At 41.6% G+C, this 61,595-nt stretch overlaps 2 protein-coding genes across 2 annotated transcripts; both read right to left on the bottom strand.

Moving 5' to 3' along the window:
- Positions 1-2,556: 2,556 nt before the first annotated feature.
- LOC308321909 (nucleolar protein 56-like) lies at positions 2,557-9,317 on the bottom strand (the record flags this gene model as incomplete). Its single annotated transcript, XM_080773002.1, has 10 exons — positions 2,557-3,494; positions 3,730-3,843; positions 4,099-4,220; positions 4,441-4,589; positions 4,918-5,018; positions 5,773-5,924; positions 6,185-6,372; positions 6,911-7,109; positions 7,777-7,941; positions 9,296-9,317. 10 exons carry the CDS (start codon positions 9,315-9,317, stop codon positions 3,285-3,287), a joined length of 1,422 nt encoding a protein of 473 aa, XP_080629128.1. The 3' UTR covers positions 2,557-3,284.
- A 12,741-nt stretch (positions 9,318-22,058) lies between these two features.
- LOC308320864 (myosin heavy chain, fast skeletal muscle-like) lies at positions 22,059-41,243 on the bottom strand. Its single transcript, XM_080771569.1, has 42 exons — positions 41,162-41,243; positions 39,296-39,342; positions 38,665-38,883; positions 38,428-38,571; positions 38,103-38,259; positions 37,981-38,008; positions 37,777-37,888; positions 37,551-37,643; positions 37,403-37,466; positions 37,186-37,284; positions 35,458-35,561; positions 35,176-35,314; positions 34,787-34,905; positions 33,468-33,617; positions 33,204-33,374; positions 32,753-32,940; positions 32,453-32,568; positions 32,124-32,188; positions 31,770-31,857; positions 31,213-31,330; positions 31,004-31,127; positions 30,771-30,907; positions 30,224-30,479; positions 29,422-29,664; positions 28,951-29,127; positions 28,307-28,452; positions 28,129-28,219; positions 27,646-28,035; positions 26,806-26,932; positions 26,527-26,645; positions 26,240-26,436; positions 25,520-25,703; positions 25,223-25,388; positions 24,983-25,107; positions 24,561-24,869; positions 24,252-24,455; positions 24,042-24,167; positions 22,978-23,148; positions 22,793-22,897; positions 22,577-22,672; positions 22,292-22,420; positions 22,059-22,183 (listed from the first exon to the last, which is right to left on the bottom strand). The coding sequence occupies exons 3-42, from the start codon at positions 38,869-38,871 to the stop codon at positions 22,163-22,165; spliced, it is 5,805 nt and encodes a 1,934-aa protein (XP_080627695.1). The 5' UTR covers positions 38,872-38,883; positions 39,296-39,342; positions 41,162-41,243; the 3' UTR covers positions 22,059-22,162.
- Between the last annotated feature and the right edge of the window lie 20,352 nt (positions 41,244-61,595).

The raw sequence follows: 61,595 nt of genomic DNA, 5'->3' as shown, positions 1-61,595 counted from the left end.
TGAAAAATCGTAAAAATGTGGCGCAAATCTTTAAATATATATTCCTTCAAAGTGAATGTTTTTAACTCAGGTCTGAATGGGTTAACTACAATTGTTATTAGTATATATATACATATATGAATGTGTAGATGAATGTATATATATCTAAGGACAGCATGAATGTATGCACTGTGTAGGCAGATAGATAGATGTCCTATCGGTCTGCTACACGAGCACAAATGGACTCCAGGGGTAGAACCTGACAAGGCTATGGCTTCTCCCTAGACCTTTTTCGGATCGGACAGGGCATGAGCTACGGACACTCAAAAGGAGTAGGAAAAAAAGAAGAAAAAAAGGAAACTATGTGTGCTATGTACTGTATGAACTGTATGTCCTCCATTCCGAAAATAAAACTGAACTGACGCCATATGAATGAGAATTGAGAGAGCAAAGGATTTTGTGAAGACAAAGGAGGGCTCAAGGATGTTAGAATATGTTTTTGTACTCGTCTCTAGGCCATCACTTGATTATCTTCAACACAATCTTGAACACAATCTTGGAACACAAAGATTATGACACAATCTTGTACAATCTGCCAAACATAATCTTGTAATTTATGTCTTACTATATTTCCTGAGCCGGAGCCTAATTCAACAATACAATTTATAATCCCAATTGGTTCATCCTGAGCTATACTTGTTTAATATGATTTCTTACAGTATAGCTTGCTCAGACGATTTAATCTATAGCTTGTAAAGACTAAATAAACCTGCCAGATCTGAGTCAAGAGAAAGTACCCACAGCGTCCTGATTCAATATTAAATAATGGTGTTGTGCTTTATATTATATTTAAAGAACGATTAATCTTACCCTTCAAACCCCATTCTCCCACAATCGATACAGAACTGTAGCTGAGGCAGAAAGGAGCCAAAACAAAGTGAAACTTTTCAAACAACGGTTTAAAAATATTTGTGTCGCGCAAAAAAACATTTGTGCTTTGAGCACAAATTAAGTGTTAAAATATCCATCATTCTTGGCATTGGGGAGCCTCTCAGCTAGGAAGAACATCCCCAATCCCCTAACGACAGATATAATGGTGGTGATAATATCATCATTTATCCGATATGACAGATTAATGACTGTACTGTACATAGCATTTTTGAGGGGTGCATTTTGCCGCGCTAGCCCCTCCTATGCCCATCTTTGTCTGTTTGTGTGTGTGTGTACCCAGTGGCGCAACTCTCACCGAACGCTAGGGGGGGATATATATAGAGCAGGAGAACAGTGCGTGACACTAAAAGTGGTGACCTATTGAATCCTGATCCTGTATTATTAGAATCATTACGCAATCACCACATAGTACAAAGCACAATGGGTCACTGATGGCGGTGTAACAACTTCCTAACTTACGAACGACAGAGCGGGCCAAACCACTTCGGGATTTACACAGGGGTGGACCAGATACATACTTGAGGATAAAAAATCACACCCATGTTAAGTGAGGGGCACTCTCATCATCATACTGTATACGTCATCTCATCCCTTCAGTCCTGCCTGTCAGCAACACCACACTGATGGGACATCCCAGAAGGGTATACCTGCATTTTGTTTGTGATATATCTGTTGACTGGACGGTACCTAGTCGACTAATAATATCAATTTGTTTTTGTGTTGACAATATGCTATTGTCTTATTAAATAAACAGGGATGTGGGTATGTGGATAAAAAAATTACTGCCTTGGCATTTGATGTTGCCTAAGGTTGTTTGCATGATAATTACAGTTAGTACGGTGCCAGCCAGGCTCGGGCTGATACGTTCATGGCCCTCAGTTGGACACGCACAGGCAACAAAGAATGCCCAGGTGACCCTATACCTATATTGCATGAGATGAATTCAACAAACTCCATCTGTTTTTCTACTAAGAAGAAAACACTGCTGCCGTCTGCCTCATTTGAGTGTAATTAGTAGCCTTGGAGCCTGGAGTAATGTAGTAGTGGAAAATCACTACCCAGTGTTCAAAGTTGGGTTGGGGTGTGGGATCGAGGTAGATGTGTTCCACGATTTGAATTGTACACAAACTTTTATGCAATAATTATAACTAAACTAATAATGGCTGTAAAGTTGGCCGAGTGACAGAATCCAGCAATACAATGACACCGAGTTGTGTCAAGCCCTTGACTCCGCCCACCCCCGGGGGAAGTTGTGATTTGCTCTCGTTCACTGCAATGCAATTTGTGGCATTTTCAAAACAATATTGCGCAGAGTAGCGATTATCAATTTAACTATAGCGCGCCGTTTCTCATCATTTGAGGATTTGAAAAAAATGAAAAAGAAATTCCGCAATTTCCGCCCACATTAAATTAATGTAAGCTAATGAATTAAACTTTCAGCAGCCTCCCAGTGACATTGAGGGTTATTATACCCAACCATTCCCCCTACATTGTTGTCTGAATAAACTTGTTTTATTAATGTTCAAAAACTCACATCAAGAGGAGACATGACAACCCCACCCTATACAGATATAGATTAAGTCAGATATATCACAGTATAAAGATGTTTACAAGTAAACAATCATGTTCCAAAAGCCTTACTTTTAATCAAGTTTACAGATAATTACATTGAAAATGAAAAGTAAATTTGAGTACTACATACTGGCATTTATTTACATGACTAAGGGGAGAAGAACACATCAAGGCACAGGGCTGAACACTTCAGCATAAAGTGCATTGAGGTTTCTTTAAAAAACAAAAAGTATTCACATGGCATCCAGTTAAACAATCCGGTCCTTATTTTAACCAACAGGTCATCAGTATTGCAGAGTATATCAATACAGTGCAACTATAAGTACACCTTAAGTGGTGTAAGGTGGAAATATGACGACACCTACTGGTTGACAAGGGTAAAGTTATTTGATCAGATTTCAAATGTGCCAACCATCTTTACTGTAATTTCCATTGTTGCATTGACACGTCAGTCAGAACGAACATAACTGATGAATTGTAACTTAGGGCATACCAGTCATTTTCAACATTGAATATGTCATTAATATAAAGTATTAATGACATAAAATGTAGTCACATCTGTAATTAAAGTGTTCTATATGACAAAGATTTACTCTTTGGCTTGCAAAGAGCATCTTTGTGATGTCACTGATCACATGACCCCAAATTCTAGATATAGGTACCGTATATTCAAAGACATAGGTCAATGTTGAAAATTGTGGTATTCCCCCTTTAAAGCACGTAATATATATATAAAAACAAAACTGTACAGTAGCTCAGGTTTCAGTCTCTCTCCGAATTCTCTATTCGTCATCACTGTCCTTTTTCTTTTTCTTCTTCTCAGACACCGGGGTATCTGGGACCTCCTCTGCTGGCTCAGCCGCCATGTCGTCCGCCTTTCGCTTCTTCTTTTTCTTGGCCAGGGTCTCGTCTCCTCCATTCTCCTGAGCAGGGGCCTCCTCCGCCTCCTCCTTTTTCTTCTTGGATTCCGTGCCCCCGTTCTCAACCACATCCTGGCCACAGTAAATAAGAGCGTTAGGGAACACATTTCATCATCGATTGAACACCAAGTCCTGCTATGAATAGTTGATGTCTGAATCACTTCAGTGGTCCAGTCCACTGGATGGGACCGGCCAATGGTTCGGAGTCAGCATGATCTAGCATGTTGTACACTGAGAAAATGACCATAGAGTAGTCATATCTTAGCGACATGCATGTAGTCCAATATTGCCAAAGCATTAAACAAACCTCTGCTTGGCCGTTTGTTTCGGCACCTCCTTCCTCAAGTTCTTTTGACTTCTGCTCACGCTTCTTGTGTTTCTTTTCCAGCTTTCGCTTGATCTCTGCTGTGACGTCGCTAGCCTGTTGATGAAGAGAGAGACCCCGTTACACTCATAATAACCAAAGAATGCCAGTGTGCACTGTATTGTGCTGCGTCAGGCTCATTAAATCAGTTTTCCCCCACAAACAAGTCGGGCAAGGGTTTGTCATCACTCACAGCAAAGTAAACATAAAAAAAAAAACAATGGTAACCGTAAGAAAAGTCTGCACAAAACCAACCCCACAAAGTAGCCTCATTAACCAAAACACAACCACAATACATACAACTGAACGCACCTCTTTCATAGCATCCTTCATGACGTCAACGTTTTTGCGTGGAACTTCACCCGTCTCATAGAAAGACAACCGCTCCTCGACCTGGTCACGCAGTTTGTCCCCAAACACACTTGAGGGGATCTCTGTCAAAATAAATGCAACAATCAGCTGACTGCACAGAACGAGCCGAAGACAGTCACTCTGCAGAACAAATTGGCTTTGCTCAGTCAAATAACTTGTCACCATCAACCCGAAGGATGAATACTGTTGACGAAAAATATTGAACATCATTGCAAATCATGCCACAAGGTTAAATGGCCAATGATGGAGGACACTGGCTACAGATTGATAGCTGCCGCTTACCAGAGAAACAGTCTATCCGCGAGGCGATGGTGCACTTATTTGCCAGGTATCTCGAGATGCGGCCCTTGTTCTTGGCAGCAGCACGGCCGATGAAGGTGGAGTGGAAGATGAGGCCGTATTTGGGAGTGTTGCCTTTAGTCTTCAGAGCTCTGTGGGGAAATGTCACTTTGTCTTTCAAACAAAGAACACAAAATGTACTATACACCTGGAGTTGCCAATAAAAATATATAAAAGCAGTGGCTTTTTAAGACTCATTGCTCAAAGAATCTCTGACTACAAACTGCAAGCTTTTAAAGTCTCTCTACCTCAGTGCTGTTAAGTGGCTGCTCAGACTAAGGGAGGGGTGTATGTGAGAGGGATCACTCCAGAGGAGGCTTTACAAAGTGGGCCTGCTCCAGTCACCCTGCTCTGCTCCGGCCCAGCCCTGCCATCACTGTAGCCACCATATGCCCAAGCAGGGAGGGGGTGCCCCAGTACCTGAACAGGGCCTTTTCTGCTCCCAGGATCTGCACAGTGGAGGCCGGGTATTTGGCCAGATTCGTCAGGCTGCCAGCATGGGAGATCAAGCGAGCTCCTACCTGTGGGGCAAATAAAGAGGGTTTAAAATCAGTTTGTGAAAGCATCAAGGTTTGTGAAAGCCTCCTGTTCAGCTAAAGCCATTTCAAAAGGACCCACTTTCAGACTGTACAAACTACAATAGACTTGTACTAACCAATAAAGGGTACGTGCATGCATAAAGTGAGTGGCAAAGTGAGTTAAACAATGTTTTATTTGGATGCATGTTCTGTCAATGCCATGAAGTGTTTTTTTGTAATTCAGTGAGAGTAGGCGTTCCCACACAACTTCTGGGTATGATGCCACGCACATACCCTCCATTAACCGAAAATAAACAGAACCCAAACTTTCGAACCAATAACTTGCTTATATAGGATAGATATTTTTTTCCTACACACAAAGTTTTTTTTGCTAAATAAATTAACCACTTGTTAATAGAATGGCAACAGTCTTAAAACTGAAAATTCAAATCTATGTCTTTATACATGTCCAGGTCAGCTCATGATGTTCAGATATAATGGATGCTGTCAGCACAGTCATTCAGGGGATTGACAGATTATATTGACATCATTACATCATGAGCATGGCCTATGATTTTAGAATAGTGAAGAAAGACTTCAAAATTAGGTAAGAATCAGGAAAGATTATACCCGAACACTGCCACACAAAATCACTTCGCCCCTTTAGCAGAATCATGAATTAATGTCCATATCATTAACCCACTTCTACGTCAACGCATTGTAATGGAGACTATAGCCACAATAGACTTGTACTAACCACGTCACCGATTAGGGCCGCCAGGTTGGGCGCCACCTGGCTCATCTTTGAGCGGAGGTACTGCTGTAGCTCCAGGCGGTACTCAGCCAGAGACACCACACGTACAGAGAACCGTTCTATGTTGATCAGGTCAATTGGGGAAATGTCCATACCTGGAGGAAAGGGGTGGGGATCATGTCTTGATTATAAACACTGAAAACCTTTGAGTTATAAATAATGCATCTTGCCAGTAAGTGTGGGCTGTCACTCCCGACAGGATCCGCAGTGTGGTTTTGTGCCATCACCACAGGTTTATGAGAGAGCATAATCTACCCCCCTGTGTTAGACACCAAGGACGCTTATCAGTCCATGATGGGCATAAAAGGGGCTTCAGATCACATGGCTTAAACATTTTAATGTAACCGTTGCTCACCCATGGAGCTGCGGGAAGCATCCAGGATGGCCTGGGCCTTGGCGGCATCCATCACCACCTCCTCCAGCGCCGGCAGGCTCGCCTCCGATAACTCCTTCCTGTTGCTAATCAGCCGGGCCATGCGGCAGTACATAGAGTTGTCCGTTACGATCTTGATCAGCTCTGGGAAGTGGTAACCGTACCATTCACTGGAGTAAAGGGGTGACGAGGGTAGCAAATTAGGGACATAATCTGGCAATACATTGGCATATAGCTAGACATTCTGTAAAACAATCAAGTGTGGATTGTCTCTCCCGACAGGATCCGCAGTGTGGATTTGTGCCATCACCACAGGTTTATGGGAGAGCTCAATCTACCCCCTGTGTTAGTCACCAAGGACACTCAACAGTCCATGATGGGCTTAAAAAGGGCTTCACATCACTTTTAACATGGCTCTAAACTGTTTTAATTTAATGTCATGGCTGCACTACCATGGAGTTGCAGGACATCCACACCACGTAGGTTTAAGTTAAAAAAAAAACCTGTCTGTCCCAATGGTGCAGCCCTGCCAGACAACAGCTGATTTGTTCAATTTTAAGGCCAGCTAATGCACACTACATGTGCAATAACATTCACAGCACTGCAACATCCCATTGGTGAAATGGATGTACAGCCATAACAAAACCCATTAAATACCAGTTTGTAAAGTTCAACCCCATTGGGTCTTGTGGATGCCCAGCCCCTTACCGGACACGCATGGCAAAGGTGTTGATGTCCTTATCCAGCTGGTCCAACAGAGCGATGGATTGGATGATCATGTTGTCAGCTCTGTTGACGTTAAACTTTACCTTGGCTCTCGAGTAGCTGTGGCCCAGACCCAACTGGGCCTTGGAGGCAGCATCGCCCGGCAGCCCCTTCACGAGGGAGTGAAAGTGCAGACGCACTCCTGAGGAGAAGACCAACAGACAGAGCATAGTTAGTCACATGATACAAAGGCAGGGACCAGTGTGTTCACTTCACGCTGGCTGTTCAGACTTTCAGTATGAACCATCAGGAGGTGTCAGGGTCAAATGATCACATCACAACAGCCCCGGCCATTTCAAATCACTACGGGCACGTAACTGGTCACACAATGCTGATAAGTTTACCGCTTCAGCCATGCAGTGTGTATAAAGGAACATACTTCGTTAGTGGCATGTTATTAATCTACATGTTTAGCCAACCAAACTTTGTCCATGAAATCACTTATGTGAGGACTAAATAATGCACTAACTAAACACAATTAACAATATATTAAAGTCTTGGCATGTTTGCTTTCATTCTGTACTTTAAGGGCCGATTCACACTCCTATTTTACTGCTATTTCGCGCTGTAGTGCCGAAATCATTTCGGCACTACAGCTCGAAACTCACGTCAGAAATTAGCAGAGCTGACTTTAGGACGGTACCCGCCCCCCCCGAACCCACATTTTAGGCACTACCGACTTTTAGTCGGCTCTAAAATAAGAGTATGAATCGGCCCTAAGGCTCCCTTTTTTACTAAATAGGTTAACAGATTTAAAAACGGCCTTATGAAAAGCCCACATCCCGTCATTTATGTCAGCATCTCCTCACCTCTAAGGATCTCGTTCACCACCCCACCCGTCTGAATGGAGAGACCCAACTCCTCCTGAAGAGCTGCTCCAATCTTGGCATCGCTGACACCCAGCATGGCCTTCTTCTTGATAGTCGTTGGCAGGTTGGTCTCCAGGAACAACTTCAGGTCAGCATGAACCACGCCTGCATTGACGGGACGACAATAGTGTTTATTATAATCAATGTGATTGGCTGAGGTGAAGTAATTTTTTTAAAAGTCCATAACCCATCAAGACCTGAGGCCAATTCTGCAACGTCCAAGTTCTGTCACTGTTGCTAGAATTAGTAAATAACGTATTTGCAATCTAACCTCCGCAAGTTAGATATTATCGGCATAGATGTTTGTCCGTATGTGATTAAGGATTGGACCAAGTTGCATTGCCAGCCATAGAAAATTCTTACCTGGGGCTAAAACCGGATGTGACGTTTCTGGGCGTTCCTGTCTTGCTCCGTGTCAGTGTATACCTTTTAGGGTGTTTCATTTCTCCCCGATGCAGGTTATTCACAGTGGAAACACAGGCCTGACAAACAAAAAGAAACACTGAAGACTAAACTTACAAAAGACAGAAAATTACTTGAAAGCAAATTAGGAAAACAAACCCAGAACATGAGAAACTCTATTAGGCTATAAACCCTTCCAAAAAGGGACCCCCCTAGCAGCTCTCCCTGGGTGTTACCTGCTTGTTGCCCAAGCCACTACTGAACCTCGGCATCCTGCAAGCCTCCCTTTTATACTGGGTGAGACCATACCAAGACACAGAACTAATTGGTAACCACATAACTCAAATAAGGCAAACTATGACCCATGAGTTAACTTACACAATTACTTGGTTTAACTAAACCAATTAAACCTTCAGATACAGTACATTACCCAACATCAAGATACATAGAAAACATAACACAAGAGCTCTTGTAACACAGACAGACACCCCTCCTGCTCTATAGCACTTGGTACCTTCCTCCACTCAGTCAAGAGGATCACACCAGGGCACTTTCTGAAACCAGTCCCTTGACCTGAACTTCCTGAAGTGCTCTCGGGAGGTTCCCTCGTCAGGAAGTGCCCCTCCAGCTGAATCAAGTTCCTTTGATTAGGGTGCTGGGTATAAAAAACAGTTTGGAAATACACTCGCCCTCCTTGTGCAGAAACAGGAAACAGACACCATTCGTTGCCATGGTTACCATCATGCAATTGTGTTACCTGTTATTTTGTTTGTACAGTTATATTGCATTGCATCGTGTATGTTTGTGTGACATGTGGATTTCATTATATGGAAAAAGGAAATACAGCGTGACTGTCAAAAATGACATGTCATATACATCCATGGTGTTTGTAAATCATTGTTAAAAGTTGTTTTGTTTGTGTGGTTTCATTTATAGTTTTTCACGGTGGGGTAAATAAAGAGCCCTTGTGAACATCAGTTGGAGCGTTGCCTATTCTGCATCAGATGAAGATTGTTTAGGAGGAGTTTATTCATCAATTATTTGTGGTGGTTCTTACATTTGTAGGTCGCGGTTTCCATGCGGACAGAGAGCAGGGCTGCACAAGCTAGATCGGCACAGACTCGCTCTTGAGGGCTTTATAAGCCACTTCCACTCAAGGCTGCTTGGTTTCGGACGACACTTAATATGGCGCAGCCTCGCGTGAACGTGCATAGCAAGGGCAAGTGTGTAGGGCGAGTGGCGAGGAGCTGGTTTCAGAAAAGGAATACACCAGTACTGCAGGAGAGCCAGGTGCCAAACAATCACAATCAAACCCCCATGACAACAAACATATACATGCTGCGACAATACCTGCAAAGTCTCTTTTTACAATTCACTGTGAGTTACAACAATAAAAATATGCGGACATGTCCTGTTCTCCCTTTGAGCTTCTTGGTAGTGGGTACTGTATTTATGAGCATTGTATTTCTGTCCTGTTTTTTGTTGTGTATATTTTGTTACTGGCAGAGCTGTGTCACCTATTTTGCCTCTTGTCTTGGCCAGTTCACACTTGTAAAGAGACTAAAAAACAGTTTTCCAAGTCAGCCAGCAAAGTTAGTTAAATGGGTGAAACTGTCGTTTAGGTGTGTGCATTGTTCTCCATAAGTGTGTGTGTGTGGGTGTGTGTGTGTGTGTGTGTGTGTGTGTGTGCGTGTGTGTGTGTGTGTGTGTGTGTGTGTGTGTGTAGGGCATGTGACAATGGCTAATAAAGTTTTTTTTTTTTTTTTTTGTAGACTATAGCCAATTATATTAAAATGTTCTCCCCAATGTTACTTCCATCCTGCCACCGGGAGGACCTTCCATCGCCCCCAATCTTCCCGACCGACCAGGGATGGAGGGATGTGCACACATGGACATCAAAGGGGGCTTCAGTCCCTGCCCTTTTACCCGTCTGTAAAACAGCTGCCCTTTCCAGACCACGAATGCAGCATTTACTATCAGTGAAAGAAATGCAAATGCCACTCCTTTCCTTTCCATGCCATACCTGAAGGCAGCATTCAGGAGAATTGCTTTTTCCCCCCTTCTTAGGGCGCTTTCACACCCAAAGTTCGCTTAGAAGGTCCGGATCAAGGACCAAGGACCAAATATTTGCATTTTGATTTTGGTCCGTTTGGTGTTCACACTGGACTTTGTAAAGCGTACCAAATATGTAAACAAATGACACGTGGACATGTTAAGCGAACCAAATAGTGAGGGAAAAAGAACATGAGGGGAAATCACTGTCTACAATTTTTGGGGCAACCTTCAGTCACACAGAGAGAGAAGAGAAGCAACAACTTGCTATTGCATTCATTCTTATTAATTATTTTATTAGCCAAATAAGAGCAACAGATGAACATGAGCAGGTGTTTGAACAATAATGTGCTTGCTCCTGATGCATACAATTCACGGAGACGTATAGCCTACAAGGTATCCCCGATAAAAATGACTTTTCTTCCATGTGTGCACCTTGACCCGATTAGATATATGTTATTTCTGCGCATCAAATCGGCGGGCATTTCCATGTCATCTTATGGTTTAAACTTGAAGGTGGTCAGTTAGTAGGTTATTGAGCTTCAAGTCAGAAAAGCTCCGCTGCAGCTAATTGAGTTGACCTAGTTTTACGTCTTTTGCTATAGTGATGTAGGCCTAATCAATTAATCATTTGGGACCACCTGTGTATAGCTTATTTAACATTGGCTTTTTCTCTATACGTGCGGCCGTGCGCGACATGGATGATTTTAAATATTTCAAATTCTCTGTCTCTGCGTCTCTCCCATATAAATATACACACACACACACACACACACACACACACACACTGACACACACACACACACACACACACACACACACAGACAGACAGACAGACAGAAAAAAGGAGGGGACACGAGTTGAAAGAGAAACTCTCGCATGAAGACTCATGCATCGCATGCTTTGTCATAACTTTGCGTGACGGCGGCGCATGCTTAAAATAAACAGATCTACAAGCTTACATCCACGTGTACCATATACCGTACACCATTCCGTGTCGATAATTATACATCTGTTATTTTTGCGCATGTGAACCTCGTACGCTGCCATTACATTTGCGCTGCGCCTCGACATGCGTCTACTATTAAAATAAAATCAGACTGTCAGCTGTCATATCAATAGTGATCCCCGTAAAAAATACATGCTTTTATAACTAATTATTAATGCAGCCTCACAACTGCCGAAGCCCGACAGCTATTTTGGCTATCGTACTGTATTTGGTCCTCTATAAAGTCCGAATGCATTCACACCAGTAACGAACCGCACCGTGGTTCGTTTGGAAGCGAACCGAGTCCGGCCTTTTTTAGCGGACCATGGTTCGTTTCTTTGATCCGCACCAGAGTTCGGATGCATGTTCACACCAACCGAACCAAAGGGGTAAGCGGACCATGGTTCGTTTTAAACGAACCAAACATGTCCGGTGTGAAAGCGCCCTTAGTCTCCAGAACTTGAACACAGCATTTTGCATTGAACATCTCCACTACAAAAGAGTGCTGGGTTGTTCCCCAAAAATAGCTGATCTAAAAGCTCTCAACGCGTCGCAGCGCGACGCGTTGTGAGCTTTTAGATCTGCTATTTTCGCTATTTTTGTGCCCTTTTACGGGATTTACAGGATTTTACCTCTCTTAACACTCGCTGCACGTCCCCGCGCCCGACAATCCCCGCTGGCAGGTTGCGGAGTATACGTGCAATGATGACCTCCACTGAACACGGGCCAATTGTGTTCGCAATCTAGACAGACTTAGTTTTTTTGCATCCCATACTTAATATTCGCGGCCCTCCTTCCCTCCAGTCTCATATAAGCCACCTCGTTAAGATGCAAATGGGATAATCACGCTGACTGCTGGATGCTGCCTAGGCTGCTACACGACGAGAAGATACGCACGCTTCATATAACTGGTTTTTAGAGTCACCTCTTTACACTGTTGTGTTGAGATAGATAGATAGATAGATATATAGATAGATAGATAGATAGATAGATAGATAGATAGATAGATAGATAGATAGATAGATAGATAGATAGATAGATAGATAGATAGACAATAGGCGTGCATTATTGTGTTGTTGTTGTTGTAGGTGAACAATATGGTGCTGTAATTGTATTTACATGTAGGAGGGGCCCGAGGAGGAGTCAACCCACAGAGCCTATAGTCCTTCCACGCTCCATACCTCCCACTCCCGGCAGAGTATAGTTTGGGAGCGGCGGACGGTATGTGGCCCAGCTGGTCTTTCCCTAAATGGGACTGATTGAGGTTGAGGTTTATTTTTTACTTTTAATGTCTTAAATGTAATTTGTATTATGAATGTATTTTTGCAAGAATGTACATGTTTTTATTGTGTTGCGTTGTGTTATTTTTATTGTGCTGTGTTATATGAATTGTTTGTCATGGACCCCAGGAAGAGCTAGTGGCAGCTAATGAGGATCCATATGAATAAAGAATAAAGACATCTTTTGGTGCAACACCATTCACAGTAGCTTTTAGAGTTACATGGTAGAATAAACATTTCTCTTTCTTTCTCCCATGGGAGAAATTATGTGCAATGTGCCCCATTGCACATAATGGCTGAGCCGTCAGTGGTTTGTCTGTTCTCCCTGTTGACAATGTGTGGATAGTGAGCCCACACCTCTCAGGACTGCCACTTATAGATATTGATTATTTTGTGCTATTTTACACCAGGCTATGGGGGCTTGATGGCCTTCCCTTTTGCCTCTGCCCTTTTGACCACATTAAAGTGTTAGTTCAGATTTTTTTTTTTACTTTAAAGCTGTAGGAAATATTTCCCATTAATATAGTGGTTGCAAAGGTATTAATTGATTGCCTGAGTCCCGTGATGGGAGTTAGCTGGTCTGGTTTTGGTGAATATTAAGTAGTTTCGGATGTTGTGGGGGTCTGGGGGGCACGCATTAAAATAAATTAATCCACAAAACTAGCCATTAATTTAATATTGTTGACCTATTTCTACCATATTGTGTAATTCTCGTTCAACTTAGAACCCTCTGTCACATGGAACAATTTTTTGTGTCCAGTATTACTATGCCGGCAGCAGCACAAAATAGTTCCATGTGACAGAGGGGTCAAAGTTGAACAAAAATTACAAAAATGACTGTGGGAGACATGGGAGTAGGTTAGCAATTCCAAGCAAAGAAGCAGCTGGATTACTCCGAGTCTCTCTCGCATGACTGAACTTCTCACCCTATCTGTAAGGGAGATGCCAACCACCCATTTTGAGAATAGTCATTTTGTCCGCTTGTATCCGCAACCTTACTTTCGGACATGACCCACGCTTCATGACCATAGGTGACAGAGTAGGGACGAAGATTGCTCGGTAGACAATGAGCTTGAAAAAATGTACGCCATGAAAAAAAGAATCACTAACTTACACCAACCACCTTTACACACATTCATGTTATTATAATAACATGTGATCTATCATACACATTATGTATATCAGCCAAGCCTGAGCAACATCCAGAAATATGTGCAAACATTTAGCCAACTTGAGATAGTTGTTGCTGGTGGCGATTATGTAACTCTGGAATAAACGTGTCCAGGATGATTGCATTTTACACTGACTGGTCTGACTCAGACTGAGATCCAATCACAATGTTCTCAGATGATCTGTCTGGCAGATGTCATCTCATGGCGTTCTCACGACCATGTACACCTGGCATTAACACTCCCCTGTAAATATTCCTCCCAAAAAGGAAAAAACTCCTTGCAGTTCCCCCAACATGCCTTAAACTTAGTGGTGGAAAAAGTACTCAAAGTTTTTACTTAAGAGTAAAAGTATCAATAGTACAGTAAATATTCATGTAACGCGTTGGGAGCTTGTAGATCGGCTATTTTCAAATGGCCGAAATGTGGCTGAAGTGGTTCATTAGACATTAGACAGGAGTCAGGATATTAGACAGGAGGACTTTATGCACTTAAACCCTTAGAAGACTGGAGTCCCCCATGGCTCTATAGGTCTGCTTGCTAGTATTTCCCTCTGAGCCAAGCAGTGGCGTGCACAGACATTTAGAGGTAGCCTGGCTAATAAGCCAGACTAATATCACACAACACTGTCCTGGGATATCGGCAGGCTTTTTTTTTAATTTAGAGGGGCAGGTGCTCAAGTGAGAAAAGGGCACCTTGTGCAGCGCGTGGAACCGGCCGGTTGTCTTAATAGTGTGAGATGTATAGATTTTGGGGCATAAATAATATATTAGAAGCTTTTTTTAATCAAAAATGTATCAATGTCACCTGGTCCACATACTGTACAATGTACTTTTTTCCCCCTTTTTTCAAAAGGACATATTGCTGTCCAGAGGGCAAGGGCAGGTGTGTATATCTGTGCACGCCACTGGAGCCAAGTCTCTTTGGCGGACAATATAGCCAAAAGCGCCAAACCCATTGTGAACTTGTACAATAGACCTGCTATTTTTGGCAAATGGGATGATCGGGTTCAAGAGCCGGTCCCCACCTGTTAACCTGCTCAGTGGGGTCCTCTCTCTCACACATGCACGAACATACGCACGATAGAATGCCACGCATGCACACATGGACGCTAGCTAGCATGCACGCACACACACACACACACACACACACACACACACACACACACCAATGTGTGTTTACAGTTGGGGCCAGGCTGTACGCGTGTTTCATTACTGTTTAACTCACATTAAGTGACATTAACTCACACTTCCCAGCAGCACTGTCAACAAGCTGTTATAGCAGACTGCATGGCTTTAAGCTAATTACTCATGATGGACAGTTTGCCACGGTTTCAATTGTTGTAGAACAAAGAATGAGATAAATTATAATGGAGGTTTACCTGAGTTAATGGTCCATGCAGCGATGGGAAGAAGGCAGGACGGGTGTGTAAACTCGGTGACACAGCAGTCATTAGATGGTCACAGACAGTGGTGGAAGAAGTGCTGTATTCAAAATGTACTTGAGTAAAAGTACAAAAGTGGCGGCATAAGTAGCCTACAAAAAGGAAAAGTACTCATTGTGCAGAAGTTCAAAAGGTATAAACAAATATAACTTCCACATGACTCTGTGCAAAATCGAAACTCTTGTCCCTGTTCCTGTGATGCACCGGACTAGCCATGTCAGGCTTGAGGCGCATTAGATTCCCTTTGATCGTTTGTATAAACAAATCTTTTGAAAACAGCCGATGTACAAGCTCACAATGTGTTGCATATTGCATCGCGACACATTGTAGATCTGCTATTTTCAAATGGCCGAAAGTAGGGCTGAAGTGGTTAGTGTGTTTTATAATAGGTCTAATAATCAAAATCTACAAAGTAACTAAAGTTTTCAAATAATAGTAGTGGAGTAAAAATGTTTTCCTCTGAGATGTAGTGGGAGATGTAGTGGGGTAGAAGTACATAACTTTTGGATATCAGTTGGATAAAGTAGTAGATTATTAGTTACTATACGGTTACTTTGAGGAAACATCCTCAAAATTTGCCAATTTTGCCAAGCCACAGATCCACCCGATATGCACATGCACACATATGGTAAATGTTGCTGTCTTATTTTGCTAGGCCTACTCTTGAAACATTTTGAAACCACGCCTTTAAAGTATTTATGTGTGGAGTTTGCATGTTCTCCCTGTGTCCCCTAGGGTAGGTACCCTCACAAAGATCATGCAGTAATCCTGGTCTCTAAACTGACTCTGACTGGGAAACAACCCCCTGTCAGATGAAAAGAAGAGGCTTGGTCGCTCATGCATTGAGGTCAGTCCGTTGCTCTCCCTGGGTTGGCAGAGCGAGTGTAGCGCCCGCTGCCCAGGATTACATTAGGTAGCCTAATTGACAGTGGGTGAAAAAATGGGTTCATGGTATGAATTTAAAAACTAAAAGTCTAAAAAGCGTGTGTGTGTGTCATCATCATCAGGGCGTCCTGCTGTGCTAGTGAATGAGTACATTTTTAAATTCATTACCATCTGTCATCCAGACAATTACCTCTCTGCCCTCAGTATTAGCATACACTTCACTGCCCTCCCCCTGCCTCTTGTGTGTGTGTGTGTGTGTGTGTGTGTGTGTGGGTGTGTGTGAGATGGGGCCACATTTGAACATGGCGTCTGCTATTTGGCACGACGGGGCTCCCCTGCGTCAGACCAATGGGCGGTCCTGTCGAAAGGCATGTTGTCAAGGAGGACGTGAAAATTCACGAGATTTAGAAGATTTTAGAGTTACAAGTGAAGTATGCAACTTGCCCGGTGCTGAGTCCACAGAAGTGCACATCACACCGCCCGGCGTGGCCACCTGCTTAGCTGCCGGCTCTCTCGGGGTGCCTCGATCATCATCATCATCATCATGCCCCACGCAGGAGCTAACTATTTCATAGACAACGCCCTGGTAACTTCGGTTCCAACAGCCAAGAACCTTGGTATTGTCCTGGACAGTCAGCCCTCTTTCAAGACATGCATCACACTCGATCCTGTACATTTATACTCTATGAGTCTATAATGATGCGTCCCGTGCCTTTTATAGGATTAACCATAAGCTCTTTATGAAAATGAAGCAAAGAGGAGTGCCCGGTTTTATTGTGAGGGTCGTGGCCTACTGGTACGCCCACCAGAACATGTGGGTGAAATGGTGTGGGAGACTAAGTATATCAGCTCAATTTGGTGTAAGCAATGGCGTGAGGCAGGGGGGAATTCTTATTTAATTTATATGTGAAATCTGCTCAAATGAGAACCTGTAACACAGTGTGAAGTCAACTTGGAGAAAAGGAGAGCAAAGGGTTAGAAACTGGATTGCCACTGACACTCAGCTGATTGTCACTCAATCACTCCCCAATTGCCTGACTAATCATCGTCAGTGCATTCACTGCACCTGAGAGTAGGACGTTGACCAAACACAGGAAGAGAGGAGGAAAGAGGAATCCTACACAAACCTCCATGAGAAACAGCAGTGCATCCAAACAGAAGCAACACACACTGAAACATCAGAGCAGAACGGTGCAGCCATATAAAAGCTGGAGAGACAGCCGGTGAGAGAGAACTGTTTATTTGTTTACAGATCAAGCCGGTTGCATGCCAGTTCATGGACACTTGTTGTTTGTTGTTGTTGTCTGTGATGACTTGAAGTTAAAGGAAATATGATGGCCAATTGGACATGAACAATGAACATGATTATTTTATTTAAAATACATTTTAATTGATTATTGATTGATAAAATGTTTCAATGATACTAATTAATTCAGTTTATTTAATTTACATTTCATGAAATTATTATGTATAAAACGGTTTAAAATGAATTGATTTAAAACGAATTGATAAAGAGACGCTATTAATTAAAAAATATATTTACAGGTGTTTAAAACATGTAAAGTATATGTATTGATTGACTGCATTATACTGGAAAGAAGGAAACTGTGTGGTCATTGTATGAGTGAAACCCAAATCTCCTTATGGTCTGTACCATCTCTTTCAAGCAGGGAAACTGCAAAATATACTAAATATCTTGACACACAGGATACATGGTCGGAGAAACATTAGTAAACCATCTGATGTATGCAGATGACCGGTCCTCAGTCCCAGTAGTGCTGGTTTACAACAGCTCCTTGACATTTCCTCTAAATATTGTGTGCAACATGATATAAAATACAATGCCAGCAAAAGCGCTGTTCTAATATGTGACCGGGGACAGTAGTTTAATATATAAGGGGGCCATGGTCATTTTTCAGTTCTTTACATATTATGAAACTGCACACTGTAACCTTTCATATGATGTATTGCTCATTGAAATTGGGGGGGAAATTACATTTGAAACTTGTTGAACTGGAAACCCCAAAGTACAGAATTTGCCCTTCTAATATTTCAGCAGTGATCTGTGACTTTAGGGGGCGCTGTTTTCTCTTCATTCCTCCATTAGTCAACCAGCAGTGTTGCCATGTCTGCTTATTATAATTAGTTGGCCTTGTTTCTAAAGAAAAATAATGTATAGGCCTACTGTACCAATTTTACAATAATTTATAACCTGTTACTAAAAATGTATTTGACAAAAATAAAGTGTAGTTGATTATTTGGGCTTGTTTTTAAAGTGTAGTTGATTATGGAGAGTTGGTAACCAAGTGGACCCTTATTAGATCAGGCCTATGTAAATGTTCCAGATTATGTAGAAGTAAAGAGGACAAACGCCTTAACTTTCATGTTTAAACTATCAGACAGTCTCGAGGTCTGGAATAAAAATTTAATTAAATATCTTGGCCATTTTATTAAGGATCAAATGACTGATCTACAAAAGTACAACTTTTGTCAACGATATCCCTCTGTTGCTTTCACTTGGTTCTTCCCAACAGGACCGGTTTTCATTGTTCCCCCTATGTGTCAATCATTGTGCTTGGCCTATCCAGACATTAGGCGTGTGCAGAATTTGGCCAATCAGTGACGCTCGCACGAAACGACCGGAACACACTCGTCTAGAGATTAGCAACTAGTCAGAGAACAACAACAAACAAGTATCGTTATGGCGTCTCACAACAGCGCGTCCTAGCGCTGTTGTGCTCTATGGTTAGGACAAATGTCTGTAGTAAAAGCTAAAGTGTTGTGATCGCTGCCGTCGTTCGGGTAGCGTCTGTTACGAGCAGCGCTATTTTGAGTGAGCCGCGTGTTGGAATAATGATCTGAATTGTATATATATTTTATTATTGATATTACTCTTATTGTGAAGTACCTAACACCAGACAGGAAGTGCTTGTTAACTATGTGTATATAACCCGGTGTAAATAAACCTGTCAGAGATGTGCATACTACTGACCCAGCAACACATAGCTGATGCCTCCTGGTGTGTTATTTATTTACTCTTCAGTGTTTTCCTCCGTCTATAATTTCTTCACTTTATATTTCTGGTACAACACGCAGTGTTACAGCTGTGAAACTCAACAGGTTATGGGCCCAGAGAGACCGGATTTATTTACGAGGTGAAAAGTTTGTTGTCGGTGTGCTTTGCCAAACTAGTCTCGAGTTAGGCTAACAACAGAAGAACGGAACCATGCGGGCTGATTCGAGTGGTCAGACTCATTGGTCAAGATTGTGTTTCGACGGAGATGCTGAGAGATATATACTGTGGGAGACGAGGATGTTGGGACATTTGAGACTACAGGGGTTGAAGGATATCGTCCTAAAAGATCTCGAGCCACCCGTTCAGGGTGAAGAAGTTGATGTGCCCTACGAAGACAAGAACGCTATGGCATATGGAGAGCTGGTCCAGTTTTTGGACAGCAAGAGCCTGTCGCTGATTACACGAGCAGCGACGGATGATGGACGCAAGGCACTAAAGATCTTGAGAGCCTTTTATACAGTCAAAGAGCCGGCTGAAGCAGCATCAGGAAATGACGCTGTCATGAGCGCCCAGATCCGAGTGCCGCAGCCGTCTATGTCTATGCTACATGAAAGTCCTGATGATGACCAGCGAGGGACGGTGAGCGTTGGTGACGGTAGGATGTGCTACAGATGCGGCGTGAGAGGCCACATCGCCAAAATGTGCGAACGCCTGGAGTGGTGTGAATACTGTCAACGTTCTACACACCGGTACGCGGTCTGCAGAAGGAGGAGACAACAGCGGCGAGATGAGGCACGGAGAGTGTCGGAGAAGAAGAACAGCGAGCACGAGTACTCATTCGGGGTGAGAGACTGTGATGCCGAAGTTCAACAAGTGAGAGCCGAAAGAGGACATCGTGATCGTGAGAGACAGACGGGTCTGATGGTCGACACAAGAGCGACTTCCCATGTCATCACGGACATCACAAAGTTCACAAGTTTCGACGGCAGTTTCCAGCCTAAAGAACACTGTATGGAGTTGGCTGACGGTACGAGATGTCGGGGAGTGGCGGAGCGCAGAGGAGATGCAAAGGTGATCCTGATCGACAGCAGGGGGCAGCGCCACACAACTACCCTGAGACGGGCATTATACATTCCTACATATCCACAGGACATGTTTTCGGTGCAAGCAGCAACCACCAGAGGTGCCACTGTTATTTTCCAGAAAGGTAACAATGTTCTGAAGTGCAGAGATACCAGGTTCAAAATATATTTGTACAACAGAATGTATTATTTGAACACAGTGAACGACCAGAAATGTATGGCTAATGCTAATGGTAAAGTGCAGACGCACAGGTTGAAGTATGTGATCCCACCCATTGTAGAGCGCCAGACTGTTAATGATGATGATGATGATGATTTATATGTGCCGAGATGGAGGGGTAGGTCTAAGATAAATACTCCACTCCTACCACGAGGGCAGGTTCAGCAGCAAGTGCACGAGGCTGTAGTAGCTACACCTCAGGCAAACCAGACTGAGTCTGTGCAGGTTCAGCAGCAAGTGCACGAGACTGTAGTAGCTACACCTCAGGCAAACCAGACTGTGCAGTCAGATGAGGGCGAGGCTAAAGATGAGGCTAAACAGCAGACACGTTACCCTTCCAGAGTGAGGATGAAGCCAGCCTATTTGAGTGACTATGTAACTGTCAGTGCAGAAAAGGTCCCGAAGAACATGGACTATTCCTACAGCTACAAGTTAAGAGTCAGACAGCCAGAGGGCAAGAAAACAGTGGGGGAAGCAAGCAAGAAAGCAGTGGGGGACAGAAACGGGATGGTGCATGATTATTGGACTAAAAATCACACTAGTACTCAAAACCCAGCTATGCAGAAGAAAATGAGAACACAAAAGAAACCAAAGAGAAAGAAATGTTCATTTGTGTTCAGTGATCTGATTTTGTGATTTATTTAATCTGCTATTTATTATTAAGTATTTGAAAGAAAATATGCATTTGAAGAAGAGTAATATGTGTATCTAACTTTATTATTGAAACCAGTAATGACAACATGATGACGGATGGTCAAAGGTTTAACTTGAGTGTGTTACAGAAGTGTTTTGATTTGTTTGAAGAGACACACGCATTTTGTATTATACAGTATGGTGAAAAGAAGAGAGGGGAGAAAATAATGTATATAAGAGAAATGTATGAAAAAGAAAATATATCCAATGTACGATCAAGTGGGGGTGTTGGAATAATGATCTGAATTGTATATATATTTTATTATTGATATTACTCTTATTGTGAAGTACCTAACACCAGACAGGAAGTGCTTGTTAACTATGTGTATATAACCCGGTGTAAATAAACCTGTCAGAGATGTGCATACTACTGACCCAGCAACACATAGCTGATGCCTCCTGGTGTGTTATTTATTTACTCTTCAGTGTTTTCCTCCGTCTATAATTTCTTCACTTTATATTTCTGGTACAACACGCAGTGTTACAGCTGTGAAACTCAACACCGCGCTACACTGTCCCTATGCAAATATCACTTCCATCCAATCAGGATAGAGTGGCGGGGCCTTCCGCCAATCATGATCGAGCGGGGTCGGGCCTTGGTGTGTGTGCTGTTGGCCTGTTGCGTGTTCCCCCCACTGTAGTGAGTGCATGTGCACATCTTGTTACCGGGAGGGACCGGGGGTTTTCCAAATCACTGAATGCTCATTTAAAATAAGATCTGGTTGCAAAAGGGGTGAGAGTGGCCCTTTAATACAAGATAACTTAAGCAGGCCAGCTCTATTAGATCAATGGTAACCTTTCAGCACATCACACAGGAAACTGGGTTCAAATCCGTAGAAGAGGAAAGTTACCTAATAGTGCTGCTTTAAGTACATTTATTTAACCTTGCAATGGTTTTACAAAATAGTATATAGTGGACGTGTGAGTTAATTGAAACCAGAATACTCTGACAAACCTGACAATACAAAGTGAAGTAATGAATACAATGTACAATGAATACATGACATTTATTGAATATAATGGGTCATATTGTATGACCTTTTGAATACAATGGGTCATATTTTATTGTTTTTATGGTGAGTTGTATTGGAGAAGTTATTCAGCAGCCTCCTTTCCCTGTAAAATAGGAGCATGCTATTAGATATTCAACATGATTTATTTTGTTAAATCTTAGCCATCTTAGACAGCCAACATAATAAACCTTGATATTGCACATGTATTTACCTTAGAGTCACGACCTTTAGCTCTCAGCTTGTTGACCTGGGTTTCAGCGATGTCAGCTCGCTCCTCTGCCTCCTCTAGCTCATTCTGAACCTTTCTGCACTTAGACAGGTGAGTGTTGGCTGCTTCCTCCTACAATATGATAGAGATGGTTCAAAGCCTCGATATTTGAAAAAAGCACCTTACAAGACAATTTCAGAAAAAAGTGTGGTTGTGACTAATGTTAGTGTTATTATTTCACAACACTCTGCCCATGGCGAACACAACTAAAGATGTATATTGTCTTACCGCTTCTTCAGCCTGCCTCTTGTAGCCCTTCACCTTCATCTGCAGTTTGTCTACCAGATCCTGAAGCCTGGCAACATTCTTCTTGTCCTCTTCAGTCTGAAGTGAGAGTGAATTTATGACATTTATAGTTCTTTGTATTTGTATTTTGTAGTTCATGCAATCTATTCATTTAGTTAGTGGCATGATGGATATTTAAGTGAACATGATATACAGTACCTGGTATGTCAGCTCCTTTACTCTCCTCTCGTACTTGCGGACACCTTTAATAGCGTCTGCTCCACCTCTCTGTGCATTGTCGACCTCTCCCTCCAGTTCACGCACCTTCACAAAGGAATGCACTATGAAATTACTTATTCTTATTTCATTGACTATGAGCTGTGTTGAAGTAAACCACATCTTACCCTAGACTCCAGTTTCTGGAGCTGCTTCTTGCCTCCCTTCATAGCCAGGTTCTCAGCCTCATCCAGACGGTGCTGCAGGTCCTTGACTGTGACCTCCAGGTTCTTCTTCATCCTCTCCAGGTGAGAGCTGGTGTCCTGCTCCTTCTTCAGCTCCTCGGCCATCATAGCAGCCTGGAAAGAAGATAAAATGTACTTCATTGTCCCGCAAGGAAATAATCATGTCACTGCACACTTGACAAACATGGTATGTACATAGATTACATTTATATAAATGTAATCTATATCTATATAAATGTTGACTGCGAGAAAATATCTTGTAATATAACAGGTAATAATAGGGTAATAAACGGATACTAATCGTGGTCATTAGACCAGAGGGAAACAAAAATCATAGGGGTGCAAAATCTGTGAAAAACATGGGAATATATTAAAAAAAAAGTTAATTCTTTCAGCGCCATTGCTGTAGATGTACGTAGGTCAATTGAACCCTATTGCCACCGCCATTGCCGTTGATTAATGGCAATTGCGCTTTTATAGTGCATTCGATCGATCAAGCTTATAATGCTACTTACGTTAGCCGATTAGCTAGCTATGTTGTTAGCACAGCACTGGATCGCCCATCTTAGATTGTCGCCGCCATAATAATCCATTCTATCTGTTTATTTCAATCGCCTGTATCTCCTATTCCTTGTCCCAGATGGCATTTTGGTCAAAACAACGTTTCTTTGACGGCACAGTGAAACACGGGTGAAATTCACCCGAACACTAATGCGAAAGAAAAGTTAAAAAAAACAGGGATGTGGTCGGGGAAACAAACCTGCCCTCTATGATGTCACTGAGCATCATGAAGGTACATTACTGAAAGAACTTCTGAACAGAAATAAAATGTATGTCGCCACCTCTGTGTTGCCAACACTTCTGTCGCCACCTCTGTGTCGCCAAAACTTCCGACACAAAGGAATGTGGGTGTGGAATTCTCTCAATTGTAATACTTAAGCATGACATAAGGATATCTAATTACGGTATCCTGGTATATTGGATAAGAGGCAGAGCTCCTAACTTACATCAGTGATGGCTTTCTTGGCCTTCTCCTCAGCATTCCTTGCTTCACTGACACTGTCATCCACTTCACCTTGGACCTGGATCAGGTCGGTTTCAAGTTTCTTCTTGGTGTTCGCAAGGCTTGTGTTCTAAAATAAAGATTCAGTTTAGCAATGCAAGTATGAATGAGTTGTATGTTAAAAATATCTTGTTAAGTTTTTCCATTGACTTACCTGAGAGTGCAACAGTCCAGCGCGCTCACTGGCATCCACCAGTTCTTGCTCAGCCACTTTGCGGCCTCTCTCTGTCTGTTCCACAGCCACTCTCAGCTCCTCGATCTCAGCGACCATTAGGCCGTTCCTACGCTCCACCATAGCAGCTTGCTCCTTGCTATCTTCTTGGCCTCTGCAAGCATCATCAAGGTGCAGTTGGGCATCCTAAAATAAATCACATTTGAGGTGGTTACGATAAGAGAAACATCAGAATGTGATTTGTTCAAAGCAGTTCCATTGTTTGAAGATCTGTCTAAATATGTTTTGCACCTTAAGCTGTCCCTGAACGTTCCTCAGCTGCTTCTGGGCCTCAGAAGCCTGGCGGTTGGCGTGACTCAGCTGAACCTCCATCTCGTTCAGGTCTCCCTCCATCTTCTTCTTGATTCTAAGGGCATCATTTCTGCTCCTGACCTCAGAGTCCAGAGTGCTCTGCATGGTGTCGGTCACCCTCTGGCTGTTCCTCTTGATCTGCTCCATCTCTTCATCCTTCTCTGCCAGCTTCCTGTCCACCTCACCCTTGATCTGGTTGAGCTCCAGCTGGACACGGAGAATCTTGGACTCCTCATGCTCCAGAGTACCCTGAAATGCAATACAGGATCAAAAGGTTGTAGGACTTTTTTAATATAACATCCATCATTATACTGCTACACTGTTTGAATGTAAAACGTATTGAAAGAAATACGTTTTAATACCTCCGCTTCCTCCAAGGCTGTCTGGATCTCTGACTTCTCTGTCTCTGTCTGCTTCTTGGACTTCTCCAGCTCATGGATGCTCTTTCCAGTCTCACCGATCGTTTCAGTCAGGTCTGAGATCTCCTCTGCAGTGGATTGAAAGTAATGAAATATTTTGTATTTGCATTTTAATAAAGTTGTAACCTGATCGACCGGTTGTTGTTTATGTTTTTTTTTACTGTTGCAGGTACGAAAACATACGTTGCAGGTTCTTGTTTTCACGCTTCATGGTCTCCAGTTGGTCAAGAGACTCCTCGTAGGAGTTCTTCATCTTAAACAACTCAGTGCTGAGAGAACGAGCCTCTTTCTGAGCTCCCTCCAGTTCTGCCTGTCCCTCTTCAAATTTCTGCTTCCATTCTGCCAGGACCTGCATACAATTTGCAATGATTTGTCATTTACCTCCACTTTAAGGACCTGCACACCATTTGTAATGAAATGTGGCATTTAACCCACTTTAAGGACACAAGAAATATTTTGTAATGATGTATGTCAAAGCACCTTATCGAAGTTCCTCTGTTTCTTGTCAAGATTGGCAGCCAAACCATTGGCCCTCTCCACATCAATCATGAGGTCTTCCACTTCACCCTGGAGTCTCTGTTTGGTCTTCTCCAAAGAGGCGCACTTGGAATTCACAGCCTCGATTTGCTCCTCAGCTTCCTGAAGACGCTGGGCGAGCTTCTTCCTGTTGATCAATTTTCAATGGAATTCGATTATTGTGGCAATATTTTGTAGTGAGTGAAGCCAAGAGAAAAATGCGTGATGCATTTTGAGCTTGTACATCTGATAATTCCACTCTTTCTGAAATAGTTTTTCAAAAATGTTTTTCAACATTGAAATGATTATCACGAGTTTGACTATTTTGCCCATTTTTTAATTTTTATCTCAAGCGATTATGTCAGATAATTGCGATTGGGCGACAGGCCTAGTGGTACCAAGCCCCCAGAGCATCTGAGAAACGTTGAAGTCGCCCAACCCTTCTGGCCAAAGCTGCAACTGCAGGCAGGCGGTTTTGCTTGTGCATGTAGCTCGAGCAAAACCGCTCACAGAGTGCGCAGCTGCGGTTTAACACAGAGCGCTCGTTCACAAGTTAGCACTTGTAGAGCGTTCTTCCGGGTGCTTCAAACGCCAGTGAGCAACTTCTATTGAAATGAATAGTGGGAGCGGGTCTGTCCGCTCTCTAGTTTATATAACTCTATGGTAAAAACACTGCTGACTTACTTGGCCTCCTCCAGCTCCTCAGTGCGTTGGACAGCATCAGTCTCATACTTGCTCCTCCACTGACACACCTCAGCGTTGGCCTTGGACATTCCACGCTGCAGCTCCGCCTTCGCCTCCTGCTCCTCCTCAAACTGCTCCCTCAGAAGGTCACAGTCATGGCGAGCTGATTGCACAGCATGAGCAAGGGCATTCTTTGCCTGTCAGAAGAAAATGAAAAAAAACCCAATGTCAGCTGAATGAAATGACAAAGAATATGAAACTAAAATAGAAAATAATCTGTTCCTCACCTTAACCTCCTCTTCAACAAGTCTCTTCAACTCCTCAATCTGTTGGGTGAAGGCCTGCTTGCCTCTGGTGAGCTGAGAGACCAGAGCTTCTTTCTCCTCCAGTTGACGACCAAACTCACCTAATTAGAAATTTTAATATTAATTTCAAACATTTAAAACTTCATCGGTGGCTGCCTGGCTGGGATAACTGTTGATCAAAAGCATTAATTATGGTCAATTTGCTCAAGCACCATAGACAAACCATGTAGTCAAATGATTTATGATTAAATTAACATTTACCGTTCTCTGTCAACAGTCTTGCTCTCTGAGCGCCGATATCATTGATCTGGCGAACGTTTTCATCACTCTTGGCCTTGATTTCACTAAGTTGGTCCTCAAGGGTGCGGCACATCTTCTCAAGATTTCCCTGGAAACGAACATTATACATGTTCAGTCATCTTTTTTTTTCAGATAGGTTCATTGCTTTGATTTAAAGCAAAGCCAATCGATATAGCCTATTTCAGCCCTCCGGTTTATAACTGTATGGTTTCCTTACCCATCACTGAGTTGCTTGGCCATCATTAGCTATGAGGAGAGATCAGCACTGCATTGTTTTTAAAGCCTTAAACACTTATTTGCCTAATTATCTTAACAAACAGGATGGATGCCGTAGGCGTTAAGACGAGTAAGTCCTCACTTTGTCCACGGTGCCAGAGCCGTTAAGACGTAAGATGTTTGATCTGAGTTAAAAAGCCTGTGCACACGCACGTTCTTGATTACACCTTAGATTGACTTAGTTATGATAATAACACGGATCGCCATCTTACTGCGGCCCATATGGACCTCAGTAAGATGGCCGACTTTCACCTGGGTTCATGCCATGACCATCAGCTAGCTGAACTTCCAAATGTGGCTGGCACTGGTCAACGACCCCATCTCCTGGCCAAATAGTAGTATGGCACCTAAACTGTAATAACATTTAGAGTTTGCATACTTGTTCACAAGATTACTAAGACTGCCTTTCAATGCCCCACACATGTGGAACTATCAGTTTAATTTTTTTTGTAATTTATTTCACTTTAGTCACTTTAAACACGTTTGTATGTCTCAAGAATGATATACCATGGCATTCCATCATACCTTTGCCTTAGCAACAGCCTCCATGTTGCTGGACAGGTCATCGATCTCCATCTTGTATTCACTCTTCTCCTTCTCCAGTTTCTGCTTGACTCTCTGAAGGTTGTCGATCTGTTCACCCAGTTCCGCCACACTGTCGGCCTGTTTCTTACGGAGAGCAGAAGCAGTGGCCTCATGCTGCAGGGTGGACTCTTCAAGGTCACGACGCAGCTTCTGGAACTCAGCCTCGCGCTTCTTGTTCATCTCGATCTGAGAAGCGGTGGCGCCTCCAGCCTCCTCCAGCCTCTCACTGATCTCTTCAAGTTCCCTGGAGAGATCGGCTCTCTGCTTCTCCACTTTGGCACGAGCGGCACGCTCTGCCTCGATCTCCTCCTCCAGTTCTTCAATACGAGCCTTTCAAATGAATGTTTAGATTAACATCTGAAAATAACACACTTCACACTTAGGCTAACTTATTATTAATGATTTTACAGAAAATAAAAATACCTGGAGTTCTTTGATCTTCTTCTGCAGCTGGGCCCCCAAAGATTGTTCATCCTCAATCTTACTCAGAAGCTGGCTTACTTCAAAGTCCTTCCTGTTGAATACAGTCAATAGTCATATTTTAGCATCATTCTGCAGGTGGTTTCTCTCCATGACATTTCATATTGTTGGTTCACGTTACTTCTTTATCTTCTCGTCAGATTGCTGCTTGTCATTTTCCAGGTCCATGATGGATTCCTGGGCAAGTTTCAGATCACCCTCAAGCTTTCTCTTGGCTCTCTCCAGGTCCATGCGGAGCTTCTTCTCTTGCTCCAGAGAACCCTCCAACTGCACAACAATATATTGTTGTTGTTAATCAGTAAAAAAATAAACATATAATATTAAAGTTGGAGTGCCGTGATATTTGTATCTTTTCCAGTTTTTCACGTGTTTATGAGGTGACACTACTTCATTAGACCTCTTGGCGTTGTTGTTATGTGCAAGGTTCAAGGTTGCAATGATGTCTTCCTTTTGTATTTAGTGACAGTCAAACGTGCCAATGAAAAAACGGTGATATAGTGACATCACAAAATCATCCCCTCCCCTGGGTGTGGCTTCAGTTCAGGTGGATCACCACCCACCAGCTAAACCAGGCATACTTAATGAACTGGTGGGCGTGTCCACATAAAAACAACATTTTAACAAATACTGTACACTTTTTTTTGAAAACCAAATGTCCACCTCATATAATAATAATAATACCTGATGATCATGTGTTAGGGTGGAAAAATATCACAGCACTCCATCTTTAAATTCAAAACATCTGATTCCCTTTGGTAAACTCACATCGTCAACTTGCTGCTCCAGCTTGGTCTTGGCCTTGGTCAGAGTGTTGACTTTGTCCTCCTCTGCCTGCAGGTCATCCAGGGTTTGCTGATGGGCCTCTTGGAGGGCTTTTTTCTCCTTGGTCAGCTTAGCGACGCCCTCATCCTGAGACGCCATCTCCTCAGTCAGGTTCTTCACCTGATGGAAGCAAAACATAATGTGTTATCATAGAATGGTTCAAATTAAATCAGTACTTTTCAAAGTGGATTCCAGGGACTCTCACGGTTCCTTTAGGGGAGGGGGGTTCTGAATGAACCCTTACAAGGGGAGGGGGGTTCTGAATGAACCCTTACAAGGGGAGGGGGATTCTGAATGAACCCTTACAAGGGGAGGGGGATTCTGAATTAACCCTTACAAGGGGAGGGGGGTTCTGAATTGACCCTTACAAGTCTGTAACTTACTGAGTGTAAGGACGTTGAGTATAATCTATACCTTGTTTTCAGTGGCGTGTTTCTCCTTCTCCACTTTGGCCAAGGTGAGCTCCAGGTCATCAATGTCCTTCTTGAGCTCAGAGCATTCATCCTCCAGCTTCCTCTTCTTGGCAGTCAGTTCAGCATTGATCTCCTCCTCGTCCTCCAGTCTCTCGGTCGTCTCTTTGAGCTTCGCCTCCAACTGGATCTTACTTTTAATAAGACCTTCACATCTCTCCTCAGCATCATTCAGAGCCTCGTCTCCCTGGTTGTCAATGAAAATGAATTGGTCAGCATTTGTTCTGGGTGAGGTGAGGACAAGGAAGAAGCTGGATGGGGTGCAGTACTAAGTTCCGAACTTCCGACACGTGTTTTGATCCGACGGACATTAGACCTACCTCTATCCCTAACATAACCACAACCGCAATCACGGGAGCAGCAAATGTTCGAGCGGTAGTCCGACCGCTGTTCCCGCATGTCGGACTAATGCTCAAACTAATCAAACTCCTCCAAAAGGATATAATATAGTAGTGTATCAACCTCATCCAAAAGGATATACTATAGTAGTGGGTGGGTGAATAGCGGTTGCAGCAGAGTGACTTTGAGAGCTCTTTCAGCGTACAATGTAAGTCAACGAGGAGAATATTTTGAATTATCAATTTCTAATCAATGGAGCAATTATTTTAGATTTCTTGTCCACCTTTGGAGTTACATCATGGCAACGTAACTATACAACTCGAACCTCAAAAAAGTGGTCTTGCCCTTTAGGATGATAAACAATATGAAATATTAGCAACATTTCCTGTACAAGTGTAGCTACTTACTGATGCCGATGCTGCTGCAAGGTTATTCTTCTCCTGCACCACAGCTATCAATTTCTCTTCCAGTGTCTTCTTCAAGGCCTGGGCAGTGGCCAGGTCAGTCTTCATCTTTTCATAGTTCTCCTTCATGTTCTGCAGCTCCTTCTCAGTCTCAGCACTCTGCAAGAGAGGCTTGATCTTGTAGTAGACCATCATCCATGGCCAGTGTTTCACATTGACGAATGAGCGCATGTTGAACTGGATGGTGTAAATGGCCTCTCTGTGGACAACAGTGGATCATGATTGAAATGCAGATTGAGGGTTTCCATGTTATTATATAATTGTTTCATTATAGTTGTACTATTGTTGTTGTTATTATTGCTGTTGGTATTATTGTTAACCACCGCAATGTAAATCCTATAGCCTGATTCTGCTAGAGGTTTCTTCTGCTGTTTATTAAGGAGATTTTTTCCTTGCCACCATCATCAAAAGCTTGCTCTGCAATTTTTGCTATTTTATTATAGTGATTTGACACTTTATTTCTTTTATTGAATAGATGTTTTCAAAGTACCTCCTAGCCGTCATCTTGACATACTCCTTCCTCATGATGTAACCCCTTGCGATTGCCTGAGTCATGCCGACCAGAGCAGCCAGCTTTTCATCTCGCATCTCTTCAAGGACACCCAGCAGACCAGCTTTGAAGAACACCTGAATACAATGTCACAAACAATGTAACTAAACAACCATAAAATCTATTTTTAGTCCTCTGTCCATAATGTTAAACCAGATTGGGAGTGTGTTTACCTTGGTGTGTCCGAACCTGTACTCATCAACAGGTACGTCAATGGACCCAAGCAGCTTCTCAGATGCCTTCTTGTTGTCCATGAACGCGCCTTCGGGACATGCGCTGGCGTTCAGTACTTTGTATCTGTTTTGCAGAAGTTCATGGTCATTTTGCATGCCTCCCGTTAATACGTTTGGAACTAAAAGCTGCTGGAAAAAGGAATCGATACCTCTGCTTGAAGTCAGCATAGGGGATTCTGCTTGGGAAGCCCTTTCTACAAATTCTGATGCCCTCCAGCACACCATTACACCTCAGCTGGTGGATGACCAGGAAGTTCTCCATCAGTCCTGTAAATATGTTGCTTCATTATTATTACAACAAAATAGTTACACACTGGCCAAAGTTGCATTTAATGAGTCAAAACGAGTCAACCAAAATAGAAACATACAAAAGAATGTCATCTGCATAGGGAGATCTTATATTTTAAGTGTATTCTGTGTTGTACCCATATATGTCAGCATTTGCTATAATTGTCTGGGCAAAGGGCCCTAGAGCTAAAGCAAATTGTGAGGACAGTGTCTGGTTAGTCAGTCTCCTAGCTGCAGTGGGGTTGCTGTACAATAGCCTAATCCATGTAATGAACCTATCTCCAATGTCAAATCTTTCCATCACTGAGAACAAGTACGAATATTCCACCTGGTCGAAAGCCTTTTCCGCATACAAGGTCTTCCTTAGGGCCTCTAGGAGAGAATTGATAAAGGCGTCAAATGTTTCTTTTCTGTTTACCTGGACACTTGGACTCGTTGGGAATCAGGCAACGCACAAAGTGAGGATGTGTGCTCCTCAAGTTGGTCATCAGCAACCCCAAGTTTGCCTAATAAGACATAAAGGTTTATAATTAGTCAAAAGTGATAGAAAGTTGTAGTTTTTCTTCCACTATAATTATTTGAACTCTTTAGATACTATACTTACTTTGCAGATTTAGATTTTTTTTAAAACATACTTTAACGACATAAACCCTATTTTAAACTTTAATTCCAACATTTAAAGACTATTTTTTTACATGGATATAATGTTGATAATAATAACGCTTCATTCTTACAGGGATATATGTTGATAATAATGAAAAGATATTATTACCCTGAAAGCACTAGACACAGTCTGCATGGAACCACCCTTCTTCTTGCCTCCCTTCTTGGTATTATCTGTTTATATTAGAATCATGGGTTATCATTAGTTATATATAATGAAAATGCTTCCCTTCTTGTCAGTTTCTGAATGTTTATAGTATTTATATACTGTAACAATACCTTCAGGCTTAGGTGGGGGATAGAACACATTATATTATATTATTGTCGTATATTCATTTGCTGTTGTCCCGCCCCCGTTGTGTTCCTATTGGCTGGGGTACAGCCATAACTCCAGTTCCCAATATGCTAAATGCTCCAAACCAATTGTAATAAACATACCTTCAGGCTCAGGTGGGGGATATAACACACAGAGCAGCTTCACTGTAGACTTCTGGTACAGCTGCACCACGGAGTCGTTGAGAGGATCCTTGTTCTTCTCTAGCCATCCTGTGATGCTGTTGATTGATTGATGGATTGATTGAATACTTTATTAACAGTTTTTTTAACAAAAGCCTATCGCTTGTTTCCATTGGGGTCCTCCATACTCAATTAATCGAAAACTGTAGTCCACAGTTCCGGTTATATTATATATAATGTATAATTACAGTGCATATATGCATACTATAGGGTTCTGTTCACCTGTAGTCCACAGTTCCAGCATAGTGGACCAGGGAGAAGTGAGCCTCACCCTTGCCTTTACCAGGCTTGGGTTTCTCAAAGGCCTTGTTCTTCCCCAGATGCAGGTCAATCAACTTCTCTGCAAAACTTTTGTCTGTAGCTTTTGGGAACATGCACTGCTCTTCAAGGCTGGAGAAGATGCCCAAGGGCTTTGGGAAGGAGATAAAAGAGACAAATCAACAAAAGCTTAGTGCCAATGACAAAAAATGTGCATTGTCCATTAAAGCACAAAATAATTGTATACCTTCAATGAACGCAATGCTGACACCTAAGTCCATAGCAATACATAATAATATAATACACTATACTATTAATAATTCTATACCTTCTCAATCAGCTCAATGCAACAGTGTATGTATTTCATTCTCAATCAGGTCAATTGCAGGCAGCCAAGTCCATATACAGTACCTACCTTCTCAATGAGCTCAATGCAGATAGCCAAGTCCATGCCGAAGTCAACGAGATCCCAGGGAATTCCCTCTTTCATGTATTCTTCTTGTTCCAGAACAAACATGGTGTGGTTGAAAAACTGTTGCAGTTTCTCATTGGTGAAGTTGATGCACAGCTGCTCCAGGGTGTTGAACTGTGAGAGGAAATATCATTAGCCCAATCTCTTGTAAATGTGTAACTGTGACAAAAATATTTAGTCTCCAACTTAAAACAAGTCCATGCTTACATCAAAGATTTCAAAACCAGCGATGTCCAGCACACCAATGTAGTAGTTTCTCTGCTGCTTGGTGTCCAGCATCTCGTTGATCCTAATGACCATCCACAAGAACAGCTTCTCATAGATGGACTTGGCCAAGGCACTGCATGAGTTCATTGTCTGAAGGAAATAGGAACATTATAGTGAATTACACAATTTAAGCAATTTTAGCCTTTGCATAAGCCTGCAAGGTTTTCAATACACAGGGTTGGATACACAATAGAGGGTATGCACATGCATAAAGTGAATGGCAAATCGAGTGGCAAAGTGAGTGACAGTCAGTTAGATGCAATCAAATACAACTTCTCTATTTGGATGTATGGGCTGTCAAGGCCAGAAAGTAGTTTTTTTGCCACTCAGTAGACATTCCTTCATAACTTCCGGGTTTGCATACACTCTATACACAAGGTGTAGTCATATATATATATATATATTTTTTTTTACATGTTTTTTTTAGAAATATTTGTTTTTTGCTTGTTTGCCTTTATTGATAGATACAAGTGAAGATGGACAGGAAAGAGGGAGAGAGAGACCGGGAAAAACATGGACCAAACGTCGTCATGAACGGGACTCAGACACACAACGCACTACGGGCAGAGCCTAGATATGTGGCATGCGCCTGTCCTGGCCCACTAGGCCAGCAGGCGCCAAACATGTCAGTAGAGGTACTTGGAACTGCACATGTTTCTGCAGTGTGCTTTTGTTTTTGTAGCAAAAATGCAGGGCATTTGGCCTTGGTCAAAGTTTTAAGCAAATCAGTGCAGTTAATTGTAAAAATGCCAATCGGCCTGTTATAGTGCCGCCATGAGGCTGATTTGAAATGTTTCAAGTGGCATTACTTCCTCGGGTGTATGGGAATATGCGTGCAAAATTTCACAGAAATTGCACACTGCGTTCATGCATTTTGTTCAGTTTAATGGATATAGAGATACTGTGTACCGGTTTGCATGATGTTTGGACAAAATCTGTAGGACTAGGAATGATATCAAAACATGTGTTTTGCCAAAATCGACCTCCTAGTGGCGTGCCGATTACGCCAATCTGAAAGATTTGGGGCAGAGGTTCTGCTCTGGGATCCACCGATCCAGGGAGTGTGCATGCATAGTTTCGCGGCCAAACAGTGCCTGAGATTGCACAGACATGGTGCAAAACATAATCTCTGCCTCGCCTTCAGCCTGGCTGAGACAATAATGTTGGAGGATCATTTTAATACTGATTTAAAACAGTCTGGACACAACTTATAAGGTGTGTATGAAATCAGAACATGGAAATAATGTAACTTTACTCACCTGTGGCACAGTTTGTCCTTTAGTGACATATTCATTTCCCACTTTAACTCTGGGGTAGCAGTATGCCTTAAGCATATCCGCTGAGTTCAGACCCAACAGGTAGCAGATCTTGTCAGACACTGAAATGATCATACAATTTGCAATTTACGATTCAGGCATTTAGCAGACGCTTAATCCAGAGTGCGATTTAAGCAAGTTAAACACAATTGGTAATAAATTGAATGCATACAGCTAGTAATCTAGGACCATTTAGGTAAACCAAATAAGCTTCAGTATAAACAGTATACTATAAATTAATAATGACAATATATTGAAAATATATTTAGCTTAGTTATTTTGAAATAATTAAATACAAGACTATCACATTTTTTGTTGAAGATGCAACTTACCCTCCGTGCCGTCTGGCTCCGCCTGTTCCTCACGCTGCTTCTGTTTGAAGTTCAACACCCCATGATGCATCACTGCACCGGTGAACTTGTAGATGGATGCTTTCTCATCAGCGTTGAAGCCCAGGATGCCAATAGCCTCCTGAAGATTGAGATTAAGCATTATATTAGCAATCCAGTTTAAATAGGATTATTTTGGGAGATCATGGCCTGAAAACCACTGCTGTAGAGCAACTGACTGCAATGCACAGTGAGTATTAGAAATGTAAAATAATGTCCATTTACATCTGTAGCCTCCAACTCGACTTTGTCATCAATGCTGGCCACAGTGATCTGACCCATGCTGATCAACGGGAAGTCGTATGGGTTGTTGGTGATGAGACAACTTTCTGAGAAGGGATAAAAAAAAGTGTGAACATGTGTTTCTATTCATTAGTGTGGTTCAACCAGACTTGTAATATATATATATAATATAAACTTTATTACAGGCTCGTGGCCCACAAGGTAAAAATACAGTACATTTACCCAGCCACACAGGTTACTACTCTAGGCGAGGCACTCATGCCAGTGTCCTATGATGGTAGAAGTGTACCTTACAGAACTACGGCCTGGGTCTGTCATCTGTCCAATGAGTCTATTCAGTGAGCAATCCAGCCTGCTCATGAATTTGAATGTCAAGTTCCTCAACAGAGCCATGAATGTAGTCCCATGAACAGAAAAGCCTACTGGCTCTAGTGCTCCTGGGTTTTTTTAACAGGATACGAAGACAGTCATTATAGGCTACTTGCAGTTTGCGTAAGCTCTCCTTCTTGTACTTCACCCACATCGGAGCTGTGTAGAGAGGGGTGCAATAAGCTCTAAAGAGGTTTACCTTAACATCCGTAGTACAATGGTGAAATTTACGGACCAGCATCCTCTAAGGTATCTGTTATGATATGCCCAAGATATTTTGTAATTTTGGACACACCCGTAATTTGACCAGACAGATGAAAGGCAGGAAACATAAGTTCCAGATCTTCTTTAGAACATACAGTATGAGTGTCATGCTCTTCTTGGCATTATACTGAATATCAAAGTCAATACCGTAAATTGTATAAATATAATAGTAACACTTTATTTTTTTACTTCTTTCTAGAGTAACCCTAAACTTTGGTTCACTACTTATCCCACAGTTTTGATGGCACACACTTGACCGGCTTCATCGGGAATCGTATTTTGCTAAGAGAAATGTTTAATGTTTAATTGATTGAATTAATGTATTTGTGCATTACATTTCCACATTGACATGAATCGGAAAATGCGAAAAGTCACGTTGATGTATTTTTTCCTAGGAGACAGTAAAGGCTATAGTTACAAAACTAGGAGGGCAGGTTCCTAATAATTATTACAATTAATTAACTTATAATTATATCGGTCGGCTATATGGTGGCGCTATAACAGCCCACTTTATGTTTTGGCTTATAACTCTTGAACCGTAGGTCGTAAAATAAAAAATTCCCTGGATTCCTTGGGTCATGACCTATGGTCATGACGCATCTCCACGTCAGGATAGATTTTCCGCCATTTCGAATTTTCTCCAAAACACACTTTTTTAGTCCTACAGATTATGTCCAAATATCATAAAACATTTGTACACATGATCTGAGGACCTATCCGATTAAAACAGCACAGACAGAATTTTGATAGTGTGTATCGTGCAGCCGTAATCGTCGTCCAAAGTGGGAGGGGCCTATTTTACAAAAAAACAAACCCAAATTTGAATCACATGTCACTGGTGGTTTAATCAACCCAGAGCAAAAAGCAATTCAATTTTAATCCACAGGGGGTGCCGCAAATGCAATTTTTTTAAACTTCCGCATGATCACAGGGGTGACGTGACATTGTAATTGGCTAGAATAATTAGTGGGAGGGGCCTATGTAACCGATTGCGGCAACCACACTTTGACATTTTTCAAAATTGCGACTTTTCTAGTTAATTTATGTTCTCACTGCATCATCAGTATAATTCCTTACCAATAATCCCAGGTATGTGGTCGGTCATCATCTGGAAGAAGATATGGTAACCTCTCTCTAGAGGAAGCTGGTAGGTCACTCTAGACTTCTCCAGCAGATCTATATGGGTTGTACAACATAATTATTAATAATAATAATAATAATCTATATGGTTTGTACATATATGTACATGTAATCCTCAAATATATAATTTCTTATCTCTGAACTTTATACTTACATGTCTCAATATCAGCACTGGCCAATTTACCCGCATTGTTGAAATGGATTCTGATGAATTTACCCTGTTTGATATAGCACAATTAGTTGCATCCGTCGTGTGGAATTATTGCAGGTTTACTCATAAAATGTCATTATTTTACACTTACAAAGCGAGAGGAGTTGTCATTCCTCACAGTCTTGGCATTACCATAGGACTCCAGCAAGGGATTGGCTGCAATAATCTGATCCTCCAGTGACCCCTAGAATGTTTTAGACATCGCCCAATTTAAAATTTGGTCTGAATTCTTTTAAATTGAATTGCTATATTTCATATAAATGCTTTATGTTCCAAAACATTTTTGTTAAAGTTAAAAACGTATACATATACAGTACCTGAATTTTACCACTATTCGCGGCCGATTTCTCTCCACTAGCAGTTGCTGCTGTTGCAAAGTACTGGATGACACGCTTGGTGTTCACAGTCTTCCCAGCACCGGATTCTCCACTGGTTATAAATGCATACATTCAGATAAATGCACTTAGTGAATTTGTGTACAATGTTCTTTTTTTAATGCCTAGTATATGATGGAAACTTACGTGATCAGGACAGACTGGTTCTCTTTATCTATAAAATGTAAAGCAATTTTTTTTGTCATGGATACACAGCACAAAACCATTGTAGTTATGTATTTGTTTACATTGTCCTGACTAGTACGTACCCATCAGCATGAACTGAAAGGCGTTGTCAGAGACAGAGAAGATGTGGGGTGGAGCCTCAATACGCTTCTTGCCTCTGTAGGCATTTACAACCTCCTGGTCGTACACTGGGAGCCACTTGTAGGGGTTCACAGTTGCACAGAACAAGCCAGAGTAGGTCTGAAGGGGAGAAGAGAGAGAACATTAACATTGAACATAACTTCAGAACCATGAGTTTGTTTGCATTTTCTTTCCTACAGTTTTTCATTTGATGATGTAATTTGTACTCTGTGTTTGTGTTTTTCTTTCTTTGACAGGTGAAATAGTGTACTGCTCTCAAAAGCTTACATAGATCATCCATGCTGCATAACGCTCTTTGAGGTTATACAGGACAGAGGCTTCACTGAGGTAGGTCATCATGGCCATGTCCTCAATCTTGTCATACTTGGGAGGGTTCATAGGGGTCACGTCCGCCTCAGGGACAGTTCTTTTCTAAAAAATAAAAAAATAAAATAAAAGCACAACATCAGAATGTAATGTGATTACAGTTGTACTGTGCCACTATTTGATTTTATATACACCTACTTCTTTCTTGTCCAGCGTTTCCACGGTGACTTGTGTACCCTCCTTGCTTAAAATCTTACACTTGAGGTACAGCTCGGCCTTATCAGCCACATATGCTGCAGCTTTGGCATCAAAGGGCGCAGTTTGAGCTTCCATTCTCTCCCTCTCTGGCTTACGGAGATAAATGGCGGCAGCGCCGTACTGCTTCATCTCTTCGTCCGTACTCATGGTGGCGGCTTTCTGTAGACATTGAGGAGAGGAGAAGCAAGCACTCAGTCGGGTAGTTCACAATATAAGAATATCGGGTAGTCCATAGAAAGGAATTCCAGCATTAACTTTTTATCCATTTAGGATTTTTTTGTTTATTAAAGGTTTACCCCCAGCAGCAGCAACAAATGGACGTTTCAGCACATTGGCCCTTCTCTGCTTATTTTATATTTATTTTACGCTGAGGAAGGCCTAAGGGCCTACATTTGTTGCTGCTACTGGGTGTGAACCTTTAATATAAAAATAATAAATGGAATAAAAGTGTGTGCTGGTATGCCTTTCTACAGACAGACAATAGATGGTGTTGACGCCTTTGCTGACTTGACATCTGAGCAGATCATTGTAGGACTATGCTAGGTTTAATAGAAAAATTATGAACACTCACTTTTCCCCTCTACCAGTAGCAGTGAAACCTTGGGTGCAGTACAAGTCCTAAGTGGGGGGGAAAAAAACGTCATTTTGAGGACATTAAAATGAGTTGAATGATTTAGTATTATATGAATCCTATATTAATAATAATAATGAATTGCATTTTTATAGCGCTTTTCCAAGTGCTCAAAGCGCTTTACAATGGTTCATTCATTCATACATTGTTCATTCTTGCCGCACAGCACTTCATGAGAGACACTCATTAGTTCCACATCTGAAAAGAGTGATCCATTCCATCCAATATCACCGCATGCAATGAAATGAAATGATGCTTGCCCATTCACTTCTTTTCATTTGTTTGTTTGTTTGTTTTTTGCTCGTTTCTTTGTTTTGCACTCCGTCCGTGTGTGCACTTGTGTCTGTCCGTCCGTCCGTCTGTGTACAGCTAATCTCCAGCACTGTTAACCTCCAAATTTTGCACACACACTCCCTGGATGCCATGATGAACCTCTGCCCCAAATTGTCCAGAACGGGCTGTTCACATTGGCCTGTTATAGCGCCACCAACATGTGGATTTTTGCAAAACACATTTTTGGAACAAAATGCAAGGAGTAAGAAGAAATGTCACCCTTTTTACATTGGCCTATTATAGCGCCATCAGGAGGCTACAACCTGACCTGCCCTGTGGAGACCTGTGCCCCGAGGGGCACTTTTTCTAGTTTCTTCTTTTTTCGTACTGAAGCCATGCTAAAATAAAATAAGTTTCCCCTTTCTAATACACTTTCATTCCATTGTATGAATTAAGGTTACATTCAGGTGGTTACACTAGCCAAACTGTACTCAAGTAAAATAATAATAATAAAAAAATAAAAATGACAGGCAATGTAAATTATTATTTAACTAATCATAACATAATTTAAACGTCTAAATAGAAATGAATGAACAAAAGCAAATTCCAATCTGGCCTAAACCATAATTATAAATAAAATACTATACAGTCAATCATTTAAATCCTTGGATGGTAATTGGATGATTTGAGGCATTTTGTTCCAAAAAAATGTGTTTTGCAAAACTCCACCAGTTGGTGGCGCTATAAGTTACAGGCCAATGTGAAAAGAGTAGGATATATTCCTTAGCCTAGTAGGAAAGTCCATGAAAGATTTCACATAAATTGCACGCTGTGTTCATGATTTGAGGCATTTTGTTCCAAAAATGTGTTTTGCAAAACTCCACCTGTTGGTGGTGCTATAAGTTACAGGCCAATGTGAAAAGCATGGGTTATATTCCTCAGCCTAGTAGGAAAGTCCATGAAAGATTTCACATAAAGTGCATGCGTTCATGATTTAAGGCTTTTTGTATAAAACGGCCAATCCTGTAAACTTTGAAAGCCAATGTTAGCCAATTAGGATGGAATATGAAATATCGGACAGATGCGGCTTGAACACATGACTATAGAGATAGTGTGTAACGATTTGCGGGATTTTTGGACAGAATCTGGAGGAGTAATATAAAAACATGTAAGTTTGGGGCAGAGGATTGGCATCCAGGGGGTGTGTGTGCAAAATGTGGCATCGACTGTTAACGGTGCCGGAGATTAGCTGTACACAGAAGGACGCACGGACACACACACGGACGGACGGAGTGCAAAACATACTCTCTCCCTATGCCTTCGTCCTGGTGGAGACAATTATGCTGTCCACTATGCTGTCCACTAAGTGGATCATGTTTGCAGCTATGTGGTATGTATGCAGTCACACAAATGAAATGCCTGGTTTATATGACTAGGATTAGCTAACATCTCTAAAACATTTATATGACTATGCATAGCTTACATATCTAACACATTAGTAGGACTATGAAAGACAGATGAAGTCTCACTCACCAGATGAAACGTAGAAGACCTCTGCAGTGCATCAACCGGTTCAGCAGGCTTATATGAGTTGTTAATTGCATGCTATGCAGAAAGTAAAAGTAGGAATGGCCTTTAATGGTTCTTCCTTCTTGTTGACATTGCAATAGCATCCTTATAGTCCAACCATTCCCATGACACTGGATAGTGCATCTTGGAGGTGCATCAAGTTTATGAGTCAACTTTATGGCCATGCCAGTGGCTATGATATAAATATAGCATGATAGGCAGGGTGTGGGGTGCCTGTTTTGGTATAGTCATGACAGCATGACTTGTCAGATACATTATTTTAATATTCAATGAGGAAATACATTGCAAATACTCCACTTAAGTAAAAGTACCTCTAGCTGTACACAGCTAATTGTCCATTAATTGAGTAAATGAAAATTAGTTACTTTACACCACTGGTATTTCCATTGTATGCTTCACACTTCCACTACATTTAATTTCAGGAGGACTCTTAAGCTTTTGTTACGTTTTGGGGGGTTTGATGTAATTTTTATTTATTTTTTTGTCACAGTTCAGATTTAGGTTAGATGTCCTGATGTCAGATGTCTTAATGGCACTGGCTTCAATGTAGGAGCAGCACTGGCACTCAACCTCCAGCCCATTAACGTGTCTCACCTAACTCATTTCTATTCCGTGTGCTCATCACATTTCAGCATTACATTTCACCATAAATACATTCGTTAACAGACACCTTCCATGTTTAATTGCAAACACAGCTTCTCTCACACAGCTGATACAGTCCAAGTTTGTTGTCACTCACAGCTTGCCTAAATAAAATCAAGCAGGTACAAAGTAGCCTAAACCCAAATATAGTGTGTTTAATGAATAGACCAGTGGTTCTCAAACTGTGGGTTGGGAGCCCAAAGGGGGTCCCCAAATGATTACTGAGGTCTCCAGATGATTTGCTTACTGTGCAACATTGTTTTTCTCACTCAACAGTAGTTAAATATTCAAATATTACCTAAGAAAGAGGGACATTTCTTGTTGATCGGCTATTTTCCCAATATATCTGTGAAACAGAGTGCTGAGCAGCAGTTGTGTACAATAAGTACATTTCATTTGTTATTATACTTAAATGGCCACTTGACCCCTTTTGCAACCAGATCTTAATGATGTTTAACACAAACACTTTCCTGTGTTTACTGTTTTTAGATATTTTAGTCATGACGCCATGCCATGTTCACGACCAAAATTGTGGTCTCACTTCCTTTCTGGACTTCAAGTCACACCTCCAAACAGCCCCCTATTTTTATGTTCATGTTTATTATTTTTAGTATTTCTAATTTGTGAGCTTGTAAATCTGCTATTTTCCAAGGATTTGAATACATTTTATACCTTTTGAAATAGTGTGAAATTGACCTTCTGAATAAATAGTAGCCTACTTTTACTTTTGGTACTTTTCTACTTTTACACAAGTACATTTTGAATATCGAAATTGTAATAAACAAAACTATTTCTACAATAGAGTATTGATTATTCATTCCATCACTGATAGGCATTATAGTAGATAGATTACATCTAGATCTGAGTCACTGAGCAACTCTACATGAAACATTATGAAGTATCATGCAGTGGTGTATAGTAACTATACTGCGTATAGTTACTAGAGTACATTTAGAGTACATTAAGTACTGTAAAACATTTGAGGGATTAGTATTAGTATTATGCACACTTTCACTTCTGTTTTATACATCTTTTACTCCACAACAATAATTTGACAACTTTAGTTTGAATATTTGGATTATTATTACATAAAACATACATTCACAACTTCCTCCCTATAGGCCTACTTTGGCTATTTCAAAATGGACGTACAATGGTGAACACATATTGTAGATCTGCACCAGTCACCAGAACCAAGGTTGTGTGTTTCTAGTGGCTTTGACGTTTCAATGGGAATTGTTATACAGTGGAAAGAAAATGTGTGTGATGTCATTATTTTCAAATATTATTATACTAGTTTTTGAAATAGTTCATTTTAAACAACCAATAAATCGGAAATTAATGTTATTTTCATATTAAAGCTCATTTTTCTTTCACTTGTTACTTTAGCATGTTTGCTTTACCTTAAACTACATTTAAACTTTGAAAGGTTGAGATATAATCACAGCAGACTTTGTTTACTGTGTTTTACTTTATGCTCACTTTCATACTTTTGAAGCTATCCAACTTCAAAGGAGGAGGTGGAATGTGGATCTCAGAGTCTTTTCAGCTTTTCCAATACAAACTAATGGTCTTTGCTAGAGAGGACATGGGAGGAATGAGCTTGTGTTTGTGAAGTCACTGCGGCCACATTTCTTACACTACAGATCTGTGTGATGTTCTACTACTACTATACATTTTAAGTTAAGACAACCCATGTCACTCTGCACTGTAGCAATTAGTACACTTGGGGCTGTTTCATGCTTAGCCTGTGAAAGTGGTGCAAAGTAACTAAGTACATCTACTCAAGTACTATAAAATAAAGTGCAGTGCTCCCAATGCACAGTAGGGCCTGACTCACACCTTCGCAACAGATTGATGTATGAGATGTATAGCTGATGCAAGCTCTCAATGCATTTCCAATGGGAGTCACATGGTTTGACACTACATTTGTGTTGTATGAGGGGGTGGGGGGCAGTCGAAAGCCGAAAGCCGTACAGCACAAATGTGACAAACCATGTGACTTCCATTGGAAATGCATTGGGGCAAGATGTATCACACCCTTTGTATACATCTAGCATGCATCAATGTTGTATGCTAGATCGAAAGGTGTGAGTCGGCCTTAAGAGTTACTTTTACTTTACTTTCCATGTTTGTTATACTTCATACAGCATTTGACAGCTTTAGTTACTTGTTACTTTGCAGATTGTATAATACAAAACTTAACACTTTGGCTATTCGAAAAAAGCTGAGCTACAATGTGATGTGTTGTGTTTGTAGATCTGCTGTTTCTGAAAAAGATTGACACTATTTGGAAAATCTGAGTAGGCCTACTAATTTTACTTTATTGGCAATAACACCCTCACCCCCCACACCCCCCACACAGAGTAAAAGTATCCAAGTAGCCATAACATCTATTAATAAAGCACATCAAGTGTAAATGATACAACATTCACCCCATACTTGGTATGGAGTGAATGAGGTGAACTTGCTACGTGGTATCCAAGTGGCTAGTGATAAATTTAATCATTGCTGACAGCATAACTGGGAGGGTGTCAGAGTGCTTGGTTTCTTCACTTGGTGTCACTATATCTTGTCAAATAAATTATTTGGAATAGGTTAATATTCAGTGGTGGATCATTTTGCAGCTGTAGGCATGTCTGGCTGGGATAAAATTTTGGCCCTGGTCCCCTAATGTGATCCCATAATAAAGTGTGATTTCAGCGGTATGTCCCTGTCAAATGATTAATTATTTCATAATTTTAATGTATGCACACTCAGGCCCTCATTTATCAACCGTGCGTACGCCAAAATATGGGTGCACGCCGAAATTGCCGACATTTTTGACATTTACCATTTCCGCCAAAGCTTGAAATTGAACGTGACAACGTTCAAAATCCACATTTGCTCCTCAGCTGGCGTACGCATTTTTTTCTGTCTTACACAAGCGGAGCAGCATTGTCTGAACTGCTGACACGCTGTCACAGGCATCTAAACATATGTTTTCACTCCTAAAATGTTAATATAAAACGGTATGTGTATGTAAAAAAAAAAGGGAGAGATTTCCAACTTTACAAGTAATTAAAATCGCGCAATTAAAAACAATATAACATGTTTAAAATGTATTAGTTTGTGCTTAATCAAACAGTGCTTTACTGGCCTTGTTATGCAAGCGCACTTGTGAGATGATTTTGGAGCGCATGCGGTGATGCGGCATATGTGATTATGATATTATTTAAAAAAAGGCATAAATGGACTGCACGCCTTTATTTCCAAGTGACAATGACAAGCATACAGCGTGCCTATTTGTAGTAAGTACTAGCAGGCTATAGGCGTAAGGGGCTTAATCATTCACCATTTAAATAAGTGCTTAGACAGGTTTTGACAGTTTTGACAGTTCAGATAAAAGCGAGATCATTTTCGGGAGTCGGGAGGACGGGACCGCAGCTTTGCGTCGCCAACACATACCAGCACACATGCAAGCAAGCCTTCATCCATATGTTTATGATTCGTTCATCAATGATCAAATCACTATACATAAACGTTGATTATGACTGCCTTGACGACATGTTAGCCTATCTCTCATGCAGGCATCACTGAGTCATCCACAGGACTTTAATATCACAGCAGTGCGCAGTATCACGCCTTCGCCGTGCACTGCGCACGAAAGGGTAAAATGTATATAGGCCAGCCTACAAACTAATTCCATTCATGGCGATGCGATGTCGATGTAGGCCTACGTGTCATGTAGGTGCGTGCGTGGACATGACAGCAAGGCAAGCGAGGTGAGAGGGAAACAGACAGGGAAGGCCTACAACTTTATGTAATTCATGCAGGTGTTCGTTCTTTATTTATTTAACAAGACACCAGTTAGTTATATAGGCTTGCAAGTTGCGTGTGCTTCTGTGTGTGTGTGTGTGTGTGTGTGTGTGTGTATGAGAGAGGTGGGTGAGGGGCAGCAATAAGGCACGGGAGAAACTTTTTTACATGGTTTCCATGGTTCCCACAGGTCGTATTTCATGTGTTCAGTCGCAAAAACGAGGGCGAGGCTTGATTTCATAGGGCGTGCCAGATAGATTTCAGCCGTCACATTTATTAACGTCAGAACGAAATTAAGGAAGGATCAGCTGTTTGCGATCACTTTATAAATGCCGTGGCGACGTGGGTGTACTACGAAACCTGCACTCGAATCTGTGGCAGATTTTACACTCAATTGATAAATGAGGGCCTTAGTCTCTACAGTCCAAGATTGTCACAGTTTGCCTATCGAATCAAGGAGATTCGAATCAAGCAGAAGCCGGCCTGCCAGACCCAGAGACGGCAGATATGGATGCAGCCTATGCAGCCTACTGCCGGGTCCTCCTGTGTGCAGCAAAGAAGACCATCCCTCGTGGTTATAACAGGAACTACATCCCAGGTTGGGACGAGGAGTGCAGCCGCCTCTTGAGTGAACACCAGAGAGCCAGCTCCAGAGAAGAGGTGGATGTGACTGCATCAGCAATGCTCCAGAGGCTTGACGCAACCCGCAAGGCCAGATGGACAGAAGTCGTCGAGTCAATCGACTTCACCCATTCTAGTCGCAAGGCGTGGCAGACCATCAACCTGCTTACAGGCAGAAATACAACAGCTCACAGATGCCCAGTCACCGCAGATTCCATCGCTTCCCAGCTCCTGAAGAACGGGCGCTTCCCGGATGCAGACAAAGACTTTGCCCGACTGACATCGCGAGAGGTGTCTTGCATCTCAAGAGCGGCCAGTGTCGATTCCAACCTTTCGGGAGAATTTACAGCAGAGGAACTCAGTGAGGCCATGAGCAAGCTCAAGCCGGGCAAATCTCCAGGCCGTGACAACATCCACCCGGAGTTCGTCATCCACCAGAGCACAACAACATCTGGCTGGCTTTGTGCTTTTTTTACAGCATGCTACCGGAGGTTAAAGCTCCCAAAGATTTGGCGTCGCGCCTCCGTGATAGCTTTGCCAAAGCCAAATAAAGACGCGGATGACCCCAAGTCATATAGACCCATCTCATTGCTCAGTGTCCCATTTAAGATCCTGGAGAGGATGATCCATGGCCGCATAGAGCCAGTAGTGGACTCACAGCTCCCACGAGAACAAGCTGGTTTCCGTCGTGGAAGGTCAACAGCAGACCAGGTTACACTACTTTCTCAAGACATCGAGAACAGTTTCCAGGACAATGAGAAAGCTGGGGTGGTGTACCTGGACCTGACTGCCGCATACGACACCGTGTGGCACCGGGGGCTCCACCTGAAGCTGTTGAGGACAATACCGGACCAGCATATGGTGAAGTTCATCATGGAGACGCTCTCCAACCGCAGCTTCATTCTCCAGACCAGCAGTGGGCAGTGCAGTAGGCTCAGAAGACTGAGGAATGGGGTACCGCAGGGGTCTCTCCTCTCGCCAATGCTGTTCAACATTTACATTCATGACCTACCGGATACATCGTCCAGAAAGTATGGCTACGCAGACGACCTTGCCATCATGTTCAGTCGACCAACATGGAAGGCGATGGAAGAGGGCCTGAATGAAGACATGGGCACCATGGTAGCATACCTCCAAAGGTGGCGTCTACAGCTTAGCGTTGGAAAGACAGTCGCTGCGGTATACCACCTTAGCAACAGAGAAGCAAGGAGGGAGCTTGAGGTGAGTGTTGACGGCAAACGCCTGGAGGTCCAGCAAGCCCCGAAGTACCTCGGCGTGCGTCTGGATCGGACACTGTCCTTCAGTCAACACCTCAAGGAACTCAAGGCCAAGGTGACATCCAGGGTAGCACTGATCCGCCGCCTCGCTGGGACAACCTGGGGAGCCTCCGCTAAGACGCTGCGTATATCCACCCAAGCCCTGGTCTTCTCAGCAGCGGAATACTGCGCCCCAGTCTGGAGCAGAAGCCCACATGCAAGAATGGTCGATGTGGCAATCAACAACACCCTTCGGATCATTACGGGATGCCTGAAGCCCACCCCTGTGTCCCACTTGCCAGTCCTTGCGGGAATAGCCCCGGCCGGTCTCCGACGGGAAGCTGCCACCCTCGTCCTGGCCAGGAAAGCTCAAAAGCAGGATTGGCACATCCTGCATGGCACCACCACAACTCCAGCGCCCCCAAGCAGACTCAGGTCTCGTCACCCCTACAACAGGGCAGCACAGGAGATGCTCAACGCCACCCCTGAGGCCATCTCCAGAGATGCATGGCTAGCAGCAGCGTGGAAGCAGGAGTGGGAGTCAGCCGGGCCCTCCCGCATGCTGGGATCCAGGAGTTGGCGACATAGGAGGAGAGGATCTTCCTCGCAAACAATGGACCACACTGAACCGCTTAAGAACTGGGGTTGGGCGCTTCAATACATCATTGCAGAAGTGGGGACTGACAGACAGTGCGGCATGTGAGTGCGGTGCCCCTGAGCAGACCGCCGATCATGTCATCTTCACCTGCCCCTTACACAGACCGCCCTCAGAGGCCGGCCTCTTTGACCTGGGACCAGAGATGCGGGCGTGGCTCCACGACACCGAGTTGGACCTCTAACGTTACACGAAAGAAGAAGCAGATACTAAAATTGCCAAAACACAAATCTAGAGGCTTAACGTTGTCTGGCAGAAACCAGCTAACTCCATTTTTTAACTCCATAACTCCAGGAAACATGTGCACGCATCCAATAGAGTACCATTTAAAATAGGATTTTTCCTCTCTTTTTTTCTCAGAAACTATGAGTGCTGTCCGTGGTTTTGACCATCCATCCGAGGTTCGGATCGGATTTGTGATTTTTCATCGTATCGCGATTGAAATATTAACATTTCTTGCAAAAGGTAAACAGCGTGAGCTAATGCTAACATAAGCCGTTTCTCTCAATGGAGATCTGCGAGCGGGGAAACCGGATGTCAAAAGGTAGTACCGTATTGTACCGAATACAAGGCGGCTCTGATTATAAGACGACCCCCATTTTTACAAGACTCATTTGTGTAAAAAGAACATTGAATGTTAAATAGTCTAGTCCCTGATTATAATACAACCCTGTTTTGTATTCAAAACAATATAGGGTAATATGGCCAATTTATCTTGGCAAGGCTTACGCTCCATGGCCACACAGTGGCAGCTAACCCGGTCGATGCCAAACTTTGCACACACACTCCCTGCATGCCAACGACAAACCTCTGCCCCACATTTTCCAGAACGGCCTGTTTTAGCACCACTATGAGGCCGATTTTCACATTTTTACCTATAACTGCACCGATCTGGATGAAACATTGCATGCACACTCCCAAGAGGCCAAGGAAAAACCTTTGACCTGCATTATTTCACATCTGCCCTTTATAGCGCCACCAGGAGGCCGACTTTTGTTTTAGTTTAGATTAGTTTTGCACAAAAATGCCCATAGCCGTCATCACAAATGTGATGAGGTCAGCACATTTGGGCAAGTGGCTATGGCCGAATTTAGCCCAAGAGAATATTTTCGTGCAAAACTCATGCTTGGAATGGATTCAGCATCATGAAAACCCCCTAGTTTGACATGTCACATGCTACTTAAAGTATAATGAAATTTGGAATTCTTTGCCTTATATTGGTTGATAATGGCACCACAACTTTCAGCAGCTGTCACAAAGTTTCCCAAGGGAGTTGGGTTGTAACACATTTTTCTGTGATAGTAGACACCTTTATGAACACATCTGTGAAGAAAGCTAGTGGTAAGCATTTATTTTGCAGATTTGCCACAACTTAAGCTAACTTTACCTAACTAATAGGCTACTTGCGAGGACAACTTTATGACGGCATTGAAAATGCCAAAAATCTATCTAATTGCGAACGCAGTGAGCACTTACTATGAGACCTAGCAGATCATGTCTGTGCGTGCGTGTGTCCCCCCTTTGTGCCCATATATGGAGCTACGTCCAAATATGGAGTGTGTTGCATCAACAAATCACACAGCTCCATATATAGGCACAAAGGGCACAGACACTTTGTGCCCATATATGGAGCTACGTCCAAATATGGAGTGTGTTGCATCAACAAATCACTCAGCTCCATTACGATCTGCGTTCGCTTCCCGCGTTCGCGCGTCTTACTCGTCGTAAACACCTCAACCTAACCTCTAAATGCCTAATCCTAATCCAATAACCTCAAGCTGAATTGTACCTGTAGCTCTATCAAGGAAAGTGAGGGGTGAACTACCATGGGAGCTGCTCTGTGGATGACCTGGTAGGCTGGTACTGATGGCTCACACCAGAGAAGACCTAGCATAGCAGACTGGAAGACATGCTTGGATGTGAAAGCGATGAAGGTGAATGCGGAGAAGTCAAAGTTCATGGTTAGTGGTGCTGGCCTGGGAGTGATACCACAGCCAGGAGCATGGCCATGTGGTCTGGAGAAAGGGAGAACAAGCTAACTCTGGGAGTGATACCACAGCCAGGAGCATGGCCATGTGTTCTGGAGAAAGGGAGTACAAGCTAACTCTGGGAGTGATACCACAGCCAGGAGCATGGCCATGTGGTCTGGAGAAAGGGAGAACAAGTTAACTCTGGGAGTGATACCACAGCCTGGAGCATGGCCATGTGGTCTGGAGAAAGGGAGTACAAGCTAACTCTGGGAGTGATACCACAGCCAGGAGCATGGCCATGTGGTCTGGAGAAAGGGAGTACAAGTTAACTCTGGGAGTGATACCACAGCCAGGAGCATGGCCATGTGGTCTGGAGAAAGGGAGTACAAGTTAACTCTGGGAGTGATACCACAGCCAGGAGCATGGCCATGTGGTCTAGAGAAAGGGAGAACAAGCTAACTCTCTCCAGTGCGAGGGCTGTGAGAAATGGGTCCATCAGAGATGCAGTGGAGTAAAAGGCAAGTGACACATTCCAGTGCAAGAGGTGCAGCGGAGAAGTCCCACAATCAGATGCAGCCGAGCAAGAGGGGCTTGTAGTAGACAGGGAGACGTATGCGATGGTGGACAGTTTCTTCTACCTGGGAGACATGCTTAACGCTGATGGGGGGTGGACCTATAGTGGCGACCACAAGGGTGAGAAGTGAACAGAGCGGAGATGAGGATGATCAGACGGATGTGTAGTGTGTCACTGAGGGAGAGAAAGACCAGTGCAGAGCTGAGGATGGGAGTGGAGGCCATAATGGATCTGGTGAGGAGTGGCAGACTGCAATGGTACGGACACGTAATTAAGGAAGGAAGAGAACGATTTGGTGAAAAAAGTAATGTCAATTAACTTGGACAGGACAAGACCCAGTGGCCGGCTGAAGAATATGGCTGACGAGACGACAGTGTTGGCTGACATGAAATTATAAAAGCACTCGGCATCAACCATGAGGTGGCCATGGACCTTTCCCGGTGGAAGAAAGTAATATTGAGAATCCCAGCGGTGCCTGGAATGCAGATTGCAGACTTTAAACCTATGATTAATCTTGATGAGCTCCAACACATTTTCTTGTGAGGACTGGGTCCTTGAATGGTCCTCAAGATGTATATTTCTCAAATGTGTCTGTATGCTTGTGGTGCCGTTTGGCCATCTCTCAAAAAAGGGAGAAAAGGTCATTCTCTATATTTATTTAACCTATGGAATCTAAATGCCATACAGTACAGCAACTTTCTTTCCAGATTGGGCCCGCCCCTCACAAGTAGGCTACCGTAAAGACAGATGTTAGGTTCTTAGCTTGTTTATGACACACACACACACCAAAATGGTAGCGATAAAAAGGAAGATTTTCCTCTTCATATTTGAACGCTTTTAATGTGTCCATTATGTGTTTGCTCAATGTGAGCCAAATTAAACATCTCCCCCTATTACGAGGAGGAAAGTTTATTTATTTAACAAGTACAGGCAATTCAAAGTGCTTATCACAAAACATTAAGAGCATTAAGAAAATAAACACATTGTGAAATGCCATTAAAGTGCAATTAAAACACAAGCTAAAATAAAATAGAACCGAGAATAGACAACAAAAGCCATAGAGTATAAGACAGAATTATAAATATAATAATATAAATAAAATAGAACAGAGAATAGATAACAACAAAGCCATAGAGTATAAGACAGAATTATAAATATAATAATAATATAAAAAAATAATAGAACAGAGAATAGATAACAACAAAGCCATAGAGTATAAGACAGAATTAGATAGAATTGAACAGAGAATAGATAACAACAAAGCCATAGAGTATAAGACAGAATTAGATAGAATTGAACAGAGAATAGATAACAACAAAGCCATAGAGTATAAGACAGAATTACCACTACTCCGTTCACTTCATGGGGCCGGGCTCTTCTACTGTACAAGGACCTCTATTGAATAAATGGGAACAACCGGAAGTTTACGAAATGCATTGGAGTCTATAGGCTCGCGCAAGTACATGAACCATGTGACCAGGCTGTTTTCTGCCCCTCAATGGCTCTGGATAACAAAATAATAAAAATGTGAAGGTTCAGTGAAAGGCGGCCGCAAACAGAGGCCCACACAAGCCCACAAGAATCACATATCACATAGAACTACAGTATATCTTTAAGGTGAACATAACATTTTGTTGTTTTGTGTTTTTGGGGCTCCCATATGTGTTTTCTATCCCCACAATTAACCAATTTTGAACAATCAGGCTTTCATACCCAGAGTATAGTATACATCCATCTGGTTTTCATTCTTTTCAGAAGAACCTTGTGAGGGAAATCAATTTTGCCTATATAGCCTACCATAATATAAATAAGAGTTTCACAGAACCATATAAGCACAGAAAGAATGTTAACTTAGTCTAGAGAAGAATTAGTCACACACGTGCAGCAGGAGAAAACATTGAGTTGAGGAGCAGTTCTTCATTACTTTCAGTGGGGTTGCTTCATTGCTTTTCTGAGATTACTGATTCTCATACTGATTTTACTGGCGTATAGCAACCTCTCACATGCACGCACGCACCCCGGCCCCGGCCTTCCTGCCTGCCTGTCTCTCGTCACACACACACACACACACACACACACACACACACACACACACACACACACACACACACACACACACACACACACACACATTATTTATGAGTCAGTAAATTTATGAGTCAGTTTCCCTTATATGGCCAGTACAGAATTAATTCCATGTTGATCAGACCCCTCATGCCAAAGTGCCAGCGCTTGCCCAGCAGTCTGCCGTCAAGTATGCGTGCACTGTCTATAGAGTGCTATGTCTACATAAAATCCTATGGGAGGTGGGATGGGAGGAGTTTGTACTTTTAGTGGGTGAGAAGCATCAGAGCGAATACACAGAGCTTTGTTGAGCACCTGTCTCTTAAAGATATGTTCTAGGCTGTTCATATGTGAGCCAATTACCTTAGAGGCCACTTTTACAATTTTCCCAAGGGAGTTCCAACAAATGAAATGACAGACTCGATGTAGGCACGGTAAAACAGTTTCATCAGAGTCTTGTCAACATTGAACTTTGAACGTTTCCTTAAACAGTAGCCTATAGACCTTTTTTATACATCAGAGTGTTCAGGTCAAATTTCCGCAATTTCCGCATTTTTTTTTTTAACAGTCCGCAATTTTTCCGCAACACTCCGCAATTTGCTAATGTTTCTCATCCTCCGCAACACTCCGTAATTTGCTAATGTTTCTCATCCTCCGCAACACTAAATTTTTACACATTGAGCAGGGCACTGCAGGGAGTTGAACCCCGTTCCGGTAAACCAGAAGTCCGACACCAGTGCCTTAGCTTTTGTGTATTCAACTATTTGGGTAACATGTGAGCTTTATCCTCTAATTCATGGGCCTGGATTTTTTTTTCAAAATTTCAAAAAACATGGGCTATAACCCATCGTTTTTGTAATTTCGTCATTTTTTTCAAATCCACAAAAATGATGAAAAACGGCGCGCTATAGTATGCCGTACGATATGGGCTATAGCCAATGGTCCAAAATGATGAGAAACGAGGATAACTTTTTTTTTCAAAATTTCAAAAAACATGGGCTATAACCCATCGTTTTTGTCATTTCGTCATTTTTTTCAAATCTTCAAAAATGATGAAAAACGGCGCGCTATAGTATGCCGTACGATATGGGCTATAGCCCACGGTCCAAAATGATGAGAAACGAGGCTAACTTTTTTTTTCAAAATTTCAAAAAACATGGGCTATAACCCATCGTTTTTGTCATTTCGTCATTTTTTTCAAATCCTCAAAAATGATGAAAAACGGCGCGCTATAGTATGCCGTACGATTTGGGCTATAGCCCACGGTACAAAATGATGAGAAACGAGGCTAACTTTTTTTTTCAAAATTTCAAAAAACATGGGCTATAACCCATCGTTTTTTTCATTTTTTCATTTTTTTCAAATCCTCAAAAATGATGAAAAACGGCGTGCCATAGTATGCCGTACGATATGGGCTATAGCCCACGGTCCAAAATGATGAGAAACGAGGCTAACTCTTTTTTTCAAAATTTCAAAAAACATGGGCTATAACCCATCGTTTTTTTTCGCAATTTCCGCATTTTCCAATTTCCGCAATTTCCGCATTGTTTTTGTTTTTTTTTAACAGTCCGCAATTTTTCCGCAACACTCCGCAATTTGCTAATGTTTCTCATCCTCCGCAACACTCCGTAATTTGCTAATGTTTCTCATCCTCCGCAACACTAAATTTTTATGGTAAATACAACACATTGAGCAGGGCACTGCAGGGAGTTGAACCCCGTTCCGGTAAACCAGAAGTCCGACACCAGTGCCTTAGCTTTTGTGTATTCAACTATTTGGGTAACATGTGAGCTTTATCCTCTAATTCATGGGCCTGGATTTTTTTTTTCAAAATTTCAAAAAACATGGGCTATAACCCATCGTTTTGTCATTTCGTCATTTTTTTCAAATCTTCAAAAATGATGAAAAACGGCGCGCTATAGTATGCCGTACGATATGGGCTATAGCCCACGGTCCAAAATGAAACGAGGCTAACTTTTTTTTTCAAAATTTCAAAAAACATGGGCTATAACCCATCGTTTTGTCATTTCGTCATTTTTTTCAAATCCTCAAAAATGATGAAAAACGGCGCGCTATAGTATGCTGTACGATATAGGCTATAGCCCACAGTACAAAATGATGAGAAACGAGGCTAACTTTTTTTTTTCAAAATTTCAAAAAACATGGGCTATAACCCATCGTTTATTTCATTTTTTCATTTTTTTCAAATCCTCAAAAATTATGAAAAACGGCGTGCCATAGTATGCCGTACGATATGGGCTATAGCCCACGGTCCAAAATGATGAGAAACGAGGCTAACTCTTTTTTTCAAATTTTCAAAAAACATGGGCTATAACCCATCGTTTTTGTCATTTCGTCATTTTTTTCAAATCTTCAAAAATGATGAAAAACGGCGCGCTATAGTATGCCGTACGATTTGGGCTATAGCCCACGGTCCAAAATGATGAGAAACGAGGCTAACTTCTTTTTTTCAAAATTTCAAAAAACATGGGCTATAACCCATCGTTTTTGTAATTTCGTCATTTTTTTCAAATCTTCAAAAATGATGAAAAACGGCGCGCAAAAGTATGCCGTACGATATGGGCTATAGCCCACGGTCCAAAATGATGAGAAACGAGGCTAACTTTTTTTTTCAAAATTTCAAAAAACATGGGCTATAACCCATCGTTTTTGTCATTTCGTCATTTTTTTCAAATCCTCAAAAATGATGAAAAACGGCGCGCAAAAGTATGCCGTACGATATGGGCTATAGCCCACGGTCCAAAATGATGAGAAACGAGGCTAACTTTTTTTTTCAAAATTTCAAAAAACATGGGCTATAACCCATCGTTTTTGTCATTTCGTCATTTTTTTCAAATCCTCAAAAATGATGAAAAACGGCGCGCTATAGTATGCCGTACGATATGGGCTATAGCCCACGGTCCAAAATGATGAGAAACGAGGCTAACTTTTTTTTCAAAATTTCAAAAAACATGGGCTATAACCCATCGTTTTTGTCATTTTGTCATTTTTTTCAAATCTTCAAAAATGATGAAAAACGGCGCGCTATAGTATGCCGTACGATATGGGCTATAGCCCACAGTCCAAAATGATGAGAAACGAGGCTAACTTTTTTTTTCAAAATTTCAAAAAACATGGGCTATAACCCATCGTTTTTGTCATTTCGTCATTTTTTTCAAATCCTCAAAAATGATGAAAAACGGCGCGCTATAGTATGCCGTACGATATAGGCTATAGCCCACAGTACAAAATGATGAGAAACGAGGCTAACTTTTTTTTTTCAAAATTTCAAAAAACATGGGCTATAACCCATCGTTTATTTCATTTTTTCATTTTTTTCAAATCCTCAAAAATTATGAAAAACGGCGTGCCATAGTATGCCGTACGATATGGGCTATAGCCCACGGTCCAAAATGATGAGAAACGAGGCTAACTCTTTTTTTCAAAATTTCAAAAAACATGGGCTATAACCCATCGTTTTTGTCATTTCGTCATTTTTTTCAAATCTTCAAAAATGATGAAAAACGGCGCGCTATAGTATGCCGTACGATTTGGGCTATAGCCCACGGTCCAACATGATGAGAAACGAGGCTAACTTTTTTTTTCAAAATTTCAAAAAACATGGGCTATAACCCATCGTTTTTGTAATTTCGTCATTTTTTTCAAATCTTCAAAAATGATGAAAAACGGCGCGCAAAAGTATGCCGTACGATATGGGCTATAGCCCACGGTCCAAAATGATGAGAAACGAGGCTAACTTTTTTTTTCAAAATTTCAAAAAACATGGGCTATAACCCATCGTTTTTGTCATTTCGTCATTTTTTTCAAATCCTCAAAAATGATGAAAAACGGCGCGCTATAGTATGCCGTACGATTTGGGCTATAGCCCACGGTACAAAATGATGAGAAACGAGGCTAACTTTTTTTTCAAAATTTCAAAAAACATGGGCTATAACCCATCGTTTTTTTCATTTTTTCATTTTTTTCAAATCCTCAAAAATGATGAAAAACGGCGTGCCATAGTATGCCGTACGATATGGGCTATAGCCCACGGTCCAAAATGATGAGAAACGAGGCTAACTCTTTTTTTCAAAATTTCAAAAAACATGGGCTATAACCCATCGTTTTTTTCGCAATTTCCGCATTTTCCAATTTCCGCAATTTCCGCATTGTTTTTTTTTTTTTTTAACAGTCCGCAATTTTTCCGCAACACTCCGCAATTTGCTAATGTTTCTCATCCTCCGCAACACTCCGTAATTTGCTAATGTTTCTCATCCTCCGCAACACTAAATTTTTATGGTAAATACAACACATTGAGCAGGGCACTGCAGGGAGTTGAACCCCGTTCCGGTAAACCAGAAGTCCGACACCAGTGCCTTAGCTTTTGTGTATTCAACTATTTGGGTAACATGTGAGCTTTATCCTCTAATTCATGGGCCTGGATTTTTTTTTTCAAAATTTCAAAAAACATGGGCTATAACCCATCGTTTTTGTCATTTCGTCATTTTTTTCAAATCCTCAAAAATGATGAAAAACGGCACGCTATAATATGCCGTATGATATAGGCTATAGCCCATGGTCCAAAATGATGAGAAACGAGGATAACTTTTTTTTTCAAAATTTCAAAAAACATGGGCTATAACCCATCGTTTTTGTCATTTCGTCATTTTTTTCAAATCCTCAAAAATGATGAAAAACGGCGCGCTATAGTATGCCGTACGATATAGGCTATAGCCCACGGTACAAAATGATCAGAAACGAGGCTAACTTTTTTTTTCAACATTTCAAAAAACATGGGCTATAACCCATCGTTTATTTCATTTTTTCATTTTTTTCAAATCCTCAAAAATGATGAAAAACGGCGTGCCATAGTATGCCGTACGATATGGGCTATAGCCCACGGTCCAAAATGATGAGAAACGAGGCTAACTCTTTTTTTCAAAATTTCAAAAAACATGGGCTATAACCCATCGTTTTTGTCATTTCGTCATTTTTTTCAAATCTTCAAAAATGATGAAAAACGGCGCGCTATAGTATGCCGTACGATATGGGCTATAGCCCACGGTCCAAAATGATGAGAAATGAGGCTAACCTTTTTTTTCAAAATTTCAAAAAACATGGGCTATAACCCATCGTTTTTGTCATTTCGTCATTTTTTTCAAATCTTCAAAAATGATGAAAAACGGCGCGCTATAGTATGCCGTACGATATGGGCTATAGCCCACAGTCCAAAATGATGAGAAACGAGGCTAACTTTTTTTTTCAAAATTTCAAAAAACATGGGCTATAACCCATCATTTTTGTCATTTCGTCATTTTTTTCAAATCCTCAAAAATGATGAAAAACGGCGTGCCATAGTATGCCGTACGATATGGGCTATAGCCCACGGTCCAAAATGATGAGAAACGAGGCTAACTCTTTTTTTCAAAATTTCAAAAAACATGGGCTATAACCCATCGTTTTTGTCATTTCGTCATTTTTTTTCAAATCTTCAAAAATGATGAAAAACGGCGCGCTATAGTATGCCGTACGATTTGGGCTATAGCCCACGGTCCAAAATGATGAGAAACGAGGCTAACTTTTTTTTTCAAAATTTCAAAAAACATGGGCTATAACCCATCGTTTTTGTAATTTCGTCATTTTTTTCAAATCTTCAAAAATGATGAAAAACGGCGCGCTATAGTATGCCGTACGATATGGGCTATAGCCCACGGTCCAAAATGATGAGAAACGAGGCTAACTTTTTTTTTCAAAATTTCAAAAAACATGGGCTATAACCCATCGTTTTTGTCATTTCGTCATTTTTTTCAAATCCTCAAAAATGATGAAAAACGGCGCGCTATAGTATGCCGTACGATATGGGCTATAGCCCACGGTCCAAAATGATGAGAAACGAGGCTAACTTTTTTTTCAAAATTTCAAAAAACATGGGCTATAACCCATCGTTTTTGTCATTTCGTCATTTTTTTCAAATCCTCAAATATGATGAAAAACGGCGAGCTATAGTATGCCGTACGATATAGGCTATAGCCCACGGTACAAAATGATCAGAAACGAGGCTAACTTTTTTTTTCAAAATTTCAAAAAACATGGGCTATAACCCATCGTTTTTGTAATTTCGTCATTTTTTTCAAATCTTCAAAAATGATGAAAAACGGCGCGCTATAGTATGCCGTACGATATGGGCTATAGCCCACGGTCCAAAATGATGAGAAACGAGGCTAACTTTTTTTTTCAAAATTTCAAAAAACATGGGCTATAACCCATCGTTTTTGTCATTTCGTCATTTTTTTCAAATCCTCAAAAATGATGAAAAACGGCGCGCTATAGTATGCCGTACGATATGGGCTATAGCCCACGGTCCAAAATGATGAGAAACGAGGCTAACTTTTTTTTCAAAATTTCAAAAAACATGGGCTATAACCCATCGTTTTTGTCATTTCGTCATTTTTTTCAAATCCTCAAATATGATGAAAAACGGCGAGCTATAGTATGCCGTACGATATAGGCTATAGCCCACGGTACAAAATGATCAGAAACGAGGCTAACTTTTTTTTTCAACATTTCAAAAAACATGGGCTATAACCCATCGTTTATTTCATTTTTTCATTTTTTTCAAATCCTCAAAAATGATGAAAAACGGCGTGCCATAGTATGCCGTACGATATGGGCTATAGCCCACGGTCCAAAATGATGAGAAACGAGGCTAACTCTTTTTTTCAAAATTTCAAAAAACATGGGCTATAACCCATCGTTTTTGTCATTTCGTCATTTTTTTCAAATCTTCAAAAATGATGAAAAACGGCGCGCTATAGTATGCCGTACGATATGGGCTATAGCCCACGGTCCAAAATGATGAGAAACGAGGCTAACCTTTTTTTTCAAAATTTCAAAAAACATGGGCTATAACCCATCGTTTTTGTCATTTCGTCATTTTTTTCAAATCTTCAAAAATGATGAAAAACGGCGCGCTATAGTATGCCGTACGATATGGGCTATAGCCCACGGTCCAAAATGATGAGAAACGAGGCTAACTTTTTTTTTCAAAATTTCAAAAAACATGGGCTATAACCCATCGTTTTTGTCATTTCGTCATTTTCCAAAATTTCCAAAATGATGAGAAACGAGGCTAACTTTTTTTTTCAAAATTTCAAAAAACATGGGCTATAACCCATCGTTTTTGTCATTTCGTCATTTTTTTCAAATCCTCAAAAATTATGAAAAACGGCGCGCTATAGTATGCCGTACGATATAGGCTATAGCCCACAGTACAAAATGATGAGAAACGAGGCTAACTTTTTTTTTCAAAATTTCAAAAAACATGGGCTATAACCCATCGTTTTTGTCATTTCGTCATTTTTTTCAAATCCTCAAAAATGATGAAAAATAGTATAATATAGTATGCCGTACGATATGGGCTATAGCCCACGGTCCAAAATGATGAGAAACGAGGCTAACTTTTTTTTCAAAATTTCAAAAAACATGGGCTATAACCCATCGTTTTTGTCATTTCGTCATTTTTTTCAAATCCTCAAAAATGATGAAAAACGGCGCGCTATAGTATGCCGTACGATATACGCTATAGCCCACGGTACAAAATGATCAGAAACGAGGCTAACTTTTTTTTTCAACATTTCAAAAAACATGGGCTATAACCCATCGTTTATTTCATTTTTTCATTTTTTTCAAATCCTCAAAAATGATGAAAAACGGCGTGCCATAGTATGCCGTACGATATGGGCTATAGCCCACGGTCCAAAATGATGAGAAACGAGGCTAACTCTTTTTTTCAAAATTTCAAAAAACATGGGCTATAACCCATCGTTTTTGTCATTTCGTCATTTTTTTCAAATCTTCAAAAATGATGAAAAACGGCGCGCTATAGTATGCCGTACGATATGGGCTATAGCCCACGGTCCAAAATGATGAGAAACGAGGCTAACTTTTTTTTTCAAAATTTCAAAAAACATGGGCTATAACCCATCGTTTTTGTCATTTCGTCATTTTTTTCAAATCCTCAAAAATGATGAAAAACGGCGCGCAAAAGTATGCCGTACGATATGGGCTATAGCCCACGGTCCAAAATGATGAGAAACGAGGCTAACTTTTTTTTCAAAATTTCAAAAAACATGGGCTATAACCCATCGTTTTTGTCATTTCGTCATTTTTTTCAAATCCTCAAATATGATGAAAAACGGCGAGCTATAGTATGCCGTACGATATAGGCTATAGCCCACGGTACAAAATGATCAGAAACGAGGCTAACTTTTTTTTTCAAAATTTCAAAAAACATGGGCTATAACCCATCGTTTTTGTAATTTCGTCATTTTTTTCAAATCTTCAAAAATGATGAAAAACGGCGCGCTATAGTATGCCGTACGATATGGGCTATAGCCCACGGTCCAAAATGATGAGAAACGAGGCTAACTTTTTTTTTCAAAATTTCAAAAAACATGGGCTATAACCCATCGTTTTTGTCATTTCGTCATTTTTTTCAAATCCTCAAAAATGATGAAAAACGGCGCGCTATAGTATGCCGTACGATATGGGCTATAGCCCACGGTCCAAAATGATGAGAAACGAGGCTAACTTTTTTTTCAAAATTTCAAAAAACATGGGCTATAACCCATCGTTTTTGTCATTTCGTCATTTTTTTCAAATCCTCAAATATGATGAAAAACGGCGAGCTATAGTATGCCGTACGATATAGGCTATAGCCCACGGTACAAAATGATCAGAAACGAGGCTAACTTTTTTTTTCAACATTTCAAAAAACATGGGCTATAACCCATCGTTT

Source organism: Protomyctophum bolini, assembly GCF_963924005.1.
Source record: "Protomyctophum bolini genome assembly, chromosome: 9".
NCBI classification, from domain to species: domain Eukaryota; kingdom Metazoa; phylum Chordata; class Actinopteri; order Myctophiformes; family Myctophidae; genus Protomyctophum; species Protomyctophum bolini.
The sequence above is the reverse complement of the archived record's forward strand: the minus strand, read 5'-3'. Positions and strand labels throughout refer to the sequence as shown.

Excerpts from the sequence above, each read along its gene's own strand:
- LOC308320864 (XM_080771569.1), bottom strand. The coding sequence starts at position 38,871 with ATGAGTACGGACGAAGAGATGAAGCAGTACGGCGCTGCCGCCATTTAT. Across the intron at positions 38,009-38,102 it reads CTTTCAGTTCATGCTGATGG|ATAAAGAGAACCAGTCTGTC; the intron begins GTACGTACTAGT and ends TACATTTTATAG. Across the intron at positions 37,285-37,402 it reads CAGTGCTGATATTGAGACAT|ATCTGCTGGAGAAGTCTAGA; the intron begins GTAAGTATAAAG and ends CAACCCATATAG.